The sequence below is a fragment of the Lactuca sativa genome, chromosome 7, assembly GCF_002870075.4.
Source record: "Lactuca sativa cultivar Salinas chromosome 7, Lsat_Salinas_v11, whole genome shotgun sequence".
NCBI classification, from domain to species: Eukaryota; Viridiplantae; Streptophyta; class Magnoliopsida; order Asterales; family Asteraceae; genus Lactuca; species Lactuca sativa.
The window spans coordinates 5,152,317-5,224,405 of NC_056629.2; the positions used below are offsets into that span (position 1 = coordinate 5,152,317).

At 38.4% G+C, this 72,089-nt stretch overlaps 2 protein-coding genes across 2 annotated transcripts in view; both read right to left on the reverse strand.

The window, feature by feature from the left end:
* Window positions 1-8,750, reverse strand: part of LOC111902664 (ATP-dependent helicase BRM) — an 11,586-nt gene extending 2,836 nt beyond the window's left edge. The window contains exons 1-11 of the mRNA XM_023898480.3: window positions 8,074-8,750; window positions 6,835-7,770; window positions 5,008-6,270; window positions 4,550-4,662; window positions 3,761-3,848; window positions 3,574-3,660; window positions 3,395-3,487; window positions 3,237-3,320; window positions 2,713-2,916; window positions 2,387-2,623; window positions 4-1,506 (exon numbers count right to left, since the gene is read on the reverse strand). Coding sequence (XP_023754248.1) covers window positions 4-1,506; window positions 2,387-2,623; window positions 2,713-2,916; window positions 3,237-3,320; window positions 3,395-3,487; window positions 3,574-3,660; window positions 3,761-3,848; window positions 4,550-4,662; window positions 5,008-6,270; window positions 6,835-7,770; window positions 8,074-8,244 — 4,779 coding nt within the window. The 5' untranslated portion in view covers window positions 8,245-8,750. The remainder of the gene's footprint in view (window positions 1-3; window positions 1,507-2,386; window positions 2,624-2,712; window positions 2,917-3,236; window positions 3,321-3,394; window positions 3,488-3,573; window positions 3,661-3,760; window positions 3,849-4,549; window positions 4,663-5,007; window positions 6,271-6,834; window positions 7,771-8,073) is intronic.
* A 21,516-nt stretch (window positions 8,751-30,266) lies between these two features.
* LOC111902665 (bifunctional L-3-cyanoalanine synthase/cysteine synthase 1, mitochondrial) lies at window positions 30,267-36,209 on the reverse strand. The gene is made up of 10 exons (XM_023898482.3): window positions 35,941-36,209; window positions 33,218-33,327; window positions 32,461-32,518; window positions 31,936-32,199; window positions 31,696-31,833; window positions 31,484-31,535; window positions 31,017-31,096; window positions 30,869-30,928; window positions 30,700-30,780; window positions 30,267-30,493 (listed from the first exon to the last, which is right to left on the reverse strand). Exons 1-10 carry the CDS (start codon window positions 36,115-36,117, stop codon window positions 30,395-30,397), a joined length of 1,119 nt encoding a protein of 372 aa, XP_023754250.1. The 5' UTR covers window positions 36,118-36,209; the 3' UTR covers window positions 30,267-30,394.
* Between the last annotated feature and the right edge of the window lie 35,880 nt (window positions 36,210-72,089).

The following is a 72,089-nucleotide window of genomic DNA, read 5'->3' on the forward strand; positions in this document are numbered from 1 at the left end:
TACCATCCTTTTCGAACGAGAACCAGGCCTAGCATCAAGTGCAGAAAGCGAACCAAACTTCTGAGAAGAAATAGAAGGCGTTGCAATCGGCATCACTTTCCGGCTATCAGAGGATGACCCTGAAGACCGAGCTTCTAGAAGCTTTGCAGCATTAGGTACCCGGGGATACTCATACCGGTTTCCGGTCGCCGGAATATCCTCTTCTGATTGACTTTTTACAGCCACCGGAGTTTCATTTTCATTTTCATTTTCATCATCTTCACCTTCTGCTTCTCCTTCCGATGTAGCCTCCGAAAACTCCTCAATATCATCATCTAACTCCGCATAATTCGGGAATTTTTTATCTTTATAACGCCCTCTTCTTTGTGTAACATCCATTACGGGCTCTATATTTTCCGGATAAATCATGTTCTTCGACGGTTTTTTCGACAAACGTGCGATTGTAGCGTTCACTTCGCGGGTCCCGGCGCGTAACCATTTCGGGACTTGATCGTATCGCGTCATTTCATCGGACCAATCGAATTCCTCATCCATTTGGTCAAAAAGCTCGACTTCTTCCTCACTTCTTGCAATCATTCGGTTGACTTCTTGTAAAGAGGGTACATCGTGTACGGTTTCTTGGTATCGTTCTTCATCGCGTAACAATGTTTCTAAAGTCGATCGTCTCTCTTCGTGTGTTGTTCTTTGATCAAATCTTCCCGCATTTATAACTTCATCCGCCATATCGATTTTGTACTGTTGAATGTTGTTTCGTATGAGACTCTCGATCGACCCGATGTAACGGTCTTTTCCGGCGAGGTCGTCGTCGGAATCAACGATTCCGGAGACTCGGAAATTGTCTTCTTTTTCATGACTGGAAACTTTGTCAACCACGGCTTCCATGTAGATGACTTTGACTTCTCGGGTCTGCCCGATTCGGTGAGCTCGGGCAACCGCTTGTTCTTCGTTTTTCGGGTTCGGGTCAGGGTCGTAGATGATGACGGTGTCGGCTGTTTGGAGATTCAACCCCCGCCCGGCTGCCCGGATGCTGAGTAAGAAGATGAAGCAATCGGTATCCGGGCTGTTGAAGTCAACGATAGCGGATTCACGGTCATCTAAACTTGTTGTTCCATCTATTCTTCTGTAAACAAGTCTTCTCCACTGTAAATATTCCTCCAAAATATCTAGAAGTTTTGTCATTGTACTGAATAGAAGAACTCGATGCCCTGTGCTTTGAAGTTTTATTAATATTCTGTCAAGAATAAATAATTTGCCACATGATCGGACGAGGAAATCTTTGGAGAAATCGTTGAAATATGGGTAATTGAGTAGAGGGTGATTGCAGGCTTTTCGAAGCTCCATGCATCTGTTGTTTAATGGTTTATATGTTTTTGGTTGATACATTGGACTCTTTTGAGCCTTGCGTTTCTCATCTTCCGGGTCGACCCGAATTGTACCCGTGGATTTGATCCAATCGTATACAGCGCCCTGAATTGCCGACATTTTGCACCGCAAAATGATGGAAATCTGCAATAGTAAGATATAATATTAATTTCCAACATCAAATTTGTTAGATGGAATAAGTTTTTAGGGCGCATAGAAGCGGGTTTGGGTTGACCCATCAACACTCTTTTTTCTTGTCTTGAATTTCATAGATAACTGATAAAGTAAATTTGATTACATATAATTTAACTAAAATCACGATCCAATTTTTTTGAATAAAACAACCTGGGAGACTGTAGACACCAACTTTTAAATCATTTTGATCTGTTTCCTTTTCACCAAATTTTCTTCAATTTTAACCATTAGATCATTTGTTATCAATAAAATTTAGGGATAAATGCAAGATAGAGCAATGTACTTTCATTTATATGTTTATTATAACATCATACTTTCAAAAACAGCATTGCACTTTCAACTTTTTTTCTTATTAATACATTTTATTTTGAAAAATCTACCCAATTATAGAACTCAAATGGTTTTGTAATTGGAGAGCATTGCTATAACCAAAATGCAAGAAATAGCAACATACTTTCATTTATTTGTTGGCTAGATCTAGATGACTAGATTATCCTACATTATTCCTACTACCTTTTTTTCTATTACATCATACTTTTAAAGGTTTCCTAGAATTGTACTTTAAATATCTACTCGATTATAGCATTGTACTTATGATTTTTTCCTATTAAAGCGATCTACTTTAAAACATCTAAAGGATTATAGCATTGTAGTTACGTTTTTTTCTTATTAATACAATTTATTTTGAAAAAGAGCACGTCCAAATATAGCAATAAAACTGTCTTGTAATTAGCTGCATTGGTATAATTGGGTATATATCTCAAAGTACAATGTTATAATAAGAAAAACTGAAAGTAGGATGCTATAATAAACGAAAGTAAGCGTTTACCTTTGGAGGAAGTGAACCTTCAACATCTTCAACACGGCGTCTAAGCATAAAAGGCTCCAAGATTTGATGAAGTCTGTGTATAATGATGACCTTTTTCTCAGTTTCTAACCAATCATCCTCAGCTGTGACTGCTTCTTTTTGAAAAGGCTTCGAGAACCAATCATGAAAAGCTTTTCGATTGTCAAAAACTTCTGGAAGTAACAGGTTCAATAACGACCAAAGTTCTTTAAGATCATTCTGCACAACAACAAAAAAATGACGCATTTGCCCTTCAGAACCTTTACAGATTATTATTGGTAGATGGGATTTGGAAAGCGATTAAAAACCTGCAGGGGGGTTCCGGTGAGGAGAAGTCGTCTTTGACACCTGTATTTGTCAAGATCACGGGCTAAAACTGATTCTCTGTCCTTCATTCTTTGAGCTTCATCAATTATAATATACTTCCAGTCAACTCTTGAAAGCTTTGACCGATCATACATGATGAACTCATAGGTTGTCACCAGCACATTAAATTTCATGGCACAAACCTCCTGAAAATTTAAAGAAAAAAAGAAAACATGGTCACACCAATAGAACTTGTATAAAGAAAAAAAAATCACAAAATATGAACAGTTTTTGCAATCTATGATTTAAAAAATTAATAATAATAATAATAATAAAGTAGGTTTTTTTTGTGGTGGGGATCATTCGAAAAGGTAAATTCTGCAGCAGAAAGTGATTTTGCAGTGGTCCCATTGCGAAATATGTGGTCATTTGTGTCAAAAAGTCAAAAAAATTGGTCCTTTTGTTAGATACCTTGACCCATTTTGGTCATTTTTGTGATTAAAAAAAAAAAGTTAAAAATATGTACCTGAGAGAAGAGTTTTGAGCGTTGATCCTTGTTACCAACATAGTAAATGCAGGATACATTTGGCAACCAACTATGTAACTCACTCTGTTCAAAACAAAGTTAGAAAAACATAAAAAGAGAAATATAAAATTATAAAAGTTCAATGAAAATTAACAAACCTTCCAATTCACGAGAACGGCATTTGGAACAATAATAAGATGTGGGCCGTAGTTGCTTTTGAACTCCATTAAATAAGCAATTAATGCCATAACCTATACAAAGAATACATCACATCATCAATTCATCATCATACACACGAAACAAACTACTAAAAAAAACTGTTTTTTTTTAAACCTACCTGCACGGTTTTCCCAAGACCCATTTCATCGGCCAATATTCCGTTTAATTTATTGTTGTACAATGAAAGCATCCATTGTAACCCAACCTGAAAGATTAATCAATTTATTATCATATCCAAATACATTCTAAAGCAACAAAATAAGCCAAGATCAAATTCAATTGATGTAGAAGATAAAGTGACATACAAGCTGATAGTCACGTAAAGTTCCACATCGTAACATTGATGGCTGCCTTATCACCTTTTCATTCACAGCATGTGCGAGAGTATAATACCTGTTGCACAACATAAAGAACACATTTTTAAAATGCAAGAAATAGCAACATACTTTCATTTATTTGTTTCTTATAGCATTACTTCCATTTTTTCTATTATAGAATTGTACTTTCAACGTTTTCTTATTAAGGCATGCTAATTTGAAAAGGACTTTTAACTTTTTTCTTATTATAACATTTTTATAATTGGGTAAAGTTTTCAAAGTACAATGTCCAAATAAGAAATACTGAAAGCATAATGCAATAATTGGGTGCATTTTTCAAAGTAACCTGTCTTGATAAGGAAAAAAAAAAAGGAATACAATGCTATAATAAGAAAAAATGAAAGTAAGATGCGATAATAAACAAATTGATAAAGTGCGATGCTACTTTTAGAAAGATAAAATGCAAGAAATAGCATCTACTTCCTTTTAACTGTTCATTATAGCATCTAACTTCCATTTCTTTCTATTACAGCATTGTACTTCCAGTTTTTTTTCCTTTTATTATTAACGCATCAGATTATGAAAAATCTATGGAACCATTGCATTGTACTTCCATTTTTTTCTTGTTAGGGCATTGTATTTGAGAAGTCTACCCAATTATAGCAGTGAGAATTGCTTTATATTTAGACGATGTTGCTATAATTGGGTAGATTTTTCAAAGTACAATGTTAAAATAAATAGAAATGAAAGTATGCTGTTATTTCTTGAACAACTTACTTGCTAACAGATGAGCCATCTTGTGGGGCATTCATTTCAGAGAAACGATTTCTTATCATAACTTCTTCTCCAGCACAAGAGGCTGCAGCTCTCACTTCTTCTTCAGATAAACCCTTCACCAACAAATACCAAATTATCAAACATGGATATATAAATAAAAGTAAATTACATTTTGGTCCCTGAATATAGCTGATTTTTTCAAATTTGGTCCCATCTCTTGCAACTTGGGCCCTTATTTGAGTTTTTTGTAACGTTTATTGTCCCCGTTGTGTAAAAGGATTATATTTTTTTGACAAAAGTTGCAAAAAACAGCCATACTCAGGTACCAAAGATAGTCATTTTACTTGGATCAGGGACTAAAAACGTTACAAGAACCTCATATATGGACCAAAAATGCAAAAGAAAATTTTTTTGAACCAAAATTGTAAAACTCAGCTATACCACATATGTAAATATACCTGAGCTCTAGCAGCAGCAGAAGCAGCATTCGCCACCTCAGCAACCTCCTGTTGATTCTTTGCAGCCGTAATTTTGCTCCCAAGTTTTTGGAGATAATCTTCCGTTTGTGACAAAAACGATGAAAGAACCTCGTACCTCTCAGCCGCCTCACCAGGCATACTGGTTTGTTGTTCTAGAAGAATTTCTCTATACCTTTCCACATCATTATTCTTCAAAGCCTCCATTCTCTTACTTCTATCATCATCTTTTCTCTTTGAAAACTCCCTCAACATCTTCTCATGATATTTAGCAATCCCCCGATTCCTCTGAGTCCTCGCGTCACGTATCGCCCAATGAGATTCTAGAAGCTTCTTCCTCCACTGAAAAATTAATTTCAATTGTTTTTCCCGAATTGCCCTTTGAGCAGCGTTCACTTGCCGATTCATATCGTTTCGTTGTCTTTCACATAACCGGATAAATTTCCGGTAGGGTCGATCCGGCATCGACATTATCTCTTGTTGTTCTTTATCAACTCCTTCCCTTACCCTTTTCTGTAAATCTTGTAATTTCAATTTCTTTTCTTCGATTTGTAGCCTTAAAACAAGATCTGGTCTTATTCTTCTTCTTTCTAGATTAACTGTTAGTAAATCGTTAATCTTTTCAATACTTTCGTTTCTTTTTTTGTTGACCACTTCGACACCCTCTTGAGAAATCAAATCTTTTAAGTCATACGCGAGTGTAAGATTGTTATTGTTGTTGAGCATCATGCTTGACCCGAAAGCATCATGCTTTCGGGTAAAGAATGGAAAGTCAAACAACGGGCCATGGTACTTTTTAGGCCCAGAATCTTTCGGTTGAGGTGGATTTGGGGGACCCGCTTGTAAAGGTCGTTTACCTTGAACATTGTCGGGGACAACAACCGGGTCTGAAATTACCGATTTACCCTTGTCCATTGGGCTGTCACTTGTAGGAGGTAAAGTTTTTTGAATCACGGGTTCGACCTCGTGTTCCTGTTTAGGAGGAAGAACAGGTGGAGTTTCCTTCTGCATTGATGTACCTTGTGCATTAACTGTTGTGACATTCTCCTCATGAGCTTCTCTTTTTACATTGTTTGCTCCAGCTTGAAGATCCTTTTCGTTGGACTCTAAATGTCCTGTCTGGTCATCAGGTTGACTTTTTACATTAACGGTTTGACCAGGGGAAGCTGACTGTTGAGTTTGTGCTTCGAGGGGCGGTGGGGAAATAGCTTGAAGTAATTCATTCGGTAGAGTTTTATCTCCTTTCTGTTTTAAACCATATCAACAAGTCCACAATAAAAAGGCAAAAAGATTATCCACCAAAAAAAAGATTTCATTGATGCACTAAAATAACAATTTTTTGGCAGACCCACAAAGTGATTTTGGACAAAAAGCAAAAAAGCACTTTTTTTTGCATTTACATACCTGCAACGTGTCCAAACTCATTCGTTCTCGAAAATTAGTGTTTTTTGGCATTTTTCTTCTATTAAAGCATTGTACTTTGAAAATTCCACCCAATTATAGCAAATCCAATCAAATACAAAATAACTTTTACAGCTATAATTGGCATATTTTTCAAGTATAATGTCCTAATAAGAAAAAGTTTGGAAGTACAGTGCTAATATTGGGTAGATTTTTCAATCTATGATGCCTTAATAAGAAAAAAAATCATAAGTGCAATGCTGTAATAGAAAGAAAAAAAATGAACGTGGGATGCTATAATACACAAATAAATGTAAGTACGTTGCTATTTCTTGCTTTTATCCCTTTTGTCAAGCGGCAAGTGCTGTTGGTTTATAAAATAGTCGCTCGAATATCAATTTAGTGTACCTTTATACGCCTAAAAGCTAGTATTTGTGCCTTAAGAACATGCAGTTGCTGTTTTGTAAACCCCGAATGTGGTCCCCGCTGTGACACCTGTCCCTTTTGAGCATTTGGAGGTCCAGCACTGTTAGATGAAGCTGTTGGTTGTGGAGAAGATCGATTCATCTGTTGACCAGTCAACATGCTCTGGTTCATGCCCATGGATGATTGTGGAGGTTGCATAGATGACAACACACCACTACCCTGCCTTAAAGGAAGCTGTTGACCTTGACCAGGATTTGCATTGTTGACTAGTAACGGATTCGATGTTGAACCCAGATGACCTGGCGGCATGGTCTGCTGACGTGGCTTGGTGGACCCTGAAACATCACCAGAACTTTTGTTTTGTAGGCCCATGTTGCTTTCATTCGCCTTTTGCATTTTTGCTTGCATAAGAGGGATTAATTGAGCCACAAAATGAGCATTTTGAGGAAGTGAGAGATCAATGTTACGTTCGAGAGCCAATGCCTGCATTGCTTGCATTTGAGCAGCCATTGTCATATTCTGCGTCCCTTGTTGTGGGGCCATCATGGGGCGTATACTATTCCCCTGCATCAATTGACTGCCAGATGTCGGCACAGCAAACTGTTTCTGGTTTTGGGTTTGATCGGAAACCGCCAGGTGTCCTTCATCTGTCGGTTTCTTCGACAGTGATGTTTGTGGCTGATCTTTTGAAGGCCCCACTCCCGCCATTCTCATCTTCTGTTGGTTTTGGAATGCGTACTGAGCGTATGCTTGGTGAACAGGATTCATCATGTGTTGATCAAAACCCGGATTCCGATTTTGCCCCTGTTGCATTTGAATAGAATTGGCTCCTCCCAAGACTCCTTGAAGATTTCCAGATTGATACGCTAACATTGCTTCTCTACCTTCAGGGTTTCGAAGCAATTGCTGTTGCAATGACTGCAAAAAATAATCATTTTGTTTATAGTTCTTTAAATCATAATAATCACTTTGAGACTGCACATCTAAACACCTCCTATCAGTACTCAAATCCTCAATTCATACTTTGGTGGCCAATTGAATGATGGTATTGATGACAAAATTGGTAAAGATTGAACAACTGGAACAAAAATTGATGACAATATGGACAGTAAATACAAAAGTCAGCTAGATGATTTCATAAATGAACTAACTTACTGGTTTTGAACTATACAAGCTATTTATAAACAGAGTGTGCTTTCAGTAACTATAAAAAGCCCTAACCTGTCTCTGCTGCTGCTGCTGTTGTTGTTGCTGCATTGGATCAAACCCCAATTGGGGAGTGGAAACAGCCGATGATGAAGATGACGGAGATGCGGAGGAGGATGGTGGTCCGGGCACCATGTTTCGCCCATGCCCACCCCCTCCGTGCTGGACCCCGCCACCGGATTGCATGCAAAAAAATTATATTTTTTAAAGGAAGTTCCTATATTGAAAACCAATACATATCCCTCCAAAAATCCAACAGCTATCGTTTAAAACCTTACGATCCCCTTCAACAATTTTCTCTCTCTACTCACTTTGTCTGTATAAAAATCAAAACTTCCTTTCCCAAATAAGAAAAAAACGCCGATAATTCAGAAATGGGGTTTAATTGCTTTCTAATCAAATTCGGTGCGCCACTAGTGGTGATGGATCTTGATTCTTGAGACGGCGAGTCCCCGAAGTTATCGTAAAAATCATCTGATCTCCACACTGACCCGATTTCTCTCTCACCTATTAGTGTGTGTGAGGTGCTTGGATTGCAGTTTCACACACCAACTTTTTCGCAAATTCATCCGTCAAACCCTAGAACCGTATCAATTCTTACACCCGATATTTGTAATTTCTTTCTAAAACGAAACGGGTCCGACAAATTTGGGTTAACCCGAATGGATGTAGCTCTCGTTAAGAACTCATTGCCGATAAATAAAAAGGAAACACCCATTAAACGTACCAGTAGGTCCAGTACCAATTATTCAACATTCTTATTTTACTAATCATTTTTATAAATAAAACTATATAAAAAATAAAATAGGATGACAAAATAGACATGGAGTAGATGTTCGCAGTGCGGTTTGATGCGGTTAGAGTCGAAACCGTAAACCACACTACATATGCGGTTTGAAATTTTTCAAAACCGAAAACCGCATCATTATAAATCGCATTATGTGGTGTGGTTTGGTACGAACGTTTTTACAGTTTTTGTGCGGTTTATATAGTTTGATAAGCATCTCTACTTCTAATACGGAACGTATTGTATTTTAAGTTTTATATGAAGACTAAATTTAATTACTTATACTATATGATAAAGTATATAAAATCAATACATAAAAATAATAGTTAACGCAGAATAACATAAGTTGCGTTCATTTTAACCACACACATCATTGTCCAATTCAAAATAAACAAACAAGATAAAGAAACTGACATCAATTATATACAAAACGTGTATGCATCAATTAAATCCACATTCGATAAAAAAGAATACAAATAAGTGTGTTTTTACGTTTTTGTGCTTTGTGTGTGTATATATATATATATATATATATATATATATATATATATATATATATATATATATATATATATATATATATATATATATATATATATATATATATATATATATATATATAGTGTGGTGCGGGCAGTTTATGCTAGGGATGAGTAAAAACCGAACCGAAAAATTAAAAACCAACAAGATCGCAACAAACCGTAACCGAAACCGATGCAAAAACCAAGGATGCGGATTTTATTTTCACAAAAATCAAAGTTATTGGTGCGGTGCGGTTTTTATCTAGAAACCGGTCCACCAAAACCGAACCGCACCGAAGGCGTATAAACAATAAATTTCTAATTTATAGTATATTATATACATATTATTTAAAAGACTAGCTAATATCTACTATACGTTGAATTTGACGGTACTTAGGTTTAGCGATTAAACTTTGATAGATATGCATGTGAGTATGTATAATGCATGTGAGAATCTATCTTTAATTTCTCATAAGTCATAACATTATTTAATTTTGTGCTTTGTGTTTCTCTGACCATATGTGGTGTAACGCCCCGATTCCCGTGTATCAATTCGTGGTTAAGATTTCTCATGATTTCAAGGTCTACTCGATGAGTCGGTTGCCTGACTCGCCGAGTAGCAGCGGGCTGGTCCGCACGTTTAAGTGACTTACTCACCGAGTCCAAGAAGCGACTCGACGAGTATGAGCTGGCAGATGAAACCCTAATTTTGGGGTTTTGCGCCTTATTTAAAGGCCCTTAACTTTCCTCCTCAACCTCCCTTGTCACCTTCACATCCAGAGAAACCCTAATAGCTAGCTAGACTCTATTCTTGAGTGTGTGAGGCCAAAAGAGAGTGTATTGGAGCATTTCTTGAAGAGTTAAGAGCTTGGAACAAGAAAGAGCTTGTAGATCCAATATTTCCAGTGTTGTGGCATCAAGATTGAGGTATAAAGCTATCACCTTTACATTTCATTGCTTAGATCTCCTCTTTATGAAAGAAAATGGTCATTTCTAGGGCAAGATAGAGTCATTATCGGGTTTAAGCTTGTCACAAGGGCAAAGTTTTAGATATTGACTCCCCTAGGCTTTATGGACAGAAAAGCATCAAGCTTTATGAAGCCTTAGCCCTCCTTCATGTCCAAAACCTTCTCCTAATGCTAGTTATGAGTGTTTTAGTTCCATAAAGCCTTGCATACACGTAAAGTTAGCAACTTTATGTGATAACAACACCCTAGGAGCCTAGATCTATAGTTTGGAGCCTTGGTTTCACGAAAAAACCTATGTATGGATGAAGGACTGAAGGGACTCGGCGAGTTGTGATATTTGCATAATTAGTCATATATTTAGCATATATTTTTATTCATTTTTAGCTAATTATGTGTATAATGTGGACAAAAGGTACTTAATAATGCTTAAATTTTGTTTTCAGTTCAAAAGACATGCTTGGAAGTGAAAGGGAACAAGGATAAGCAATTAGAGACCAAAGAATGAAGAATGAGGGACAAAAACATGGCTACTCGGTGAGTCTGCGAGCTTACTCGACGAGTACACTAGAATATTCCAGAAGATAAGGCAAGACTCCTGATATAAGACTGATAAAAAGCATCTACTCGGCGAGTTGGGTCTGCTACTCGCCGAGTACACCCTGTTTCGTGATATTTATAAATACCAAACCATTATCCGAATGGAAGGGGACTTCGGGCGTTTTTGGAGCTTCACCTGCGATTGAAGAACCTTTGGGAGAGCTGAGAAACCCTAACCTTCATTCCTTTGAAGAATCAAGGCAATTTAGGTTAATCATTCCACTTTACCTTAGGAATTGAGCATGTTGAATTTGTTTTTGAATTTGTTTTTGCTATGACTATGAACTAAATTCGTTTTGTTTCTGTTGGGGAAGACCAAGTTACTCCTATGGTTTAATTATACTTTTTGATTGATTGTTATTTGGTGATTTTTATTAAATTAAGTTTGTTAAAGAACCTTATGCATTAATGACAACTATTTTCTGTTAATTGGAAGGCAATTAAGTTGCATGAACATCTCTTAGTTGTTAACCTCATATATTATGTGAACACTTCATCATATGCTTAGGAATAATGAATATGAAACTAGGATTAATTAGAGAATGGGTAAATTAATGTGTGAGCTTGTTTGAGAAACCAACAAACAAGATGTTAATTGAAACACCAACTTGATTAACCAATTACAAATCTTATTTAATCCAAATAATTAAACTAGGGAATTAATTTGTTTAAACAATTGGCCACTGCTTGAATTGATTAATTGTCTAAGGGTTAGGAGTAATGAACATGAACCTAACCACTATGGTTGGTAACCAATAATAATTAATCTATCATTTAAATAACCATAGGAGTGAATTGGTTGAACCTAAACAGAAACCCTTTATTAAATTTGGTGAATTTGTCATTTGCTTAAAGTGTTTAGTTAGATAAGTGTTTAAGTGTTGTGTTTAAGTTTCTAGTCTTGTAAAACTAGAGAAAAACCTTTTATTTTTATTGCTTGCTTAGTTAAAATTAGTTTTTAGATTAATTTCCGTTCTCTGAGTTCGACACCCTACTTATCCAACTGTACCACTAAAAGACAGGTTCACTGCCTTTGTGTGTTTAATTTATTAACTAAAAGTAGGATTAAAACTAGCTCATTTGACACACATCAAGTTGCATGGTCACCTCGGTGAGTCCAAAGAATATTTTCATGGGCTCGGCGAGCAGATGAATGACTCGGCGAGTCGGCTAGGTTTTTCCCAACTTTTGGACATGTATGATCTAGGCGAGTTGCAAGGGAGACTCGACGAGTCGGCCAAGGAGTTTACGACCGCAAACCTTAGGAGCTCGATGAGTCACTCTAGTTATTAACATAAGAATAAGGTTTAGATCTTACCTTGATTGTTATGTAGCAATAACAATCTCAAATCCTCCTTGTAATTGGCTTATGAAAGCTTAGAGTCACAAGTGTCACTCCTCTAATGGCTCACAAACACCAAGAGCAAGAGGATGAAGAAGGAGAAGAGGAGAGGCACCCAAAAACGTATAGAAACCCTAAGGATTCAGTTACCCACGTTTTTGGTGCCTAGGGGTCCTTAAATAGTGAGGCTATTAGGGTTATCTAACAAGGAAGCCCTAATTTGACTGCTTAGGCCCTAAGCAGCCCATGGACTCCCTCCTTAGAGGCCTTGGACGAATTCTAATGGGTTTCCCCATAGAATTCGTCCACTCCATCATCTATGGATTCCATTAGCCCAATATTCAACTATCACACAATTGACAGTTCCAGTCCCCTTTATTTAATTAATATCTTTTAGCCACAAAATTAATTATTAATTAATTATTGACTAATATTAATTAAACAATATGATTTCTCCTTTAATATATTATTCTCATAATATAATTAATAAATCATAATTAATCCTCTCTCTCCATAATTTATCCTATCAAGTTGCTTTGGTGAAGACAACCCAAAAGGACCATGCACCATCAGGTCAAGTACATACCAAAATAGTTATGGACTTAGACACTAATCTAACACTAAGCAGCACTCAAAGCTCTAAAATGGCCCAAGTCTATAAGATGTTCAAGGTCCAAAATCATATAGCCCAAAAGTGATCCAAAATCAAAGGAGGACCACAGCTTGGCGTACGCCTCGCGTACGCACATTGACTTGGAAGCGGGCTACTGACCCAATATGTGCATCGTATTGAGGAATATGCCCGACGTACTGACGAGAGTCCCAAAAGCTAACCAAGAGTCTTAATCCCTTTACACCTTAAAGTCTAAATCTCATATGTACTACTAAATAAGGTCTTAAACCATAAAGTTGACAACTTTACCAACCTGCATGGCCAAAAAGGACCTAATACCAAACCCTAGGTCTAAAACTACATAAAAAGCCCAACACTCAAGCATGGGTGAGCCTCAACCATCAAGATCTAATTTTTTTTTTTTACTTCGTACACTCCTAAAATCCTAAAATGACAACTCAAATGGTTTGGAGTAGTCCATAATCCATAAGACCAAGGTTTTGGGACAAAAAATGCATAAACATGGACATAATAAGATCTAAAACAAAGAACTCCAATGTGTGAACTTATACCTTCTATAGATGCACAAAAAGGTGTAGAATCTGGATCCGTAGAATCTGGATCCAAGGACTTGAATGCACCACACTATCTTCAAGGAACTTCCTTCACCACCAAGAACCACCCAAAAACACCAAAAGATCACTATAAGGCTCAAAAACTCTCAAAAGAGGGTTAGGGTTTCGTGGGATATCTTCTAGGCTATGGAGGTTGATGAGGGGAAAGGTCTTAGGTCTATAATGATGCTTAAATATGGTCCAAACCCTAAAAGTTAGGGTTTAATCCCGGACAGCGTACACCACACGTACTAGAAGTATGCCCAACGTGCACACCCCTCCCAAAGATTTACACTTTCACACCTTGGGACCAAATTTGCAAACTAACTTGATATCGATGGTCAAACTAAAAAATATCGGGAATTCGAATGTTGCAAATACCCCTTAAAAAATGAAGCTAAGAAACATTTTTTAAAAAAACAACTTGACTTTTCCTACCATAAAATCTAATTTAAGCACTTTTAAAAAACTCATTTTCTCACAATAATAAATCAATAGGGCCTTATGTGTGCCTAAAAGTCCTTTTAGGTTCATAATGAAATCTTAGACACCCTCTATGAGTAGTATGTAAGAACTACACTCCATTTGCAACGATTATAAAGCATTGATGATTTGATGCATACATCATGTAGTTCACAAGTCAAATACCGTATCAGTGTTTGATTATTAATTATGTATAATGATTTTTATTTTTAGTAATTTTTAAAGAATAAATGTTGATATTGTGGGTGGGTTATATCTAGCTATTATCCATAGAATATGTAAGTACATTGCTATAATAGGAAAAACATAAGTATATTGTTATAGTGGGTAAAATATTGTAAAAACCTTTTTGCATTAAAGAGGCAACATTTATCTTACACACACAACCTTTTTTTATTGTTCCTCATAAAATGTTATCTTAATAATGATGTATAAAAATATTTGTGAATTCCATAGTTCTCTAGGGTATTTCATCAAACAAATGGAGATTGGAGTGTACTAAAGGGATTGGTGTCTTCACTAATAGAGTTTAGTATTAAAAGAAAGACTACAATGGAAGGGGAGGGAAGAGACAAGGAAATGAACATATACATGAATTTCATGTTTATCCTAGGCATTTCCTCAAACACCTAAAGTGCAATAAAAAGGGATTATTGTATTTGTATATAACTAGTAAACATGTCCGTGCTTCGCAACGGGGCTGATGCTTTTTTTATACCACAAATAAAGTACATTGCCCATATTGAATATTGACATCAAAATGTAAGTATGTTGCTATTATTGGTAAAAATCAATAAACAATATTGCTAGTCGCAATAAAGAAATGTAAATATGTTGTCGTTATGCATAAAAAAAACATTGGCCTGCTTCCATGCTTAGATTGCATGTCCCCTCTTGCTCACCCTCCCAATCAAGGCATGACGTAGAAGAGCTAGAAAGTAACATATAATCAAAGTAGTGTTAGCAAAACAAAAACCAAAAAATATATTTGGTTGGACTAAATCGCAACGCAACAGGACTTAATCTGGTCCTAGCATCCTACCAACTTTTTTGTTTTTGTTTTGTAGTCATCAGCTCTTGAAATCCTTGTCATGTTACACGCACCGAATCCTTCCCTTAAATGAATTGCACCCACACCCACCCCGTAAATGTAAAAAAATACTACATGCATCATGCATATCATTAGGTAGTTACCTAATTGGGTCATAGAAGGCCCAATAACATATAATCATTATCCCCTTGTGCCCAAAGGTCATGTTATTGGACTTCAAGATCCAACAAGCATGATTTGAGGCTTTCAGCCCAATGTCTTTGGAATGTTTACTTGTCTTAGGCATTGTATAATGGTTGGAGGATATGATTGTACGATTTGTTATTTTTGCATCGACTCGAGACCGAGTGATTTGTTTATAACGATATTTGGAGTTATACGTGTATTTGCCTTTCGATGTTTTTGTTGTAAGCCGTAGATTAGTATTTTTGACTCAATATTCTATAAATAAAATAATTGGTGTAAAAATAGTTGTTTAACCTTTTTAGCCCCTTTCTTTGTATAAAATAACAGTTTTAGTCTTTTATATAAAAGAAAAGTCATTTTAAGCCCTTAAAACATTTTCTTGACACTTTTGCATCATAGATTTGTTTAAATGATGTTTTTAGCTCAAATTTTATTCTTTGGCAGATTCAGCCCTTCCAGAAAAGTGTTTTTCGGTTTAAAACCCAAACTTTTGTAACTTTTACAAATTTGGCCCAAAATCTAAAAACTTTGCATTTTTTATCCTTTTTGGAAAAGAAAAGCATTTTTAACCCTTGAAATAGTTTTGTTACACTTGTTATCCCCTGTTTTGAAGAATTTACCATTTCAGCCCCTTTAAATGCCATATTTTTGCAATTTTTGGGCTTATTGGGCCGAAAAGCCCAAAGTTGAGCCCATTAAGCTAATATTTACATTTTAAGTCCTTTGAAGATCATAATGTTCATAAAAACAACTTTTTTAACTGTTTTGACTCTTTTGACCTTTAAGAAAATGTGATTGGCAACTTTTAACCCAACTTTTGTATTTTTAACAATTTAAGCCCAAAAATGGGTTTTATGTTAAAATATGTTTATCATAATCTTATAAGCTAATATTCTAATATAACTTAGATCATGTTTGTTTTCCTTCTTATGACATAGATCTCGAGATTTCTTCCCTTTTTGTTTACATATTAAATACAAAAACACATAAAATCACACATACATGCATAAAATCATACATAGCATACACATACACATAGATCTACACATTTTACTTGTATTCTCCCCCATAAAACTTATGAAAATCGAAAAGAGAGGGGTATGAAGCTCACCTTTGCTTGTTGTTTTTGGTTTAGAAGGAAGAAATGGAGAAAGTTTCGATCCTAGCAAGCCTTCTTGGAAGATCTAGAACTTAGAGGCTTCTAAGATGGTGGTCATGAGTTTGAATAGATTAGGAAGAGGTTTTTGATGAAATGAAGTTGCTAGATCATATATTAAACATCAACTTACCTTAGATGATGAATTTTGTGGAATAATCTCTTTAAAAAAGCTCTTAGATCTCGAAATTTTGATGAAGAATGAAGAGAATTTCTTTGAGAGTGTTTAAGTGAAATGTGTGTGTTTTTTTGTGGTTCTCGGCCGAGGATAGAAAAGAGAGAGGAGAAGAGAAGTGAGTGATATGATGTGTGCATGGAAGTATGTGTTATTTGCATGGAGACCCAAAATGTAATAAGGAGGTGGCAATGGAAAGTCAACTCCTTCCTCTTTTGAGTTGTTGGGCCGAGAAGAGGAGAAAAGAAGAAAGAAAATTGGGCTTTTTGTTCTTAAGTCCATCTTATGGTCCAATTAGGTAATTTTTGGCCCAAAATAAATCAAGGGATGATTTTTATGATCCATTAGGGCTAATTAGATTTGTTATGGCCCAATAAGGCCCATTTAAGATAAACTAGTTCATTTTAGGCTTATAAGGCCCAAAATATTAAGTTTCATGTATATGGGTCCAATTAGAGTCCATTTAAGAGTTCTAAACCCAAAAAATCAATTTGGAAACTTTTTGGTCCAAAAGGCCCAATAGGAAATTCCTAGTCCAAAATGGACTTAGACCGGGATTTTTAGGGTTTCCAAATCTTTTTTGATTAGTTGTAGTGCTAGTATAAAGTGTTTGATGGGAGTTTTGTTGTTATTGAATAAGCATCATACATGCTTTCACATTTTTGGTTCATAATTGTTATCATTGTTGTTGTTACAAGCATCCAAATTTCTAGTTGTGACATCATCCCCCCGTTAGAGGGAATTTCGTCTCGAAATTCTTTCTAAAGGTAGGTTCAGGAATGCGAGAACATGTGAGGTTACTTCTGCTTCATTTGGTCTTCGTGTTCCCATGTGAATTCTGGCCCACGCTTTGCGTTCCATCGTACCTTCACAATCGGAATGCGACTTTGCTTAGTACGCTTCACCTCCCTGTCCATGATTTCGGCTGGTTCCTTGACGAACAAGAGATTCTCATTGATTTCTATTTCTTCGAGGGGAATGACGAGGGTTTCATCGGATAAACACTTTTTCAAGTTTGAAACATGGAAAACAGGGTGTACACCGCTGAGCTCAGCAAGCAGCTGCAGTCTATACGTCACTGGACCGATTTGGGCAAGAATCTCGGAAGGTCCAATGTATCATGGATTTAGCTTTCCCCGTTTTCCAAAACGAATAACCCCTTTCCAGGGAGAGAATTTTAACAACACCCGATCTCCGACTTGAAATTCCAAGGGCTTTCACCGTTTATCAACGTAGCTCTTCTGTCGGTCGCGTGATGCTTGTAGTCGAGCCTTGATTTGAACTATTTTCTCCGTTGTTTCGCGTATGATCTTCGGTCCCGTTAACGAATCACATGGTGTCTGCTCCCTTGCTAGCTGGGTGTCACCTACCTCAGCCCAACACAACGGTGATCTACATTTGCGTCCATACAACGCCTCGAAAGGAGCAACTTTGATGCTCGTGTGGTAACTGTTGTTGTACAAGAATTCGATTAACGGCAAGTGGGTATCCCATGATTTTTGAAATTCTATCACACACGCGCGAAGCATATCTTATAGCATTTGAATGGTTTGTTCGCTTTGACCATCCGTTTGTGGATGATAAGTTGTGCTCATGTCGAGATGTGTTCCTAGTGCTTTCTGAAGTGATTGCCAAACACGTGAAGTGAATCTACTATCTCTATCTGAGATGATAGACACTGGCACTCCGTGAAGTCTCGCAATTTCCTTGATGTATATCCTCGTCAACCTCTCCATCTTGTAGGATTCTTTTATTGGTAGGAAATGAGCGGATTTTGTCAACCTATCGACTATTACCCATATGGTGTCCAATCCATCTGTTGACTTGGGTAATTTGGTCACAAAGTCCATAGTAATCCTTTCCCATTTCCACTCGGGAATTATTGGTTGCTGTAATAATCCCGAGGGCTTCTGATATTCCACCTTTACTTTAGCGCAAGTAAGGCATTTGCTAACATAGGTGGCAATCTCTGCCTTCATGTTGGGCCACCAATAGTGTTGCTTAACATCCAAGTACATCTTGTCTGAACCTGGATGGATGGAGTATCGTGTCTTGTGGGCTTCGTTCATGACTACTTCTCTGAATCCCCCAAGTTTAGGGACCCAAATGCGGGTCATGAAGTAATATGCCCCGTCCTCTTTCACTTCGAGATTCTTTTCCATTCCACGTAACGCTTCGCTCGTTCTGTTTTCCGCCTTCATGGCATCTGACTGGGTTGTTCTAATTTGCGAGGTCAGGTGGGATTGGATTATCGATAGTGTTTTCACATGACGGTTCGAGTATCCTTTCCGACTCAAGGCATCAGCTACCACGTTAGCCTTGCCTGGGTGGTACTTGATTTCACATTCATAATCGTTTAGTAACTCAACCCATCTTCGTTGCCTCATGTTCAACTCTTTTTGGTTTAGGATATGTTGGAGGCTCTTGTGGTCCGTGAAAATGGTGCACTTTGTACCATAAAGGTAGTGCCTCCAGATTTTTAAGGCGAAGACCGCAGCTCCCAATTCCAGGTCGTGGGTTGTATAATTCACTTCATGTGTCTTTAGTTGTCGGGATGTATAAGCTATCACCTTTCCACGCTGCATAAGTACGCAACCTAGAACCTGATTCAACGCGTCGCAGTAAACTACGAAGTCTTCCGTTCCCTCTGGTAGCGATAATACCAGTGCACTGCAGAGTGCTTGCTTCAGAGTTCGGAATGTTGCTTCTTGCTTATCTGTCCATTCGAAGAGTGCGCCTTTTTGGGTAAGAATTGTGAGTGTCTTGGATGTCTTAGAGAAGTTCTGGATGAACCTCCTGTAATAGCCTGCGAGAACTAGAAATTGGCAAATTTATGTGGGTGTTGTTGGGACTTCCCATCCTTCGATGACTTTAACCTTAGAAGGATCCACGTGTATCCCTTCATGACTAACAACATGACCCAAAAAGTTCACACTACGGAGCCAGAACTCACACTTAGAGAGTTTTGCGTATAGCTTCTCGGTTCGTAGGGTTTATAGGATTTGTCGGAGATGTTGGTCATGCTCTTCTTCGCTTCGAGAGTAAACTAGAATGTCGTCAATGAAAACGACGACAAAGTGGTCGAGGAATGGTCGGCAGATTTGATTCATTAGGTCCATGAATGCGGCAAGGGCATTCGTTAGACCGAAGGGCATTACGACAAATTCATAATGTCCATAACGAGTTCGGAAAGCGGTTTTAGGGATATCCTCTTCACGAACCTTGAGTTGATGGTACCCAGATCGCAGATCTATCTTAGATGTGACAACCTGATATTTCAACTCTATGTAATGACCTAAAAAGTCAAGTATTGTAACTACTTTTGATATAATGAAATTAACTTCGAAAATAAAATGTCCAAAAAGTCTCTAAATAATTACCTACTATGTTTGAAGTCATTAAACCGTGATCGTACGTAAAAAGAACGCCCAAATCCGACTTCGTATAGTGAAGTTATGATTTTTCCAAGTTCGGCTTAGCGACAGACAACTAAAAACTTGAAACAGAAATCGAGCGACTTTTGGCCGGAATGACCTAAACAAGAATCGAAGGTCTCGTCAATGGTATTTCAACGGTAAAAAGTCTGGTAAAAACAGACGTCAGATAAAGAAGTTATGAATTTCTAACGAAATTTTCTTACCGCGACATTTTAAAAATAAATAATAAAAATAATTTCAAAATTTGCCGACGGAATCTAAACGAAAGTTGTAGAGCGTAGTCTCACCTACGCGTGGATATAAAGAACGTCAAAAACGGAGTTCGTATGAAGAAGATATGAATTTTTGAAGTTTATTAAATATTAAAAATATATATTTTAATAAAAATTTCGGTATTATCCGAAGGCTGAGTCGCACACGAGTATGACCAGCGTACTCAAGGCCTAGGCCTCGGATCGTCCACGTCGCGCCCTATGCGAGCCTATGTCTAGTCCCATCCGGAGTCCGAAGCAGTTGAGGATGCGCTCATGCGTGACGCACGAGTACGCCCAGCGTACTCGAGTACGCCCCGCGTACGGAGGCGGTTCCCAACCCCTATAAAAGGGATGCGAGGGTTCCGAAGAAAGGGCTCAGTTCTCTCTCAACTTTCTTGTGTTTTGCCTCGTTTTCCATGCAAGTGATATCCCGAAGTCCCGGTTACCTTGCTCGAGTCCCGAAGGTCGTTTGTGCTCCCGAGATTCCCGATAATCTCGAGAAAATCCGCTTTCTCGAGTCGAAATTCTGCTCGGTTTTCATCTCGCCTTTTTCGATCTTTCAAGTGAGTTCATACCCTTATAATCCACACTTTTTAATGTTTTATAAATGCTTTTATATGCTTTTAAGGGGGGAAATACAAGTAAAACACACGATTATTATCGTGTGTTATATAAAGTTTCATTATACACTTTTTATCAACGGAATCATATGTGATCTATAACTATTATAGGGAAACATTCGCATGCAAAATATATCATGATAACATCATATCTTTTGAAATGAAAAATGTTGTTATATATGTATAAATCAAACACTCTACTTATACTGTATGTATATGTGTCCATCTTAGACACTATAAAAATTATACTTTTCATAACAAGTGAGCATTTTACCAGGGATTACTATACAAACGAGACACATTTTTAGAAAATTATAATAGGTATTGTTTTACGAGAACATTACGAACTTTTACATACTAGAAACACTATTTCAAGCAGTTTACTTTCATATACAAGAACAAACGAACATTTTCACACGTAAATCTGTTTTATACTAAGTTTTGTGAGACATTAACTTCACATACGTTCGAGTACACATTTCAAGTCCTGTATTATATACCAAAATCCATTGGAGGGGGAGCATGGTGTTTGTGTATAGATCTATACGGGCTTGACAACCCGCGCCCTGAGTGTTAGCTACAGTCCACCATTTGGGATGACAAACGTCAGAACATTCCAACGCCTGAAGAACGTTGTGTATAGGCATTTCTAGTCAATTGCATGGTTATAAAACTCACATGGAGTATTAAAAACACATTGATTTACGGGGTTTTTTAGACGTATTGGAAATTTTATACGTACATACATTTTCTAGAAACAAACATTGGTTTTAATAGAAGGCTACATTTACGCTAGTAGAAAATATAGGATTTTCTAGGAACAAACAAACAAAACAAACAAAACATTTCATTTCATACAAGCATTGTCATTTAATACTTATGAAACTCACCAGCTTAAATGTTGATCTACTCTTTCAAAACTACTTGTATGTCCCAAGGATTCAGTAATTACAGGTAATAAACAGCTTTTGAAGAAGGGACGCAGCGGCGTCGATTTAAATTCATATTTTGGCATCATATTGTAATTGGTTTTGAACATGTACCTTTTAACAATGTAAACTTTCAATTATATATATGATGGTTGTATTGCTTTCTTTACTATGTATTCATTTGTTACGTTACCACATGAAGTCATCCGCCCCCGAACGTTTCCGCCGTTCCGGTTTGGGGGTGTGACATTAGAGAAGTGGCTTGCGCCTTGAAGTTGGTCATATAGATCGTCGATTCGCGGGAGTGGATAGCGATTTTTTACAGTGAGCTTATTTAATTCCCTGTAGTCAATGCACATCCTAAAAAATCCATCTTTCTTCTTAACAAAGAGAACTGGATCTCCCCATGGTGAGAAACTGGGTCGGATGAATCCTTTGTCCAAAAGTTCGTTGAGTTGACTGGACAATTCTTGCATCTCCGCAGGAGCCAATCTGTAAGGCGATTTGGCGATGGGTGTAGCTCCTCGCACAAGATCAATTCGAAACCCGACTTGTCTTTCTGGGGGTATCCCCGGAAGATCTTCAGGAAAGACATATGGGAACTCACAAACTACTGAAATGTCTTGAATGTTGACCTCTTCTTTGGATTTATCCACTATATGAGCCAAAAACATCAAGTCCTTCTTTCGCAGGTATTTCTGTGCCTTAACGCATGAGAGAAATCGAAGGTTCGTGCTGGGTTTGTCCCCGTAAATAACTAGGGTTTCGTAATTTGGAAGGTAAAGGCGAACGACCTTCTCGTGACACATAATCTCAGCATGGTGGGGGCTTAACCAATCCATGCCGATAATCGCATCAAAACTCATAATGGAAACAGGCATTAAGTTTATTCGAAAGACGTGTTAGTTTAAGGCTAGGGTACATCCGATATAGATTTCCCCAGTGGATTCTGTTTTCCCATTGGCCATTTCCACCGTAAAGGTTTCATTGAGCTTCTGGGGTTGTTGTTTTAACAAGTGCTTAAATTTATTGCTCACAAAACTTCGTTCTACTCTGGTATCAAATAGGATGCATGCATAAGTGTGGTTTAGGAGAAACGTACCGGTGACAATAGCGGGATCCTAAACTGCTTCTCCCTGACCTATGGTCAGCACTCTTCTTGTTCCTCCATTCCCGGGGTTGTTGTTGTTAGGGCAGTTTCAACGGAAATGCCCAGTCCTTCCACATCTATAGCAGGTGTGGCTCGGTCCTGCATTGTTGTCGCTATTGTTGTTGTGGTTGTTGCTGTTGTTGTTTCCTTGCTGCTGATTCTGGGGAGGATAAGTCCTGCAATATTTTGCTGTGTGACCCTTTCGATTGTAGCTGGTGCAATGCATCTCTCTGCATTCTCCATTATGATGGAGACTGCACTTGTTGCACTTTGGAAGAGTTCCAGAATACTGCCTAGGAGCACTTGGAGCAGCTGAGACTGGAGCATGTGGTGTGGACGAAAATTGGGTGGTTGCAGCATTGACTATCACTGTTTGTTGCTTCTTGGATGATTCCGAGCCTTGACGTCCCTTCCTCTTGTTGTTCTTTCCTTTCTTGTTGTCACTTTCCTTCTTACCTTCAGCCTCCACCGGCTTATCACCCTTCTTGTTGTTGTGGTCATACAGTTTCTTGGCCAATCTCTTGGCACTGTCGAAGGTTTCGGGATTTGCAACTACCACATTTCCTTAGATTGGGGAGGTTAGTCCCCAGATGAATCGTTCGATTTTATTTCCCTCCGAAGTGATCATGCCAGGGCACAACAGAGACAGTTCGCGAAACCTTGATATGTATGCGTTAATGTCGGAATTTTGGATGGTGAGATTCCACAGCTCTTGTTCCATCTTCTGGATTTCACCTCGCGGGCAGTATTCGGCCATCAACATTTCTTTTATCTCTGCCCATGGCATAGAGTTGGCTACGGGAAGATTCATGGCTTCTACGTGTCTATTCCACCAAGTGAGAGCCTGGTCAACGAAAGTGCATGCGACAAACTTCACCTTCATCTCCTCAGGGCATTCGCATATATCGAACACCGATTCCACCTTCTTGATCCATCTTTTCAGGGTCAACATTCCCCCAGTGCCGTTAAAGGTTCGTGGCTTGGCATTGGTGAAATCTTTGTAGGAGCACGTCTTGGTAGGTCCTTGATTTATCCCGTTGTTTGAACTTCCAACCCCTTGTCCATTGACTCCTCCATTGTTCCCTTGGTGAATTTGTGCCATTGTTGCGGTGATCGCAGCAGATACAACCGCTTGGAATGCAACTGAGTTGATTTCGGGTGGGGTTGGCCCAGGGTTTCCGCGAGTTGGTCGTTGAGGCATCTTTCTGTCATGGAACGGAAAGATGTTGAGTGCCTATGGTTTTTGTGAGATTGTGATCCTATAAACTAGGTGTGTGGCACGAACTTACGCAATTACACAAATTAGCATACAATCATGGATATACAACACATAGCAGATTACAACATCACAGTAGAACACATAAAATTTTCCATTAATATTATCCGCACTTTGATACATGAAAATTTGCTCGAAAGAGCATACATAAACGGTGCAAGTTCGGCAGCGTAATGACTCTATGAGTAGTGTAATCACTTAAACATAGGGTCGATGGTACATAGCATATATCATAGTACTAGTAAGGTAAGTCTACTCCTAACACTCTATGGAGCGCCCTATGACTGCAGCGAGGTCATATACCGAAGTGTTGTGCCAACAACTGGGCCATCTCAGTCATTTCTCCAATGAATTCATCCCTCTCCTGCTCAGCTCGCACTGCTCGTGCTTCCATGACGAATAGCTGTTGCCGCAGAGCAGCAATCTCAGCTTCTGGAGAGCGATTCTCCCTTGCGGGATTCCCTGGTGGGGTGGGGTGGTCCTGCTGCGCCTCGCTGACAAGTGATGTGGCAGAGTCCTCGCCGGAGTCTTGTTCTTCCTCCATGTCGTCTTCGGTCTCGTTGAACTCATAGTCAGTGTCCGTGTACTCGTCAGGCCCTACGTCGTGTGCTCCCCCTTGATCTCCCTCAGGCTCATCTTCGATCATCCCATGAGCCACTAAGACCTGATGAAACTGAATGCCCTGGTTCTCCCCTTCCATGGTGACTGAGAGGAGGTATACGTATAAACTATCATTACTCCTAAGACGCTTTAATTATTGTATAGATTGCGTTGATGTTGTCTTCTTGGTGATAAAGGGGTATGTTTTTAGGTTTACCTACCATCGCGATTTCCTCGGGACATGTGATAGTTGTACCTCAGAGGAAATGTAGTTGATCAGGCTACATTCACTCCTTAATACGACTATGAACAGTCCCGACTTAACCGAGATGCTAGCATTATCTTGTTTGGTTTGGTATTATGTTATTTTTCATGTGTCTTACGAGTAGGAGTGTTTTTATCGTTCTGTTCTATTTGCTTTGTTTTGTTTAGAGTTGTTTTGTCCCTCTTTGGTTTATAGTTGCATATCAATGTGTGGTTAGATATGCTAGTTCACTATAAACAGAGCTCTGATACCAACCTGTCACACCCCCAAACTAGACGACGGAAACGTCCGAGGGCTCGCGTGACTTAAATTGAATATCATCACAATGAATATACATGAATCATAACATAAACATCACCATGCATCAATATATTACAACTGAAATTGTTCACATCAAGTACATTGTTTTAACGTTACAAATCCATACATAAACTGTTTGATAGTTTTCAATAACAAAACACACTAACATACTTGGTACTTATTCTTCGGCTTACCTGTTACATGAGAATACAAGTTATTTTGAAAAGAACGGTCAACATATGGAATGTTGGTGAGTTCATAAGCAATGTTGTGATAAAAATGATTTGTGTAGTTTGTAAAACCCAAAAAATCCGATATTTTCTGAAAAGACCATTGTTTATAAAAAGGTGTGAAGATCCGTAAATATATGCATGATGATTTCAACACATGTATAATTGAAAAAGTTTGTATTAACCGTAAGTGCAAAATGTTGAACTTCCCCGGAAAACCCGATGTTTTCCAAAAACATAAAATACAGTTATTTCTCAAATGGTGATACCGCCACAATGAATGATTTTTGATTGCTCTTCCTTGATTACTCGGGTGGTGTTGGATTAATTAAGGTTTGTGAGTTGTTATAATCATGCATTAGTAATGACTAGTTATAACTACAGTTTACGAATGATCCTTAGAGGCGTCGCCCGTTATCACTCACTTAATCCAAACAACCTTGTTTACCATTGATTACCTTGTTTACCATTGATTAAAAACCTGAATTTGTTTACTTTGATTACTCATAAGCCTAACAAATGAGGAGAAGAGGAGTACGAAGTCCTGCTACTTCTGTGAGTTATTTTAGGCTGTCGGGGATGCGAAAGACACGTTGACCCATCTCGCATTTGATTATTTTGACCTTACGACAATACTAATGGATCACTAGGGTCCGATAGCACTTAAAAAGTAATTGAAGGTCCCTTTTATATGGAATTGGGTCATAGAAGGCCCAATAACATATAATCATTATCCCCTTTGGCCCAAAGGTCATGTTATTGGACTTCAAGATCCAACAAGCATGATTTGAGGCTTTCAGCCCAAGGTCTTTGGAATGTTTACTTGTCTTAGGCATTGTATAATGGTTGGAGGATATGATTGTACGATTTGTTATTTTTGCATCGACTCGAGACCGAATGATTTGTTTATAACGATATTTGGAGTTATACGTGTATTTGCCTTTCGATGTTTTTGTTGTAAGCCATAGATTAGTATTTTTGACTCAATATTCTATAAATAAAATAATTGGTGTAAAAATAGTTGTTTAACCTTTTTAGCCCCTTTCTTTTTATAAAATAACAACTTTAGTCTTTTATATAAAAGAAAAGTCATTTTAAGCCCTTAAAACATTTTCTTGACACTTTTGCATCATAGATTTGTTTAAATGATGTTTTTAGCTCAAAGTTTATTCTTTGGCAGATTCAGCCCTTCCAAAAAAGTGTTTTTCGGTTTAAAACCCAAAATTTTGCAACTTTTATAGATTTGGCCCAAAATCTAAAAACTTTGCATTTTTGATCCTTTTTGGAAAAGAAAAGCATTTTTAACCCTTGAAATAGTTTTGTTACACTTGTTATCCCCTGTTTTGAATAATTTACCATTTCAGCCCTTTTAAATGTCATATTTTCGCAATTTTTGGGCTTATTGGGCCGAAAAGCCCAAAGTTGAGCCCATTAAGCTAGTATTTACATTTTAAGTCCTTTGAAGATCATAATGTTCATAAAAACAACTTTTTTAACTGTTTTGACTCTTTTGACCTTTAAGAAAACGTGATTGGCAACTTTTAACCCAACTTTTGTATTTTTAACAATTTAAGCCCAAAAATGGGTTTTATGTTAAAATATGTTTATCATAATCTTATAAGCTAATATTCTTAACTTGTTCATGTTTGGTTTCCTTCTTATGACATAGATCTCGAGATTTCTTCCCTTTTTGTTTACATATTCAATACAAAAACACATAAAATCACACATACATGCATAAAATCATACATAGCATACACATACACATAGATCTACACATTTTACTTGTATTCTCCCCCATAAAACTTATGAAAACCGAAAAGAGAGGGGTATGAAGCTCACCTTTTCTTGTTGTTTTTTGTTTAGAAGGAAGAAATGGAGAAAGTTTCGATCCTAGTAAGCCTTCTTGGAAGATCTCGAACTTAGAGGCTTCTAAGATGGTGATCATGAGTTTGAATAGATTAGGAAGAGGTTTTTGATGAAATGAAGTTGCTAGATCATAGATTAAACATCAACTTACCTTAGATGATGAATTTTGTGGAATAATCTCCTTAAAAAAGCCCTTAGATCTCGAAAATTTGATGAAGAATGAAGAGAGTTTCTTTGAAAGTGTTTAAGTGAAATGTGTGTGTGTTTCTCGGCCGAGGATAGAAAAGAGAGAGGAGAAGAGAAGTGAGTGATATGATATGTGCATGGAAGTATGTGTTATTTGCATGGAGACCCAAAATGTAATAAGGAGGTGGCAATGGAAAGTCAACTCCTTCCTCTTTTGAGTTGTTGGGTCGAGAAGAGGAGAAAGGAAGAAAGAAAATTGGGCTTTTTGTTCTTATGTCCATCTTATGGTCCAATTAGGTAATTTTTGGCCCAAAATAAATCAAGGGATGATTTTTATGATCCATTAGGGCTAATTAGATTTGGTATGGCCCAATAAGGCCCATTTAAGATAAACTAGTTCATTTTAGGCTTATAAGGCCCAAAATATTAAGTTTCATGTATATGGGTCCAATTAGAGCCCATTTAAGAGTTCTAAACCCAAAAAATTAATTTGGAAACTTTTTGGTCCAAAAAGCCCAATAGGAAATTCCTAGTCCAAAATGGACTTAGACCGGGATTTTTAGGGTTTCCAAATCTTTGTTGATTAGTTGTAGTGCTAGTATAAAGTGTTTGATGGGAGGTTTGTTGTTATTGAATAAGCATCATACATGCTTTCACATTTTTGGTTCACAATTGTTATCATTGTTGTTGTTACAAGCATCCAAATTTCTAGTTGTGACAGGTTTTGCTTGACCTTCTTTAGTAGATGGAAGAGTTCCCACTGATCTTTGCAATTTGTATCATTGATAATTGCAATCGAAAAGGAAAAGCAAACCAAAGCAATTAAAATTAAAAAATAAATAGAAAGGAATCGTAGAAACTGAGGTTTCATGGTGCTTATCAACAACTTAGATGCAATCGATTTCACCCAAAGGTAGTAACCGTAGCAAATCTTACGATTAGCTGCATATCAGGAAGTACCTCAAAAATCAAACTGTCGATTCACCAGATGACATCGTGGCTTCTTACAAATCCATCCACCCAGCGAAATAGAAGAGGTTACGTTTTTTTTTTTGGTATCGGCAGTTTTGAAGGACACAGAGGTGGTGTAGAACCATTGGATGCAAAGCAGCTACCTAGAAGAAGGAGAGAGAATCAATCGTTTATCGGGGTTTATGGACTGTATGCAGATCCGATCGAATGGAGTAGACAACCAAAACGATTTTATGGATTATATGTAAAAGAGGCATAGCAACGACATTTGATGATCATAAGGCATTGGGGTCAAACACAGATAGCATGTCCAAGTACCGACTTCAAATTTAAGCCATGAGCCGCCGCTACTGTTCATAAGCGGCACTGCTTTAATGGAGTTTAGTTTTGAAATAAGAGGGAATATAGGAGAAAATGAGCAACCATAAACCTCAACAGTTTAGGGCTGCAAACGAGCCGAGCCGAGCTCGAGCTTGACTAGGCTCGGACTCGACTTGTTTAAATATTTATAGGCTCAAACTCGAACTTGGCTCGTTTCGAGCCTTGTGGTACAAAGCTCGAGATCGACTCGTTAAGAATTGTACGGGCTCGGGCTTGGTTTGGGCTCGGCTCGTATATGGTATACTCTAATTTACTAAAATAGTAATTATTAAACTATTATTTATTTTAATATATAAAAATAAAAATAATTTTTTTATTTTATATATATATATATATATATATATATATATATACTAGGTGTGAGACCCGTGTATTACACGGGTTTATTTAAAAAAATTAAATATTAAATTAAAATGTAAACATAAAATATTTTTTAATGTACAACTTTTAAAATAAGAAAGGAATAAAACATATTTATTGCAATTTAATATCATATATATGATATTTAATACTTTACATATATAAGTATATTACTTTAATTTTAAAAATTAAAGCAAATCAAAAATTGACAAGTGGATAATATTTTTTTCAAAAATACCACAAAATGACAAGTGTCAAAACTCATGAGATATTGACATGTGGCACAATAAACCTTCATTTAATAAGGAGGATATATATATATATATATATATATATATATATATATATATATATATATATATATATATATATATATATATATATATATATATATATATATATATATATATATATATATATAAGCTCACGAGCCTAATCAAGCCAAATAACAAAGGCTCGAGCTCGAGCTTGGTTAATAAACAAGCCTAATATTAAGCTCGAGTTTGACTCAAACTCATTTAAAATCGATCTCGAGTCGAGCTTTTAACGATTCGATCTCGAGTAGCTCACGAGTAGTTTGACTCGTTTGCACCCCTACTCAACACCTTCCCTATAAATTCTTAATTGTTTCTTATTAGAACAATATATTTTGAAAAATCTGCCTAATTATAACAGTGAAATTAGAATGTATACTATTTGGATGAAATTGTTGAGTTTGTAGAGGAAAGTAGGATACTACAATACAACCAGGTAATGCATATTGAGATACCATATTTCGAATACAAAATTTAAAAATTACCATTATTATTGTGACTACCCTATATGATTGGTCCATTCATTTTTTTTTTGTATTTTTTGATTTTCTCACCCACATCGACATCATTCATTGGCAATTTTGGCATGGTTTCTATATATGAAGTAATGAAACTCGATAACTCATGATATATGGTATTGAGTTTATCAGTTTGGGAAACATAAATATTACATTGTTTATCATCTTTTAACAATATTAAATTAATCAACCGAAACTGGTTGCATTTCTTCTGCTTCTTTCCTCAACTTCTCAAACAAAATTGATGATAAATACCTCTCTCCAAAACTTGCATGAATAGTCTGGAAAAATAAATGAATAAAAATCAGTATTATTATTATTTTTTTTCATAAAAACCACAATGTTTAATATCTTAACAGAAATATATAACAATTGATTGGATTTCATTTCCAAACAAAGAGAAAGTTGAAAATTTTGTATTAAACATGATTTAAATTAAATTTTGTAGTTTTTAGGAATATTTTTAAGAAGAAAAAGAATTACTTACCACAATAAGTTTGCCTTTGTTTTCTGGCCTTTGAGCAAGTCTTAATGCTGCAACAGTATTTGCTCCGGATGATATGCCAACCTACAAACAAGAAACAACAAAATTTAACTAATTTTCTTTTATTGATATATTTTCTTCTAATTATATCTTCTCAAATGATAATTCTTACCATAAGTCCTTCTTTTAAGGCCAATTCTCTGGCCATGTTAATTGCGTCTTCACTAGACACCTGTAACGAATCATTATAGAGATTAAACTCTTTTTGAAATAATAATAACAATCAGAAATAAATTATGGATTTTTTTTGCTAAATTTACCATAAGAACCTCCTCCATTACGTCCATGTCCAATATATCCGGCTTGAATCCAACCCCATTTCCTGTTATTTGATGAGGTCCTATTCGAAAGTATAACCAGGTACAGTAAGTTAATTTGATAAAAGTTCAAAAAGGGAAAGCATATAATGTAATGAATTTCGGGAAAAAAAAAAAAGCTACATAAATCTTATTAGAGTAGATTACATTTTTGGTCCCTTGGTATAATTTTCCAACTTTGGTTCTCTTACAAATTTTCTCCTTATTTTGAGGTTTTGTAGCTTTTCTATCTATGTTTTATGTAATATGACTAAATTTTTGGAACCAGAACTGTAAACACTAGCAAATACTAAGATTCTTAAAGTAGCCAGTTTTCTTGGAATAAGGACCAAAAACCTCATATGAGGACCAAAATTGCAAAAATGGATTAATACTCAAGGACCAAAAATGCAATTGAATCCAAATCTTACCTGGTTTGCCACCATTTAGCACATTGCTTTCCTCAGGCTCAAGTCCATAAATCTACAAAAGATACAAAATTTCGATGAAGTATAAAAAATCCAACAATTGTCCAAAACAAAGGTAGTATATACATAAAAAAACAACGTCCTTAATTATTAAGCCAATAAGCCCCACTAATATCAAACTATAAGCACAAATTATAATATCATAATAGTTTTACCTTTACGTCAGGATTTTTTGATTTAAGATATTGTCCAACACCGGATACAGTTCCTCCACTACCAATCCCCATCACAAAAATGTCGACTTTACCATTGGTGTCATCCCAAATTTCCGGACCAGTTGTTTCAAAATGCACCTATTTATAAATAATGATTTAGTTTTCAGTAGATATATATATATATATTTTTTCCAATAATAATTAATTTTGAAATGAGAAAAAAAAAAAGACGAAAATAACCTTGGTGTTTGCGGGGTTAGAGAACTGTTGAAGCATGAATGCATCGGGTGTCTTTTCCAAAAGATCGTAAGCTTTTTTAACGGTGCCTCCCATTCCTTTAGTTGGGTCGGTTAAGACCAAATCGGCTCCATATGCTAGCATTGTTACTCTCCTTTCTAAGCTTGTGTAAGAAGGCATTGTTAAAACCATCTTGTACCCTTTTAAAGCTGCCATGAATGCCATACTGATTCCCATATTCCCCGATGTCGGCTCAATCAACACTGTCTGGTATAATTAAGTAACCATATCAACAAAATTCAAATATTAATCTTACACCGTTTATTATTATTATTATTATTATTTTTTTTTTTTGAGTCTCACAATCTCATCACTAGGCCACTAGAAATATGGTTTTTTACCATATATCTAACATGGTATCAGAGTTTAGCAATTGTGAGGACTTCACACACACGGTCTCGTCTCATATACAAAAACTTGGAGAAAAATTATCAGAAAGTTTGTGTTGTAATTTTAAAACTAGATTACCTTTCCGGGTGTAATTAGGCCTTTTTCTTCTGCGTCGAGCATCATGGAAAGTGCTGGCCTAATGAAAAATTATCAAAAAGTTTGTGTGGTAATTTTAAACGATTACACATGGTTTAAAACGAATTATGAGAGATATAAATGGGATATTCATAGAAATGACCTCTTTAAAAATTACCACCAATTTAACAAATCACAAAAATGACCATCAATATAACAGACTAACCACCTTTTCACCGATCACAAAATGACCACCAATTTTACAAAGTTTCTAGATTTAAAAAAATGTGAAATTGCTCCCTACCACAAAAACCCATACATAAATAAAAAAAAAAATTATAATCTCTATATAGGGATTTTTTTAGTGTAGTTTTTTTGTTTGTCGTGTTTGCAACTTTTCGAAATTGATGATCACACTTATAAGAGTGTAAAATTTGGGTTTTATGTTTTACATAAATTTGCAACTTCAGTCAAAATTTTAAAATTATCTCAATATTGTCCTTAAATTTGTATTTCATTATGGACATATGCTTTACTCCAATTTCGAAGTCATTTTATATGGATTAGGGGACAAAACTTGTAAACTGATCATGGGACAAAATTTGTAACTTGCTCTATTTACAATTGACCAAAAAAGTTGATAATTTGTTAATCCCAAATCAGATAATCGTTATTTTTCTGGATTTACGAAATCTTTGATTGATCTAGAAAAATGAAAACGTTGACGATTTTACAAGTGAAATTCAGAGTGAGAAAAGACCTGTCTTTAATGCTAGCACTTGGTTGGAAATGTTCTTGTTTGACTGCTATATATGCACCACAACCTTCCGTGACTTTGTTGAGATATACGAGGGGTGTTTTACCTATAATCTGATATTTAAAGGGTTACATATAAAAAAATGAAAAATAAATACCCACATAAAAGTTCCTAAAGATATAAATAAAGAAAATCATCGATCATCAAGTGTCTTAGCTTTGTTTGGAATAATAACATTCAAAGGTTTATTTCACATATAAAAAAATCATAAAATTGTATAGTCTATTTATAAAAATATATATATATATATATACACAGGACCATAGCACAAAATACAAAATTATAAACATTTTTTTGGTTATGTAGACGCCTTTTATTTTTAATATTGTAATATATTCTAAAAACTACAGCACTTTTTAAAGTGAAGTGTCAAAATAAAAGTAAGAAGGTGTTTTCCCTTTTTGTTATGTTGCAAAAGTAAAAAAATAGCATTAGTGTGAAGTTCCAAATACCAAAATGACCCTTGTCTACTTCCACTAATCGTAGATTCGTAGCATTAGTGGATGGCTTATATGCTCTATTTTAATAAATATCTAATTTTAGCATATAAAACAAATATATTACGTCATGGCACGATGTTTAATAAATTTACAAGTAAATCATTTTTTAACAATACATCAAGAATTTTTATAAGATGATCCGTATGTTTCATTATAAGTTGTTTTAAAAATAAAAGGCTAATATATATATATATATATATATATATATATATATATATATATATATATATATATATATATATAAAAGCCATAAAGGCACAAATAACAAGCATTAATTATAAAAAATATTCTTTATAATTATTAAATTTCATATTTATTTACTGTAATATTTTTCCATAACTAATGTTTCTTATATGTGCTAGCACATATTAGAAAATGATATATATATATATATATATATATATATATATATATATATATATATATATATATATATATATATACATTAGGTGTGGGACGGATGTATTACATGGGTTTATTTAAAAAAAAATTAAATATGAAAATTTAACAATTTAAGAAATTTGAATTTATAAGAAAAATGAGAAAAAATTTAAATTATTTAAAATTAATGAGACTTTAATACATTGAATACATTACATATATAAAGTATAAGCCCTTTCTATATATTATCTTACATATTAAATGTGAAATTTTAATTTAATAAAATAAAAAATAGAATAAAATGACAAGTGAAAAATAGAAATTTCTAAAATTTTAGAAAATGTTATGTGTCCAAATGAAGGAAAAGAGGTCATGTGGCAAAAAAATTTTAATTTATTAGGGAGGATTTTGATTTTGATTGTCATTTCAAGACTATTAAATGTTTATGGAAGAAAAAAATATCAATCGAAATACACCATTTTTATTTCTCAATAACTTTTTATATTGCTTTTGATCTACGATACTTTTGTCTAATTACTCGCTTATACTTATTGATATTAAAAAGGGTAAAAAAGCATATTAGACATATAACGGATCCTGTAATTAAACAAAATCAAAATTGCCCCAAAAGATGTATTTATTTTGAAAAAGTTTATCTCTGTCTTCCTCATAAAATATTAAAATTACAAACCAAATCGAGTGAAAATCTTTTGATAGTGACAAATGAAACAATTGCAAACTCAAATTATTTGGATTAGATTTTGAAGACGACAATAGACAAACAACAAGCTACACTAAACAGATAACGTGTAAGTGATTTTCAGAAAGTCGATTGCTAAATTTGCCAACCAATTTCAAATTATCGAGAATCTAATGAACACATAAAACAAAATGGGCAAGATTTTTTTTTTTTTTTGATTTTTTTCGTTCAAAACAAAATCTAATATATATGGAGTAGAATTTGTATGTTTCATTTTAATAGATCCATCACTAGCGAGTTTTTATTTCACAATGATATAGACTATAATTATCTAACAAAATTAACAAAAAAACAGATATATTTTTACGAAAAACTAATTGTATTGATAAAAACAAATATCAGTTTATTTATTTTGATTTCTAAAGTAAATAACATGTATATATGTTTGTGTTTTCATTTTATGTTAATAAATTACATACACATGTTTTTGTGTTTCCAATTTTTTGATCAACGTCTATTATCTTTTTTATGTATTATAAATAAAATAATACTGTTGTCAGAAAGAAATAAAGAAGTAGAAAGAGCACCATACATATAGTTACACCGGAGAGGGAGAGCGGCAGCTGGCGGTGTCAGAGGTGCAGTCCGGCGAATGCGAGGCGACGACTGGCAGAGAAAATAGAGAGAGCGAGAGAGAGAGAGAGAGAGAGAGAGAGTACAGAACCGGCGAACAGTTCGGCGACTGGCCGAGAATAACGATGAGTGGTGAAGGAGGTGGGCATTTGGGCGGCGGAGTTATTTTTTCCGGTGACCGGATCTTAACCTCAAAGATTGAGTTAGAAGTAGTAAATTTCATTAGTTTTTTTTGGTTTTTACAGAGTTTTAAGAGATATGATTTCCTAGTTTATTTGGTCTCCTGATAAAATTAGATCTGTTTTGATTTTTTAACCGATTTTCTGGATTTCAGCTACTTATTCTCTTTTAAGAACTGTTTTCCATATTGTCATTGAGATCAAAACAGGGGGCCAAAAGAGCATCCGCCAATAGAAACACAACATGCAAATAACGATAGATATAGATTGTACCTGAGAAGCGTCTTTTTTGATGTTAGTACCAGGGAGATCTTTCGGCAGATCTCTGATTCTCTGAGCAAAGGAAGATTCCGGCAAGGGATGAGATGTGTAGAATTTAGCTCCGATCAAAATTTCTCTGGAAATGAAGAAGTTTCTCCTCTTGAGTACGAGCTTCGCTAGTGCCGCCATTAATGGAGTATTTTGGAAGAAAGTGCACAATATGCCAGTCACTAGTCAGTGATAGAGAAATCGAAAGGCCGGGAGTGCAGATGGAAGAAGAAATATAAGGTTTTTATAGGGAGTGCAACTTTCATTTAAGCCACCTGAAGTTTGCTCTTATTACACAAAGAGAACATGTGTACATGTGATGTGGTTATCAACGCTGGGAAGGGTGGACTCAAAGTTGACCATTCCTGAGGTTAAAAGCAGACACAAGATTGGAAGTGAATGGTTGGCAAATGGTTAAATTCATATAAAGAAATAAAATGATTTCACGTACCTACTCAAGCAATAAGCATTTACAATTTTTTATTTTTTATTTTTAATTTTATTTTGTAGTTTTTCATAAAAAAGTAAACATTAATGACCTTTATATATCATAAATAAAAATGCAAGCTTTGAAAATTCTTTATCTTTAAATTATTTGTAATATTTTATTATTAAAAAATTAATATCGATATGACGATCTTATATATCATAAAAGGTCCAGTCATATAAATAAATCAGTTGGCAAGTGGTTAAATTTACACAAAATAAAGCGATTTCACATAGTTATTTCTTAACTAAAATTTTGTAAAATTACTTAATCAAATCAAAAGGGTTTTGTAAACCCTAACTACTAAAATCTTCAATACTATATACAATAAAGCTTCCGTTATCTATCCACAAAATAAATCACCTCAAATAATGGAGCTAATATAACGTTGGCATTGGCCGAAAGAGACGGAGACGATGGTGGTTTCCTGATAGTGGAAATTGCACAGTTGAAAGAGTTGGAAATGGGAGATTTTACAGTGATTTAATGGAGATGGGTATTTAGGTCTTTTAGTTTTAAATCCCCTGTTCACGTGTTTCATATTTTAATTTATAGTTACAAAACTAGTCCTTAAGGTATTTAGTAATCTATATATTTGTTATAATGACTTTGGTTTTTTCCATCCAAAAAAATAGTGTCGTTAATATATATATATATATATATATATATATATATATATATATATATATATATATATATATATATATATATATATACTAGGTTACAATCCGTGGAAACCACGGGTTAAAAATTTAGAAAAAAAATTATATTATTAAGAAGAGTTAACTTTGTTTAACATTTGTTGTATTGATTATTTAAAAGAGTCCATGTTAGTAGTTGCTAACAAAATATATAACTTTATACAAAAACATTATATATTGAAATTTATTGTCAAATTTAAGAATAAATAAAATTTTCAAATTTGTAATAGTATGCAATAAACACAAAGAATTTACCATTATGTCCCTGGAGCACTAATAATGAGAAGAACAAAGATAAACTGAAATATAAATTTATATAGTTGCACTCATGAATGGCTAAAATAACAGGAAATTGATTAATTGTCAATATGGTTGAGTGAAAATTGCCATTATGTCCCTGGAGTACTAATAATAAGAACAAAAATTATAAAATCCTTAAAATAGTACTAATAAAAACAAAGAATGAGAAGAACAAATAACAAACATACAATATTTTGAACAACAAAATCATAAAAGTACACACAAAAAATATAAAGACAAAGAATTTACCATTATGTCCCTGGAGCACTAATAATGAGAAGAACAAAGATAAACTTAAATATAAATTTATATAGTTGCACTCATGAATGACTAAAATAACAGGAAATGGATTAATTGTCAATATGGTTGAGTGCAAATTACAATTATGTCCCTGGAGTACTAATAATAAGAACAAAAATTATAAAATCCTTAAAATAGTTCTACAGATGGTATAATGGTAATTAAAACAATCAGTTTTTCCACATGCCTCTTAAAAAATAATTTACAACCATAAATAAGCTTACCAATATACCCGTAACACATTCATTTTGTATATGTAATACCTATGATATGAGATATATGTGGCGAGGGCATTTTCGTCCTTTGAACATACTTATAACAATTAACAAACCTCATGATACATTATAATAGTGGATAATGGATCGAAATACATGCATAGATATTGGGTAAAATTAAAAACTGAGCCACACCCTTTAAACAAACCATCATTGAGTTATCAAAATCAGTAACATGAATGTATTCACTATAAATTATATGCAGATAGGTATATATGAGAAAACAGTAAAATGAAAAATGATAACTACTTCCACGTTATTGTTTATAAAAAATAAGGCAAACACCTTAACTACATGCATAGATACTCTACTCCCAATACTAAAGAAATTAGTCTACAAATGGGTTTAGTTAATATGTTTTCGGTTTAAACCGGTTCAGATCAATGACAAAAAATGTAATTATAGTAAAACATGACAGAAATGCCCCTTGATTCAAAATGGGACCAATCAATCAAGTAATACAAAATACAATCACGTATTACCAAAGCAAAGAATATATAACAAAAAACAGAAAAAAAAATAAATTATTTCTATAAAACGTGACAGAAATACCCCCAAACTAAAAAATAAAAATAATCAAAATTACATTTCTATTCGTATGAGTTTGACGGTACTTTTCGGTTTCTTTGTGTAATCAGTCAATGAATTTGGCTTATAAATAGCAATATATAAAGCATATCAGGTCCAGAAAAAACAAAAAACAATTGGATAGAAAGATGAAAATACATTCTCCATGTTTACAGATTTACAAATTATGGTATATCAAGCATATAAGGTTCATAAAAAAACAAAAAACATAGAATTTGTTCAACTAAGGGATTGTTGGGAAGTATGAAGTAAAATAAAACAAAAACTGAATGAAACATGATAGAATCGGTAATTATAAGTGAAACAAAGTATATACCCCTGATGTGAAAATTACCAATATGTCCTTGGAGTAGTAGCGGGATAAAAAGATGAAAAACAAACAGGGACAGCCTCAGTGATTCAAGCATCAGGTCCAGAAAAAACAAAAAACACAGAATGTGATATATCATAATCTGTAAATCTGTCAAAGAGGTTCATAAATAAAATGGAACAAACCTTTTTTATAAGACAAAGTTAAATTAGCTATTAGCAACAACACCAAATACAAAAAGGATGAAATGAAAGTTTGGATTTTTAATGTAAAAAAATCTCAATCAACGAATATGTGCAAAAACAATTAAGAGATATTAATTGCCTATGTGGTTTTACCCTGTTATGAGAAAAAGTAAAAAAAAAAACACCTATAAACCGATTTAATATAAAAAAAAATTGTTCTAATTACCATTCTACCATTTGTAACTGGATAATGATTAATTAACATAATTTTCTCTACATGCTGCTCCTCACGTTCAAAATGAGTAATTGTATTGGTAAACATCAACCAAATTGGACAAAGATTTCAATTTTGGACCAAACACAGAAAAAATAAGAACAAAAACAATAAACATTGATATAATTCTGCGATGGTATTATCTCCGAAATAACCGATTCGTTTAAATTAAAGTAGCAATATATAAAGAATTTCATAAGAGATGAATAGATACAAATGTGGTTCAATATTAGTACATGTTTCCTGCGAATCAAATTCGTCAAAAACCTTCGTATAAAAAGATGAAAAACAAACAGGGATTGTTAGAAAGTATGAAGTAGAATAAAACAAAAACTGAAAGAAACATGGTATAATCGGTAGTTATAAGTGAAACAATAACATACAACGTTAATGTGGCCTAAGTCCTAATTCATATAAATCTGATTATTTACCAATCGCAGGCGTACCTTCAATAGTTCAATGGGATAAACTTGAAGAAGCAATGTAAGCAGTAAAGCAGATTGCGATGAGAGAGTGAGAGAGGGCCTGCCGCCTGCGAAGTTCAATGTTGTAAAGAATGATGCATATTCGTATGTTTCAAGTATATATTGAACATAATAAGATCGAATTGACCTAATAATCAAATTAAAATGTAATTGATATGATTGATATTGATACCATAAAAAGATGCTCTTAATCAGGTATATAACGAAATTGATTCCATATTCCATTCGATTTCCATCCATATTCCAAATTCCACATTCAAATTGCCATATTTTCAGATTGCCATTGCCATATATTTCCATATTTCCATATATCTAATCTATCTTCCGTTGTAATGATACGTGAAACCAAGCTGGGGTAAAAATGGGATTTAACATTGGCAGGAAAGGCGTTATTGGCATGACACGTGTGAAAGAGGTTTTGTTTATTAGATAGGGATATATATATATATATATATATATATATATATATATATATATATATATATATATATATGTCATATTAGTTAAATCAAAAAGATGTGTGTAATATTAAAATATATATTTGTTTATTAAAGTAATTAAATTAAATTAAAAAAAGAAAATAAAAAAATGGAGTGCTAAGAATATTATCACTCTCTACTAAATGTTAAGATTAGGTGCTAAATGGAGAAAAATGATGTGACATTCAAAAAACTGACGTGACAAGATGCTAAGAGTGTTACCACTCTCGTTAGCCTTATAGCTTATAATATACTTACGGACTATTTTGAAAATGTACGCTTTGAAAGTTCTTTATCTTTAAATTATTTGTAACTTTTTATTAGTTTAGATTAAATTAATATCATAAAAATACTTTATTTATCGAAGACTTTTTGAATTAACCATTTTTTTTTCTAAAAATGACATTGTATTTTTTTTTTCATTTTTTATTTGGTCATTTATCAGGTTTATAGTAATCTTTTGGTTTAGACTAAAAAAATAAAAAACACATTCTTCCATAATTGTCTGACCCGCAAAGTGAGCTCTTTCTACTTCGGTCTTGTATGGGTATTGATAAACTTTTCTTTGGGCTGAAGACGTGCCAACTTGTTCACATAGAGGAGGCGATGTTATTTGACAATGGGTTGTGTGGGGCGATTGGGGACATTGTGGTTTGTGGTGACTCTTTCTTTGGCAACATACAGTGGTGAATTACTTCTCTATCCATTAAGTTTGATGGTTTGGGTTTATACTCGGCAATAGACGTTATCTCATATGCTTTTGTTGGCTCAAGGGCCTAATCTTGGGTATTGCATGACCACATCTTACGAGATAGAGACATATATAGTATGGATTCTGATTATGTGTATGTATTAGCTTCTCTTCATAACAAGCTTCCGGACATTGACCTTAGCAGTTTTACTACTAAGGACATCGCCTCCCACCCCCCTAAATCTCAGAGTACACCGGCGAGTGTCATTTTTAGTAAAATTGTCCAAGATATGGAAGTGCATTTCATCATGACGGCTTGGCAGAAAGCAGTTTTCCATTGTTTACGTGCATCAGATGCTCAAGATTTTATTGTAGCTATCCCTATAGATGGGCTTGACCAATATATGTCTCTTGTGGAGTATCGTACCATCCTCAAATATCGACCAATGATTCTAATATTCTCAGCCGACGAAATATGTCTGGTATGCCGCAAGGCATGTTTGGAATCTTTTGGAGAGCATGCAATTCATTGCAAAAAACTCCCGGGTTTCAAATACAGACATGATATGGTTAGGGATATTTTGGTCGACATATTTAAGCGTGTCGGGGTTTTGCCAAGAAAGAGGCTCTTGTGAATTTCTTGACTGACCCGACAAAAGGAAGGTCAACCCTTAGACTGGTGACGTTTTTATTTTTGGATGGTTTGGAGGGAAACACGCATGTGTAGATCTTACAGGGGTATCCCCTCTCATAGGCTTGAGTGTCGGGGGTTTCACAGCGGGAAAAGCTGCTACATGCAAGGTCACCAAACATGAGAAATCGTGCATGGAAAATCAACACGTGTCTATACCATTTGCATTTGATACGTTTGGTTTCCTTGCGCCGGATACGGTGGAGCTTCTTAATAGAGTACAACAAATCATGAATAACAATGGTATATCCCTTAGCTCTATGGATGACTTTACTATACAGAAAGGTTTAGCGGCACAACTTGTTACACGTTTGCCTTCTCATCCGTTGTACGTTGATAACTAAGTTGTATTAATAAAAAAGAAAGAAAACAAGAATATATATATATATATATATATATATATATATATATATATATATATATATATATATATAGGGAAATGATCAAATGAGATCACCTAAAATGTTGAGAACGCGAGAACAGGTATATTCATTTGTGATTTCATGTATTCATTTGTGGAGAAACGATAAACTTTTACGCACAATCAACATGAATATGATTTTTCTCTTCAATTGAAATTAAAGGCGTAAAAATTTATCATTTCTCCACAAATGAATACATGGAATAGCAAATAAATATACTTTGTTCTCGCGTTCTCAACCTTTTTGGTGTTCTCATTTTATCATACTCCTATATATATATATATATATATATATATATATATATATATATATATATATATATATATATATATATATATATATATATAACACCTCATGTTTTACAAGCTGTTTCTTTTAAGCCATTCGTTTTGACTTGTAATTCTCATGTTTTCCTTGTTGTTATTTTTTTTGTTTGAGATTTTTCAATATTAAAATCTGAAGGAGCATTTATTTTTTCAAAACAAAAAGAAATATGTCATGTGCAATTTTTATTGGCAAAATGTAACATCCCAAAATCCAATACCAAAATTTTCATTTTCAATTTCTAGTGAGTCCCCGCATCATACCATATACCATACAATCATACATACTGACGGGCAATTCTGGGGTGTCCGGCCTACCCATGTCAAGCCATTATGGGGTGTCGACCTACCCATGTCAAGCCATTATGGGGTGCTGACTGATGCGACATCGACCTCCGACGAGTCTTTGGGTCTTCTGCTGCGGCGAAGATCTGGACATCACAATCAGAGAGATGCGTTAGAGCCGCCCCAGGGACTGTGCCCCGGGAGCGGACTCTGACGATCAAGTTAGATCAGCTGATAGATCTGAGATGGTCCTCCATAGTTGGAGAGAACCATCTTGGTGCTGATGGTGGTGTATGGTGGTTGACGGTGGCGGGTGGCGGCTGAGCCACCCGGCCGGAGTGTAGTGTGGCGGCTGAGCCATGGGGAAGATCCCCCTACATGGAGGAGGTACTGTTCATTATATAGGGGACAATTAGGTCAAAGGGAATTAGGTCAGGCCTTGGGCCAGCCCAATTCAGTCCCAACTAGCAAGGAGTTGGCCAAGGCCGTCCGGAGGCGCCCGACGGGGCTGGAGGGCGTGCACCAGGAAAGGCTGGCAGGGGAGCGCAAGGCTAGGGAGCGCCAGGCCGAGATGGCAGGAAAGTCCCCAGCAAGGTTGGCAAAGGAACGCCAGGCAGGGCTGGCAGGAGCACGCCAGGCCCGACTGGTACGCTGGATTAGTCTAGGCTACGTGAGAACCAAGTTCGATGTAACATCTGACTACAATGAGTTTGTTATGTGAGAACCAAGTTCGATGTAACATCTGACATAAGTCAGAAGATTGGAATCATTTTACAAGCCCTATTTCGTTGATGATTCTGGGACACAATCATCCTAAGGGGGTGATAACTGTAACACCCGTAGATTAGGGCTAGTCAATTTAGAGACGATAAGCATCAAAAATGACTTTTTGATGGAAGATTATTTATAAGGATTAATATTAACTAAGTTGTAGTATATGTTACAAGGATTCCGTACATATAAATAACGCCGAAATCCGAGTTATAACGAAGAAGTTATGACCTGTCGAAGTTTCGCAACAAAACCGACACGACACAGCGCGACGTAAACAGTGAATTTACGTTAGAGTGATATTTAGCCTTAGTGATCTAAACGAAAATCATAGAATACGTTAAACCGAGAGTGTGCATAAAAAGAAATCCCAAATTTGACTTCGTATGAGGAAGTTATGATTTTCCGAAGTTTCGACTTAGCAGTATGCAGGCCGAATACTCGATTTGAGATCGAGCGGTTTTTAGCCGAAACAATCTAAACGAGAATCGAAGGTCTCGTCATTAGTAGTACAACGATAAAAAGACAGACGAAAACGGACGTCGGATGAAGAAATTATGAATTTATAATGGAGTTTTCCTGTCCCGGCCTACTAAAAATAAATAATTAAAATAAAGTCAAAATTAGTTGATGGAGTCTAAACGAAAGTTGTAGAGCGTAGTCTCACCTATGCGTGGATATAAAGAACGTCGAAAACGGAGTTCGTGTGAGGAAGATATAAATTTTTGAAGTTTATTAAATAATTAAAATATTAAATTTAATTATAAATTTCGATATTATCCAAAGGTGGGGGGGGGGGGGGGGAGTCAACGATCTTATCCAGGTTACGCCCAGCGTAACTAAAGATTATGTCCAGCGTAATCCTTCTTCCAGTACCCTATAAATAGATGTCGAGGGCTGCCGAGTTTTGGTGCTCCATTCTTCCCTTTCTCTCGTGTTTCTACCTCGTTTTGCGTGTAAGAAATACCCTGAAGCCCCGGTATCATTCCCGAGCCCCGAAGCAAGTCCCGAAGCCTCGAAGATCCCGAGAAGTGGAATTCCCGAGTTGAAGCTCTGCCCACGAGAAGCCCAGTTTTTGTGAAGATCTCCCGGTTTCACCAAAGAATACTACTTCTACAAGTCGTAGTGTTGTCCGATCATCTTCTGATCAAGTGAGTGTGTGGTCACTTTCTTCTAACACATAAATATTAAGTATTTGCTATGAAATACATGCTATGTGTATAATATAAAGTTGTTTATATGTGTGAGTGTATAGTCCCTTTCATATACACGATTTTAATACAAGTATTGATGAATGTATTAGATATATGATATGAGTGAGTGTGTAGTTATCTTATTTTAACACATAAATATTAAGTATTTGCTACGAAATACGTGTTATGTGTTTATATATTGTTGTTTATTTGAGATAAGCGTGGAATGGATGTTTCATATAGGTTTTAAATGAGTTAAACTATATATGTATGTTATATCTACAAATATGTTGGGTAGACGAATTAGTTGGTGTGTGATGACGGATGAGTTTGAGGATGAGACGAAAGACGAACCTTTGTAGCTATGGATTTAGTACCGTATAGACGAACGATGGTAGCTATGGATTTAGTACCGTATAGACGAACGATGGTAGCTATGGATTTAGTATTGTTAGATAAACGTTGGTAGCTATGGACTTAGTACCTACATTGGTAGCTATGGATTTAGTACCCGATAAATAAACCATAGCAGCTATGGAATTAGTGCTTTACGAAAGAACCTTGGCAGCTATTGTCTTAGTGCCTAATAAAGAATCTTGGCAGCTATTGTATTAGTGCCTAATACGGAGTGAACGAATAGATGACTCTTAGGGTAGACCCTTAAAAGCAAGGAAGATAATGGGGATGGGTAATTGGAATGATCGTTTGTTGATTGAATATATATATATATATATATATATATATATATATATATATATATATATAATAAATGTATTATTGTGGGTTGAAAACCCTATATGCTCACCAGGCCCCCAAGCTTGACCCACTCAGTTTCTTTGTATTACAGGTTGTGGCACGAGAGTATAAGTCGGATGACTTGACGAGAGATTGTGGATTAAACCAGTAGTTATAAATAACTGTTGTAAGGTCTGTATTGTACTGTTTATGCTTTTGGTCTGTATCGGAACATGACATCCCGAGATTCTATTATTTAATGAAAATACATTCTCTTTGAGAAATGTTTTGATAAATTTTATCATATTTTGTTTTGGGAACAAATTCCGCAACTCTTTAAATCAAAGGATTACTCTGATTTTATAAAACAAAGCATAAACAAATCGATCTTTTCTGGCTGTGAAATTGGGGATGTCACATATCGCATATAACATATCATACTGGCACATAAGACACGTCAGGTAGTAGCAAACCTAAACAATTATCACAAAGACAATCATCTAAAGACAACTCCTACTGGTGGGCCGGCATTGTGGCCGTAGACCCACCTCTACTGGAAGGTAACTCACCTCGATGTCGTGTAGTGTCTGAACTGTCCTCGGTGTGAAAATCAACTCTTCTCGACTCCTCAATCCCTACACAACATCCTTTCTACATTACCATTTCATACTCATAACCCTCACAAGGGTCACTAAATTCCAAGTCAAGGTCAAGGTCAAAACCCTAGTCAAAGTCAAATTTGGTCAAAGTCAACATCTGGTTGACTAGACTCGCCGAGTTGGTTCACCAACTCATCGAGTCCCATCGTCCATGAAAAGCTACAACTTCGTCCCTACTCGTCGAGTCTAGCATGAGCTCGACGAGTTTGCCTTCAACAACACATCAGACCTTCTTCAACCGACTCGTCGAGTTCATCCTTGAATTCGTCGAGTTCATCTTCATCCGTATGAAGGAGTTCAGTCTATGACTCACCGAGTTCCTCTTGAACTCGTTGAGTCCGTCTTCATGTGGTTGGGACATTGCCTTGAACTCGCCGAGTCTGCTCATACACTCGCCGAGTTCCATGATTTCCAGGTCCCTAGTGAGCCTTGAAAACTGAGTGTTCTTCTATCTTAGCATCTGGTCTATCAACAGAAGGATTTGATGGGAAATACTAGGGGTGTCAATTTATGACACGACACGACAAAAATACACGAAACGAAACGAAATCGGGACGAAATCAAAACTCGAATTCGTGTTCGTGTCATTTTCGAGTCAAAATTAAAAAGCACGATGTCGTGTCATGTCGTTTTCGTGTTCATAAATCGACACGAAATTGACACGATTAAGCATGTGGTTGTCGTGTTTTTCATGTTTGTCGTTTTTGTCGTGTTATATATCTTTAAGTATGAACGAAATACACTAATATTTATGTAATATTATCTTTGTCGTGTTGTGTCGTGTTTTAATTGGTTCGTTTTCGTGTTAATGAAAAAAAAACTCGACATCGTGTTGTGTCGTGTTCGTGTTATACAAAACCTTGTTGTGTCGTGTCGTGTCGGACAAAAACACGAGACGACTACCCGATTTGACAGCCCTAGGAAATACAACCCGACTCATCGAGTCCCTCTTTGTCGAAAACTATACAGTCGATTTTAGTGGGTCTCAAAGCATTTAAACCATAGATCTAACCTCCTAGGGACCATAATACACGTAAATTTACAAACTTTACGTTCATGCATGGCCCATTTAACTCAAAAGGCCCTAAAATGGAGTCTTCAATAAGCATGGGGCTCTCATGGTAGTAAAGTTGGCACCTTTATGCCATGAGAACCTCATGGGTTCTAGATATGAAGTTATTTCTCTACATAATGACCCAAACCATAAGGTAACTTAGAAATTCCCCAAAAATGCCAAGATTTAAGCCCTAAAAAGGATCTAACAAATGGAAAGTCAAGGTTGAAGCTTTTTACCTCGAATGAGCTGGAAATGGGACACAACCTCTGGATCTACAAGCTTCAACTTGAACTCCCAACCTCCTTCTTCCTTCTCAAGCTTCACAACCACCTAAAATGCACAAAATGTCTCAATAATCACTCAAACAAGGTTAGGGTTTCTTTGATTTGGGAGGGACGATGGGGACTGGGTTGAGGCAGAATAAGTCGTTTAAATAGGGTGCAAACCCTAAATATTAGGGTTTCATCCAGACAACTCCTACTTGTCGAGTCGGTCCCCCGACTCGTCGAGTAGGTCACATACTTCCTGGTTAAAATCGAGTATACTCGACGAGTTGGGCCTCCAAATCGCCGAGTCCTAGAGCAAAACATGAAATTACTTGAATTTAAATACGTACCAGAAACTGGGTGTTACAAATCTCCCCCACTTATTTTAGACTTTGTCCTCGAAGTCTGCTGTTGAATCCGAAAAAAGTTCGGGGTAGTGCTCCCTCATATCGTCCTCCGGCTCCCAAGTCCATTCCGAGCCCTTGTGGTTCTGCCATTGTACTTTCACCAGCTCCACCCTATTGTTCCTCAGATCCATCGACTTCCTATCGAGGATAACTATTGGCCGCTCGATGTAGTTCAGGCTGTCATCCACGTGAATATCCTTCAAAGACACCATTGCTGAATCTTCTACCAGGCACTTCCGCAGCTGGGAAACGTGAAAGGTAATGTGAATCTGACTGATTTCGGCTCGCAAGTCCAACCTATATGCTACCTTTCCCACCCGGGCTACAACCATGAAGGGTCCAATGTACCCGAGGCTCAACTTGCCCTGCTTCTTGAACCGGATGACACCTTTTCCAAGGCGACACCTTCAAAAGCAGCATATCCCCGACTTGGAACACCAGGTCCGAACGACGTCTGTCGGTATAACTCTTCTACCGACTTTGAGCAGTTTGAAGCATGCTCTGAACCTGCTGGTGTAAGATAAGGTGTCTAAGTCCATAACTATATTTTGCATGTACTTGACCCGACCCAGCATGGTCCATTTGGGTTGCATGGCATCATGCATTTGGATAGACTAAATGAGAGAAACAATACTTGTGGTTTGTTAATATATTATATGTTCTAATATATTAATAGTATTATTTAATTAGTATCGATCAAGAATTAATTTGGAATTACTTAAGTGATCAAAAGATGACTAATTAAATATATGGGTTGATTATGTAAATCATTCATAACTTGTATAGTGGGCTAAAGGCTCCATGGATTATCAAGTTGGGTTAAACCCATAGGATGATCCATGGGAGTTACAAACCCATGGGACATGGAAATGAAGACTCATGTCACATTAGGGTTTACATGGTGTAACCCTAGATGTGACACAATATATAAAGAACATGATGCACACCAAAATCGGCTACACTATAAGCATAAGAGAGGGCAAGTCGATTTTTGCAAGTATTATACATTCTCTCAAAGTTATTCCAAATCATTTAGTGTTGTGTGAAACATTTGAGGCATCACACTTGGGGTGCTAGACTCTCAAGGTTTTCAAGGAATCAAATCAACTACAAGGTATGTAATTCTAGCCATCTTTTATGTTAAAAGTTCCCCATGTATGCTAGATAGGATTATGAACCTTGGAAATCATATTTTGCATGTATTTTAGACAAACATAGATCCAAGGTTTTCTATGGTTACATGTACACTTAGGGGTGTTAGAATGCTCATAACCCATCAGTAGTATCAGAGCCTAGGCTTGTTTGTTAATACTTGATGCAAAATACTATAAAAATTGAATTTTTGAGCTCTCTGCACAGGGGACTCGACGAGTCCATGGGGGGACTCGACGAGTCCAAGAGAAAATGCATCCAACTCAGCGAGTCAGTTCGTGCACTCGACGAGTTGGCCATGCAGAGTGCAAAATTTTGATTTTTGCTGCTGGAAATGGACTAGAAACATTACCCTAAACTGTTTTGATGTTGTAAAACTTGTTTTAGATGGTATAATGGTTGTTCTAATCCATTTACAATGGCTAATATCAAAATTACATGATTATATGTGTTCATATGTTCTTGAAATTTTGATATGAATATTCATGTTCTTATGAGTTCTTGATAGATCATAGGAATTATTTGTTTAATGTTTAATTCATGATCTTTATGTGTTTTAATGGAGTCCATAACTTGTCCTCAAGTTATGGATAACCAAAAGTCTCTTTGTGTTAAACCCATTTTAAGAACACATAAGTTACAAAAAACGAAGAGTCTTCATTTTAATAACTCATAAATTATGAATTGAAGAGTTTTGTTAAGTTACAAAACTTGCCCTCAAGTTTTCGAACATGTAAAGTCATCTAATAAACTTTAGTTCCAACCCCTAGATTTTTAAAAGTTAAAAATCAACTCTTATACTTTATAATATTATAAGTTAATATATATATATATATATATATATATATATATATATATATATATATATATATATATATATATATATATAAGAGCAAGTCATCTTACCGTTAGTAGGCCTCATTCACGAAGTCGGTCTATAAGGGGGGTATAAGGTTGTTGCTTATAAAATGACATCTTAATGGGTGTCCACTCTCACCCACCGTTTCCTTGATCGGTGGAGGGTCGTTAGCCGAACGGGTAGGACAAGGACTTATAAATTCTCATTAAAAGTATGATGAATATTATAAAGTAACTAAATGTTTTATTAAATTCCCAATCTTATTTACTTGAGGAAAATGTGAATAAGGTGCTAATCCATGAAATTACACTTTACACTATGATTAAGTCGTTAGTGGAGCGTGTGTGGTTAACCGGCACACTAACTTGGACTTAACAAGGGAGGTAGAGGGTGACTTAAGGTTTATTATAGGTCGGTGGAGCGCGTGTGGTTAACCGGAACATCGATTAAGTGATAAAAATTAAGGGTACCAGGTGATTTGCATGGTTACTTCACACCTCGTTTTTGTGATTGTAACAACTCAAATTTTCAAATAAATTTTTCGTTAAAAACAAACATCATTATTCGACAAAAGGGTTTATTCCAAGTTTATTTCAAAATATAAATAATAAATCTCCAGGATCTTCAACAGTGGCAGTGTGTACGTGTCACGCCGGCGCCTTTCCACGGTCATCACTAGTACCTGAAAAACATAAACACAACTAGTAAGCATAAATGCTTAGTGAGTTCCCCAGTATACGACTTACCCACATACGCCTTCCGGCCCGGACCTTTCGGTCCACATAACATTGCCTTCCGGCCCGTAACATAATCGCCTTCCGGCCCATAACATATCGCCTTCCGGCCCGTATTAAATTGCCTTCCGGCCCATAGTATTTTGCCTTCCGGCCCATAATAGTATAAAACATAACACATGTAACATAACGCACATAACACACAAATCATACATCATACCGTTCTTTCTATCACATAAAGTCTCGCCTTCCGGCCCGTATAAGCATACATCACATAAAAGCATTTACCCCTCTAGACATAGCATGAATATAACACATACGACCTTCCGGTCTCACAGTCAAACCCTTCCGGGTAAAGTATAGTGAGAAGACTCACCTCGTAAAATGCAAGCTATAAACCCTTTGAGCTACTCGCACTCGATCCGCTAATCCGCAGGTTCCCTATAATACCACATACCTTTATTAATGATCTTATCAAACAAGACAATTGACCCTACTTAGTTACATACAGGTCAACGGTCAATCTTGACCGGACTCGTCGAGTAAAAAGGGCAACTCGGCGAGTATAGACATCCTGACACCACTCGCCGAGTCTGAAGAACGACTCGACGAGTTCCAGTAGATCTTCAAGCTACTCGCCGAGTCTGAAGAACAACTCGGCGAGTTCTAGTGAATCTTCAAGCTACTCGCCGAGTCTGATCATTGGACTCGGCGAGTCCTCGCCATGCAGTCAATCCGCTGCCTCCTGTATTTCGCATGATTTCGAAGTATATAGATATAGGGCTTCCTGGACTTCCACATATGCTATTACAGGGTTTTTTTTAACACTTATAACAACAATATAATCTAACTAACCCTTAATTGGGTTTCCTAAACCCTAAACTCGCATACAACGTAAAAGTTACAGATTTCGATCCGAAGATTACCTGGAAACGTGTTCCCTGTGTCTCCAAACCTCCAGTACTCGATTCCTTTGATCACCACCTTGCTCCTCCTTGTCTAACAATCTCTTCAAGCCTTATCAAGTCCTCTCTCTTGCTTCAGATGCTCACACACTCCCAGGGGATCTTCAATCGGCCAAAAGACACGACATGACGGCCATAAGATCATTATATACGGTTCAGAATCGAAACGGCTAGGGTTCAGCTGAACAGCGTCGACTCGCCGAGTCCCTTATTGGACTCGTCGAGTCCAGTCGCGCGTCTGCGACCAAGACCATGGCCCTACTCGGCGAGTCGTGCACCAACTCGCCGAGTCCCCTCCTAAATGTGCCCCAAAAATAATTTAAAGAAATACCTGAAATTCCGGGCTGTTACAACTCTCCCCCACTAGAACTAGACTTCGCCCTCGAAGTCTCTCATTCTGCGAATAACTCCGGATGTTGCTCCCGCATTTCTCTTTCCGGCTCCCAAGTCATCTCCGATCCTTTCCGATGTTGCCACTGAACTAACACCAGAGGTATTTCCTTGTTCCGTAGAACCTTGATCTTCCGATCTCTGATAGCTACTGGTCTCTCGGCGTAATTCAGACTCGCATCTACCTGGATATCTTCTAACGGAACCACTGCTGCCTCATCGGCTATACACTTCCTCAGCTGCGATACGTGGAAGGTATTGTGAATCTGATTCAGCTCCACCGGCAACTCCAACCGATAAGCTACCCGACCTACCCTTGCAATTACCCGAAATGGACCTATGAACCGGGGCCCCAATTTGCCCCTCTTCCTGAACCGAATTACCCCTTTCCAAGGAGAAACCTTTAGGAGAACGAAATCGCCGACCTGGAATTCGAGCTCGGATCGGCGTCTGTCCGCATAACTCTTCTGTCGGCTCTGGGCGGTCAGTAACCTCTGCCTCACTCGCTGAATCTGCTCGGTCGTCTGAAGTACAATCTCTGTACTGCCCATCACTCTCTGTCCCACTTATCCCCAGCAAATGGGTGTCCGACACCTCCTACCATACAACAACTCAAAAGGTGGCATACCAATGCTCGAATGATGGCTGTTGTTGTAGGAAAACTCAGCCAACGGCAGATGCGCGTCCCAGCTACCCCCGAAGTCTAACACACACGCTCTAAGCATATCTTCCAATGTCTGGATCGTCCGCTCGCTTTGACCGTCGGTCTGGGGATGGTATGCGGTACTAAAATGCAGTTTAGTACCCAACTCCTCATGGAATTTCTTCCAGAACCTGGAAGTGAAACGTACATCGCGGTCTGAAACAATCGAGGTCGGCACTCCATGCCGAGATACTATCTCTCTCACGTATAACTCTGCCAACTTCTCTGCTGATGAACTTTCGCTAATGGCAAGGAAGTGTGCACTCTTTGTTAGCCTATCCACAATCACCCAAATTGCATCGACTCCCCTGGCAGTTTTTGGCAATTTGGTGATGAAATCCATCGTGATCTGATCCCACTTCCACTCAGGAACCTCCAAGGGTTGCAACTTACCGTGCGGTCTCTGGTGCTCGGCCTTAACCCTACGGCAGGTCAAACACCTCTCAACGAACCAGGCAACGTCTCTCTTCATGCAAGGCCACCAGTACTCCTTTTTCAAGTCCAAATACATTTTCGTAGCACCGGGATGGATCGAGAATTTCGATCTGTGTGCCTCCTCCATCAAAGTAACACGCGTACCGCCCACGAATAGTACCCAGATCCGACCCTGAAATGTCAGAAGTTCCCGCCCATCCATAACGAACTCTGAAATCAACCCGACGACCCGCTCCTGTTTCTGCATCCCAGACTTCACGACCTCGGCCTGTGCCACACGAATAGCATCTACTACCGGAGTCATCACCGTCAATCTCAAACACACGTCCCGCAATGGAGTACTCTCCGTCCTACGACTCAATGCATCAGCTACCACATTAGCCTTGCCTGGGTGGTATAGGATCTCACAGTCATAATCCTTAACCACGTCTAACCATCTCCTCTGACGCATGTTTAGGTTGGGTTGATCCATCAAATACTTCAAACTCTTATGGTCCGTGTATATGGTACAACGAACCCCGTACAGGTAGTGACGCCAAATTTTGAGGGCGAACACTACTGCCCCCAACTCTAGGTCATGCGTGGGATATCTCGCTTCGTGAGGCTTCAGCTGCCTCGATGCATAGGCTATCACATGGCCCCTCTGCATCAACACTGCACCCAGTCCTGAAATCGATGCGTCGCAATATACGACAAAGTCCTCCATCCCCTCCGGGAGAGCTAATACTGGTGCTTCGCACAGTCTCTGACGAAGTGTCTCGAAGGAAGTCTGCTGCTCGGGTCCCCATGAGAATGTAACACCCTTTCGGGTCAATTTGGTAAGTGGCACTGCGATCTTGGAGAAGTCCCTAATGAACCTTCGATAGTACCCTGCCAACCCAAGGAAACTCCTGATCTCCGAAGGTGACTTTGGTGCCTCCCATCTCATCACCGCTTCCACCTTGGCCGGATCGACCAATATCCCTGCCTGATTTACAACGTGCCCCAGAAATTGAACCTCCCGTAACCAGAAGTCACATTTGGAGAATTTTGCATATAGCTTCTCCGACCTCAGTACCTCAAGGACCTCCCTCAAATGTCCCTCATGCTGCTCCCTAGACCGCGAATACACCAGAATGTCGTCGATGAATACAATCACAGACCGATCCAGCATCGGCCTGCATACCCTGTTCATGAGATCCATAAACACTGCTGGGGCATTGGTGAGCCCAAAAGGCATCACCACGAACTCGTAATGCCCATACCGCGTCCTAAAGGCTGTCTTCTGGACGTCCTCATCCCGCACTCTTACCTGATGGTACCCTGATCTCAAATCAATCTTGGAAAACCAAGATGCCCCTTGCAACTGATCGAATAGATCATCGATCCTCGGTAACGGATAGCGGTTCTTGACCGTCACCTTGTTCAGCTCCCGGTAATCGATACACATCCGGTGTGAACCATCCTTCTTCTTGACGAACAGAATCGGTGCTCCCCACGGCGAGCTACTCGGCCGAATAAACCCCTTCCCCAACAACTCTTGAAGTTGCGAGGACAATTCTTGCATCTCTGGAGGTGCAAGACGATAAGGCACCTTCGCAATAGGCGCAGCCCCTGGAACTAGATCGATACCGAACTCCACTTGTCTCGCAGGAGGTATTCCCGGCAAATCCTCGGGAAAAACATCTGGAAACTCGCGCACCACTGGAACCTCCTTCAATGTCTTCGGTCTCTCGGAACTCTCCCGCGTATCCATCACATACGCCACAAAACCGTTACCTCCCCGCTGTAGGCATTGCCTCGCCCTAGCGGCCGAACAAAAAGCTGATCCCGAACGGGTACCCTCGCCGTATACCGTAAGAACTCCCCCACTAGGGTCTCGTATAGTCACCAACTGACGCTCGCAGTCGATGACAGCGCTGAATCGGCTCAACCAGTCCATGCCTACAATGACACAGACATCACCCATCGCAATAGGAATTAGGTCAATCGGAAATGCGACCCCGAAGATCTCTAGCACACATCCCCGAAAAACCTCCGTAGCACAAATCACCCTCTCAGCCGCAATGGAAACGCTCAAAGGCCGACTTAACGGCTCACGACTAATGCCGATGTGCTGACTAAAAGCTAACGATACAAACGATCTACTCGCACCCGAATCAAATAATACTAGAGCAGGCATAGAGTTCACAAGGAAAGTACCTACACATATATTAACATAAGCATAACATTTCGACCTTTAATTAAATACATGAATGATAACATACCTGCCACAACATCGGGCGCAGCGCGGACCTCCTCCGCAGTCAGCTGAAAGGCTCTCCCGCGAGCCCTCGGGGCCTCGACCTTCACCGGTCGGGTCTCAGTAGTCCGGGTAGTAGGTGTAGCTCCCTGACGAAGTTGCGGGCACTCGGCCTTCCGATGGCCTGTCTGGTTGCAGTGAAAGCAAACCATAAACCCCCTTAGGGCAATCCCTGACAATATGTCCCTCCTTGCCACACTTGTAGCAACCACCAGCTCGACACGCCCCCTCGTGACTCTTGCCGCACTTCGCGCAAGTGCGACCCTTCGAACCTCCCATCCTCGAATCAGCGAACTTAGTCCGCTTGGCTGCCGGCTGAGACTGGGCCGGCCGTCGATCCACCTGCCGAGACTCAGCCTCCTCCCTCGCTTGAGTCTCCAACTCAATCTCGCGCTTCCTGGCGTTCGCCTGAAGCTCAGTGAAAGTACGATAGGTGGAGTTTGACACAAACTCCCGAATCTCCCTCTTCAAAACACCCAAATAGCGGCTCATTCGCGACTGCTCCGTAGATACCAGCTCGGGGCAGAACATTGCCCTCTCATGAAACTTCCGTGTGATCACTGCCACGGAATCAGTACCCTGCTTAAGGGTCAAGAACTCCTGAATCAACCGCTCCCTCTCTACCGGGGGAACGTACTCATCCCTGAACATCTCCGTAAACCTCTCCCATGTCACCGCCGTAATCTCTGCCTGAGTGAAGTTCGCTGTCACGAACTTCCACCAATCCTTCGCTCCCAGACGGAGCTGGTTCAAGGCGAACCGTACCCTCAAGTGCTCCGGGCATGAGCAAGTATAGAAGCACCCCTCGATGTCGGCGATCCACCTCATGGCTGCAATCGGATCCTGCGTCCCATCAAATTCAGGGGGTTTCGTGTTGCTGAATTCCCTGAATAGTAATGAATCACCCCCTTGCGGCCTGGCAGCAGCCACCGCTGCGGTAGCGGCAGCAACTGCAGCTTCAGAAAGTGCGGCGCACCGCTCCTCAAACTCCTCCATCAACGTGGTCTTAATAGACCCAAACATCTCCGGGATCTCAGCCCGGACCGCCGCAGCTACCTCTTCCTGAATAATCTGACGAATCTCCTCGTCACTCGCACCGCTCGAACTCGCCCCATTGCGTGTGATAACCATGATGTCTCTGAAATACAACATAAAATCATCAGAGACTCCACCAAGTACAATTGTACTCGATACGCGCCCTACCCAGTCTCCGATTTCCAGGGATTCTTATTTGAGTCTTCCACTGATCCGGTGCCTTCGATAGTACGGGCCCAATACTACCGACCACACCGTATCAGTATTCGTCCCAAATCTTCCTCCCCAAATCCCGAATAACGAGTACTCTACTTCTAGTATGCACTATTTACTTGCACGCTACCAAATATCTCATATAAGCAATCTCCCTAGACTAAGGCATCACAAAACAGGCAATTCTATTCCTATCATGTGTACCTAGTCTTCTAGCATGCATAACAATTCATAATTCAGTGCATAACATAACATCGTAAGGTATTCTGGGGATCTTTACCGTTCGGACGCTGGCTGCTCGTACACACTGTTCCACCCTTGTCTTTACCGCCTTGACCTTTATAAAATGTTGTGTCCTTATTATTTTTAAGAAAAAGTTTTTCCTCAAATCCCCGGTCTGAGTTCAGTTGCACCCAAAAGTACACCCGAATCCCTCAAACCAAGGCTCTGATACCAATTGTAACAACTCAAATTTTCAAATAAATTTTTCGTTAAAAACAAACATCATTATTCGACAAAAGGGTTTATTCCAAGTTTATTTCAAAATATAAATAATAAATCTCCAGGATCTTCAACAGTGGCAGTGTGTACGTGTCACGCCGGCGCCTTTCCACGGTCATCACTAGTACCTGAAAAACATAAACACAACTAGTAAGCATAAATGCTTAGTGAGTTCCCCAGTATACGACTTACCCACATACGCCTTCCGGCCCGGACCTTTCGGTCCACATAACATTGCCTTCCGGCCCGTAACATAATCGCCTTCCGGCCCATAACATATCGCCTTCCGGCCCGTATTAAATTGCCTTCCGGCCCATAGTATTTTGCCTTCCGGCCCATAATAGTATAAAACATAACACATGTAACATAACGCACATAACACACAAATCATACATCATACCGTTCTTTCTATCACATAAAGTCTCGCCTTCCGGCCCGTATAAGCATACATCACATAAAAGCATTTACCCCTCTAGACATAGCATGAATATAACACATACGACCTTCCGGTCTCACAGTCAAACCCTTCCGGGTAAAGTATAGTGAGAAGACTCACCTCGTAAAATGCAAGCTATAAACCCTTTGAGCTACTCGCACTCGATCCGCTAATCCGCAGGTTCCCTATAATACCACATACCTTTATTAATGATCTTATCAAACAAGACAATTGACCCTACTTAGTTACATACAGGTCAACGGTCAATCTTGACCGGACTCGTCGAGTAAAAAGGGCAACTCGGCGAGTATAGACATCCTGACACCACTCGCCGAGTCTGAAGAACGACTCGACGAGTTCCAGTAGATCTTCAAGCTACTCGCCGAGTCTGAAGAACAACTCGGCGAGTTCTAGTGAATCTTCAAGCTACTCGTCGAGTCTGATCATTGGACTCGGCGAGTCCTCGCCATGCAGTCAATCCGCTGCCTCCTGTATTTCGCATGATTTCGAAGTATATAGATATAGGGCTTCCTGGACTTCCACATATGCTATTACAGGGTTTTTTTTAACACTTATAACAACAATATAATCTAACTAACCCTTAATTGGGTTTCCTAAACCCTAAACTCGCATACAACGTAAAAGTTACAGATTTCGATCCGAAGATTACCTGGAAACGTGTTCCCTGTGTCTCCAAACCTCCAGTACTCGATTCCTTTGATCACCACCTTGCTCCTCCTTGTCTAACAATCTCTTCAAGCCTTATCAAGTCCTCTCTCTTGCTTCAGATGCTCACACACTCCCAGGGGATCTTCAATCGGCCAAAAGACACGACATGACGGCCATAAGATCATTATATACGGTTCAGAATCGAAACGGCTAGGGTTCAGCTGAACAGCGTCGACTCGCCGAGTCCCTTATTGGACTCGTCGAGTCCAGTCGCGCGTCTGCGACCAAGACCATGGCCCTACTCGGCGAGTCGTGCACCAACTCGCCGAGTCCCCTCCTAAATGTGCCCCAAAAATAATTTAAAGAAATACCTGAAATTCCGGGCTGTTACAGTGATCCTCGGTATCCCAATCACAAAACTTGGAGGGCACACTCGAGATTGAAACATGCCTTTGAAAAGTTCATTGAATCTCAAAAGAATCTAGGAATTTCTAAGAACCAATTAAAACTTCATAATTTATATTTCAGTTTTTGGTGGAAATTGGTGAATCGTCATTCACCTACCTTTCAAATATGTTATAGCTTAGATTACCGCATACCTCTTTTAAGTTATGATATATTGTGATTGGATCCTAGCCTTAATATTGCATTTGGGTGTTTTATTAAGGACTATCTTTATATCTAAACTAAACTTGTTCTCTTCTTTTTCAGATGTCTTCCAACAACACTACTTCTGGCTTAAACCCTATTGGCTCCTTTTCCTTCATGAACCTATGTGGGAGGGTCATCTTCGATGGTTCTAACTTTATGGATTGGATCCGGAACACCAGGATGGTTACTCACTACGAGGAAAAGGAATATGTCCTCGATAAGGAACTAAAGGAGATCGATGAGTCCACTGTTACTCCCCAGGAGATCGCTGACTTCCGGTCTAATGAAAGAGATGCCACCAAAGTGGCATGCATCATGATGGCCACCATGACAGCTCAACTCCAGAAGTCCTATGAGGAATACTACCCTTTTTATATGCACCAAGATATGATGGAAGGATACCATCAGAGTGCTGTTGGAATAGTGTCTAAGGCTGTAACTATATTTGGCAAGTATTTGACCCGGTTGTGCATGGTCCTTTTGGGTTGCCTTCACCATAGCTACTTGACAGGATGATTTATAATGAGAGAAGAAATATTATTAATATATTATGAGAATAATATAAGTAATAATAATATTTTTATTTGATTAATATAAGTCATAAATTAATTAGGAATTAATTTGGTGACTTAAAGAGATTAATTAAATAAAGGGGCATAAATTGTCAATTGTATGATAGTTGTATTTTGGGCTGTGATTCCTTATGAATAAGAGGGTGGACGATTTTAGGGTTTGGAAGAGCCTAGAAATCGTCCAAGGCTTATCAATAAGGATATTGGATTGCTTAGGGCCTAAGTTATCCAATTATGGTTTTAAGGGTGAAACCCTAGGAAGCTCACTAGTATATATAGACCCTTTGGGTGGAGGAAATCGGCACTCTTGTATCTCAAGAAACCCTGGCCGATTTCTCACCCTTCTCTCTCTCTCTCTTATCATCCTCTTGCTAGTTGGTGTTTGTAAGCCATTAGAGGAGTGACAATTGTGACTATAAGCTCCAAGGACAAGAAGATTAAAGCAAGCAACTCAAGGTATTCCTTTAGATCTGATTTCATATGTTATGATTTGAATGTTTACACTAGATCTATCAATCAAAGTCTTGGATACATTGCATGTTCAATTAGGGAAACCTAGATCCAAGCATTAGGGTTTGTATGTGCGCATAGGAATGTTCTTATGGCTCAAACCCATCAGTGGTATCAGAGACTTGATTGGTTTCTATTGAATTGATGCATTGGTTGCTTGATTGTTGATTGCAAAAATCGTTTTTTGTCCTTCTGCCTGATGAACTCAGCGAGTACCACAGTGAACTCGGCGAGTAGGCCTCAACTCGGCTAGTCCATTGTGGTACTCGGCGAGTTCGAGCGTCAGAAGGAGCTAGTTTCGGGATTTCTTGCTGTTTTTCTTATGGAAACTTTCCTTAATCTTCATGGGTCAATAAAATCCGATTTTAAACATATATGTGAGTATATCCTTGACCTAACAAAAGATATTTACCAATTAATTGAATAATAATTTCGTTATATGATATTAATTGATTATTTTAATTAAATTGGTGAATTGTTTTGCAAGAAACATTTAAATAAATCAAATATGGATAATTATGAGATTAAATGGTTAATTTAAATTATTTGTTATTTGATCCCTTATGTTTTGAAAAGTTTAAAACTTGTCCTCAAGTTTTGAAATTTATGGTTTGTGATTTAAAGTTTAATTTAGACAATTTAAATTTCAAACCCTAGAATTTTACAAGTTTAAAATTCAACCCTATACTAATACAATATTACAGGACTAATATATATATAATATATATATATATATATATATATATATATATATATATATATGTATAATTAAAATGCTACTCTTACCATTAGTAGGCCTCATTCACGAAGCTGGTCTATAAGGTGGGTATAAGGTTGCTGCCTATAAAATGACGCTTAATGGGTGTACACTCACACCCACCGCTTGCTTGATCGGTGGAGGGTCGTTAGCCGAACGGGTAGGATAGGGCAACCTTATCTCCTCATTAAAAGTATAATGTTAAATACAAAGTAACTACATGTTTTTCAAATTGCCAATCCTAGTTACTTTAGCAGAAGTGAATTGATGCAATCCCATGAAATTACACTTTGCACCCTTGCTAAGAAGTTAGTGGAGCGTGTGTGGTTTACCGGCACACTAATTGGTTCTAAGCAAAGGTGGCAAAGGGTGATTCATTGTTTGTCATAGTTCGGTGGAGCGTGTGTGGTTTACCGGCACATCGAATAGGTGATTGTAACAATGAAGACACCGTGTAGATTTTCATGGTTATTCACACCCACTTTGTGATCCTCGGCATCCCAGTCACAAACGAGAGGGGCATATCGAGATTTAAACATGCCATTGAAAAGTTTAATGAATCTAATCGAAACCTAGGAATTCTCAATACATTTAGAACTTAAGGTTATGTTTTCATGGTGGAGAATTAGTGAATCGTCATTCACTTACCTTCAAATTGTTTGCATGTTGGATTACAACATCCCTTTTCTAATGTGTAAATAATGTTGTTGGATCCTAGCCCTAATTTTTCATATTGGGTGATAATTAGGGATTCAATTCTAATCAAACTTTGTCCTTTCTATTTGTAGATGTCGAACGCGAACAACGCTGCTGCTAGCTCATTCACGCTAATGAGCCTTTTCCAAAAAGTGACTTTCAATGGAACGAACTTTAGCGAATGGATAAGATACATTCGCATGATTGCTCGCTACGAGGACAAGGAGTATGTCCTTGACGAGAAGCTCGAGAAGATCAATCCAGAAATCGCTACTCTGGCTGAAATGACTGCTTTTGAAACTCATGAACATGATGCAACGAAGGTTCATTGCATCATGATAGCCACAATGAACGCCGAATTCCAAAAGTCCTATGAGGACATGTATCCTTACGAGATACACCAAGACTTATTGGAGAGATACCATCAAAACGCGAGACAGGAATGTTACGAGATCTTCACTAACATGATCACCACTAAAATGGGACATGGAGATTCTCTAACTGTACACTTGCAAAAGATGAAAAGGTATGTCGATCGTCTTCGCAAGTTGAATGTCGACTTTGGGGAAGATTTGGCTATCGACATGGTACTTCATTCCTTGCCTCCGTGTTACAACCAATTTAGGATGACCTACCACATGAACAAGGAAGAGGTCACCCTAAGTAAACTCCAAGGTCTCCTAAGGGTTGCTGAGAGCAACCTCAAAGACAAGTCTGTTGCATCAACTCCCAATCCACCCGCCGCTCCTGTTTTGGTTATTAGGCAAGGAAGGGGCAAGAAGAGGAAGGCTCCGTCTAAGAGCCACCGCAAGGGAAAGTCCCGAGATGGTTTCTCTTCTAGTGGGACCAAAGTTGATCCTGCTAAGCCCAACCCTAACCCGAAGGAGGCAGAGTGCCACTATTGCCACAAAATAGGGCATTGGAAGAGAAACTGCCCGGAATATTTGCAAGCCATCAAGGATGGAAAGATCAAGCCGTCTTTCGCAGGTATTTACACAATTAAATCTAATGATTCATCTCATGATATTTCTTGGGTTCTTGATACCGGGTGTGGTTACCACATTTGTTCTGAATTGCAAGGACTAAGAAGAAATAAAGATGTGGAGCATGGAAGAATAAATCTAATCATGGGGAACAGAAGATCGTCGTCTGTGACCAAGATTGGAGTGTATTCTTTAGTGCTTATTAATGGATTAAGTTTAGATTTGAATAATTGTTGCTACTCGCCAGATATGGCAAGAAACATCATTTCATTTCATGGTTTGTTTAGACAAGGATTTAGATTTTCGTTTAATAATGAGAATGGTTCAATTTATGCTTATCTAAATGGTGTCTTATATTTTGAAGTAATACCGTGTAATGGAATTTATGAAACTATTATGATTGTAGATAACCTAGGAAATGATGTTTTATGCATGGATTCTTCCAATAGTATGGATAAAGCATGTTTGTGGCATTGTCGTCTTGGACATGTCAACAAGAAGCGCATAGCCCAACTCCAAAAGGATGGAGTGTTGGAGTCATTCGACCTTAGGGAAGATGACACGTGTGAGTCTTGTTTGCTTGGAAAGATGACCAGGTCACCCTTCACTGGTACTTGTGAGAGGGGTGAGGGTTTATTGGATCTCATACATACCGATGTATGTGGACCCTTTAGATCCACCACAAAGGATGTGAACCGCTTTTATGTGACTTTCACCGATGATTATAGTAGATATGGGTATATTTACTTAATCAAGCACAAGTCTGAAACGTTTGAAAAGTTCAAAGAAGTCAAACATGAAGTGGAGAATCAATTGGGTAGGAAAATCAAGATGCTTAGATCCGATCAAGGAGGAGAGTACCTAAGTCTTGAATTCCATGACTATCTCAAAGAATGCGGAATAGTTTCGCAATTGACGCCACCTAGGACACTGCAGTTGAATGGTGTGGCAGAAAGGCGTAATCGAACCTTGTTGGACATGGTTCGTTCTATGATGAGTCGTGCTTCACTACCTATCTCATTCTGGGGGTATGCCTTAGAGACTGCCGCCCATATCCTTAACCGAGTCCCTACAAAGAAGGTTGCCAAAACACCTCACGAGATGTGGACAAGGAAAGCTCCCTCGTTGGCACATATCAAGGTTCGGGGTTGCGAGGCTTTCGTAAGACGAGATACTCACGAAAAGCTCGAACCTCGTAGTGAGCGATGTATTTTCATCGGCTACCCGCAGAAATCCTTTGGATATCTCTTCTATAGACCGAATGACAATGTAGTCTTCGTTGCGATAAGAGGGGTTTTCCGAGAGCGAGAACTCATAAGCCAAGGAGACAGTGGGAGGCAGATCGAGCTTGAGGAGATTCAAGAATCGAGTGATGAAGGAACCTCCACCGCTGGCGCTCAACCCGAGGAGGAAATTCTGGTTGAACCAATTGATGAGTCCTTACCTCTTAGACGTTCCGAAAGAGTTAGAGTTCAACCCCAGTTTTATGGTTTTCATATTACTACCGAAGGGGACACGTATACTAGTGATGGTACACTAATAAATTTAGATGAACCTAATAGCTATAAGGAAGCCATGGCAGGCCCAGAGTCTGCAAAATGGAAAGAGGCAATGGACAGCGAGATTCAATCCGTGTATGAAAACCAAGTTTGGAATTTGGTTGATAATGTTCCCGAACGTAAGACCGTTGGGTGCAAATGGATCTTCAAGAAGAAGTCCGACGTGGATGGGAATGTACACACATATAAGGCGCGATTGGTTGCGAAGGGCTTTACTCAAACTCCCGGAGTTGACTATGATGAGACCTTCTCACCAGTTGCGAAAATAAAGTCTATTAGGGTGATGCTAGCCATTGCTGCATTTCATGATTATGAGATATGGCAGATGGATGTCAAGACCGCTTTCCTTAATGGGAAGTTGGCTGAGGATGTTTACATGGCTCAGCCAGAGGGTTTTGTCGATACGAAGCATCCTAATAGAGTGTGCAAGATTAAGAAGTCCATTTATGGGCTTAAGCAAGCGTCTCGCATATGGAATCTCTGCTTCGATGAGAAAGTCAAAGAGTTTGGATTTGTACGAAGCGAAGATGAATCATGTGTATATGTCAAAGCCAGTGGGAGTATAGTTAGCTTCCTCATTTTGTATGTCGATGACATACTACTCATAGGAAACGACGTCCCGACATTGCAGGAGGTTAAGTCCTGACTCGGGAAGTGTTTCTCTATGAAGGACCTCGAAGAGGCTTCCTATATTTTGGGAATAAGGATAGTGATAGAACGAAGTAGGAGACTAATAGGACTTAGTCAGAACACTTACTTAGATAGAGTACTAAAACGTTTTAGTATGGAAAATTCGAAGAAGGGAGAATTATCGATACAAAGTAATGCCAAGTTGAGTAAGACTCAAAGTCCGAGTACCGAAGCCGAGATAGCAGAAATGAGTCGAGTACCATACGCTTCCGCAGTTGGCTCAATCATGTGTGCTATGACTTGTACTCGTCCTGATGTAGCTTTTGCTTTGAGCATGGTCAGTAGATATCAAGGGAACCCTGGTAGAGCCCATTTGATTGCGGTCAAGAATATACTTAAGTACCTTCGGAGGACGAAGGAATGGTTTTTAGTCCTCAGGGGGAGTGATGACTTAAAGGTGCGAGGGTATAGTGACGTCAGCTTCCATCCCGACAGGGACAACTACCGTTCGCAGTCGGGTTGGGTCTTTACTCTTAATGGAGGAGCAGTAGCTTGGAAAAGTTCCAAGCAGGAAACCGTAGCTGATTCAACGTGCGAATCGGAATACATTGCAGAGAGCAAAGCGTCGAAGGAGGAAATATGGTTGAAGAACTTCATCGGTTGCCTTGACTAAGCGCATCGGCCACGACATTGGCCTTCCCCGGGCGGTAGAGGATCTCACAATCGTAATCCTTCACCACATCTAGCCACCGATTCTGTCTCATATTCAGATTTGGCTGATCCATGAGGTACCTCAAACTATGATGGTCCGTATAGATGGTACAAGGAACCCCATAGAGGTAATGATGCCAAATATTGAGGGCGAAAACAATTGCCCCCAACTCCAGGTCATGTGTCGGATAGTTCGCTTCATGAGGCTTCAGCTGCCTCGAAGCATAGGCGATGACATGCCCCCTCTGCATCAATACTGCGCCCAAACCCGAGATGGACACATCGCAATACACCATAAAATCCTCCATGCCCTCTGGTAGGGCTAAGATTGGTACATCGCACAATCTCTGTCTCAGCGTCTCAAATGTGGCCTGCTGCTCAGGTCCCCAGCGAAACACCATGACTTTCCTTGTCAACCGGGTCAAGGGCATGACTATCTTGGAGAAGTGCTGAATGAATCTCCGATAATAACCTTCCAGTTCCAGGAAGCTCCGAATCTTAGATGGAGACCTCGGAACCTCCCATCTCATCACGACCTCCACTTTGGCCGGGTCGACCGAAATCCCGTTCTGGTTGACAAGGTGCCCAAGAAATCGCACCTCGCGCAACTAGAGCTCACACTTGGAGAACTTGGCATACAAGCTCTCCATCCTCAGAGTATCCAACACCTCTCACAAGTGCTCGTGATGCTACTCCTGCATCTTGGAATAAACCAAGATGTCATCGATGAAAACTTTCACAAACTGATCCAACATCGGTCTGCACACTCGGTTCATGAGATCCATGAACACGACAGGAGCATTGGTGAGCCCGGAAGTCATCACCACGAACTCATAATGACCATATCACGTCTAAAAAGCAGTCTTCTGTACATCCTCCTCTTTGACAATCATTTAATGATAACCTGAACATAGATTAATCTTAGAGAACCAAGATGCTCCCTGAAGCTGATCAAAGAGATCATCAATCCTCGGGAGTGGGTAACGGTTCTTCACTGTTACCTTATTCAGCTCCCGGTAGTCTATGCACATCCGATGCGACCCGTCATTCTTCTTCATAAACAGAATTGGGGCTCCCCAGGGTGAACTACTCAGCCTGATGAATCCGTTGTCTAACAGCTCATGCAGTTGTGTAGACAACTCCTGCATCTCAGGAGGAGCCAACCGATATGGTGCCTTGGCTATCGGAGCTGCACCAGGGACTACGTCGATCCTGAACTCTACCTACCTATCCGGAGGTATCCCAGGTAGCTCCTCTGGAAATACATCCGCATACTCTCGTACCACCGGCACGTCACTCACCGTCGCCTCACCCGTCTCCTGGGTATCCAAGATATACATGACATACCCTTGCGCACCCCTGCTGGAGATAGCGCCTAGCTCTCGTTGTTGAACATAATGTTGGCCCACGTTGTGGCCTCACGCCCTGAATCACCCACTCTCCCCCACTTGGGGTCCTGACCCGGACCAACTGATGCGCGCAGTCGATCTCTGCCCCATTGGGGCTCAACCAATCCATGCCTATAATAACCTTTTCCCCCTCAATGGTATGGGAACCAAGTCTACCAAATAGCGCTCCTCGAACAACCTCAAAATACAATCCCTAAAAACCTATGATGCTCGTACTGATCGGTCGTCCGCAATCTTGACCTCTAGAGGGCAATCTAACATGCCCGAAGACTCAGAGAACCTCTTGTTAAGAGCAAAAGAGTCAAATGATCGGGTAGCACCCGAATCAAACAACACCTGAACTGGGATGTCGTTCACATGGAACGATCCTAAACAAAACATATAACATAACACATCAATATCACAAGCGACATATAGCAAAAGTTAGAGAGAATAAACCATACCCGTCACCACATCAGGTGCGACACGTGCCTCCTCGGTTGTCAACTGAAAAGCTCAGTTCCTCACCATTGGACCCTCTGACTTGAACTTCCGGCCATCCGTAACCCGTGTAGTCGTTGGAGTTGGCGCCACCACTGGCGCTGCTGCTACTGCTGTCAACCTGCGACAGTCGGCCCTTTTATGGCCCCTCTGATTGCAATGGAAGCAAATCAGGTCTGATGTCTGAACATTAAGGGCAGGGGTAGTACAATCCCTGCCAAAGTGCCCCGTCTTTCTGCACTTGTAGCATCCCGATAATCTCACTCTACAAGCTCCCTCATGCGGCCTGCCGTATTTCCTGCAGCGGCTCTGGCCCGGCTGGCCCTTTGACCTAGTGTCAGATCACATGGGTTTCTTCCCCGAAACCCTAGTAACCTGCTCCACCTCTACCTTTCTCTTCCTTAGGTGCTCCAAATCAATCTCTATCTCCCTCACCCTGGCAATCATGGACTCCAGGGTCGGGCAGGCTGAGTAGCTAACATGCTCTTGAATGTCAGCCCTCAACATGTCATGATAGCGGGTCTTCCGTATCTCCTCATCCCCTACATACTGAGGTACCAACAAATCCCTCTCATGAAACTTGGCGGTGATATCCATCACTGTCTCCGTAGTTTGTCTTATATCAAGAAACTCCCTGGCCAGCTGCTGAAGCTCTACAGCTGGCGCAAACTCAACCCTGAACCTGGTCACAAAGTCTGACCAAGTCATGGCCTCAATGGTTGGGGCTCCCAGTGAGTCACCAAACGACTCCCACCAATCCCTAACTCTATCTCTCAAACAACCTAAAGCAAAGTGGGCCATCGACCCTTCCAGGCAGAAGCTCGTCATGTAACATCCTAAGATTCAGGTACAACTATTCAATCCTCCTTCTTTTCTCTTGTTGTCAAGTTTAGCCATTTTGAGGAATTATGTGGCAAATGAGTACGCTGGGCGTACTCATGCGCTTATTTTGGACGCGGAGTCGCCAAGGTACGCTGGGCGTACCCAGAGTTACGTCGGGAGTACCCGGCCCAGGTGCAAAAACCCTAATCTGTCTTGTGCACTATTTAAAGGGTGCTAAGGCTCATTTCTCAGACTCCATATCAGTGAGTGAAACCCTAAGAGAGAGCCTCCCATCGTCCTTAGTGTGTGTGAGTGTTGTTGGAGCTAATTGTGCATTGGTGACTTAGCGAAGAAGAAGGAAAGGAGCTCTTGGAAGCTAAAGCTTGAAGAGCCAATTTGGATCTGAGATCTACAGAGAAAGGGGCTACACTTAGAGGTATAAAGTTCAAAACTTTCCTCTTCTTTTGGCTTTTGTTGCATGTGCCATTTCTAGGGTTAAAAACCCCAAAGGTGGAGACTTTATGAGTGTAAGGTGCTCCATGGTCCGAGATTTGTCCCTTTTCAGTGGTATTAGTGGTTTAGATCCATAAAGTTTCCATCTTGGTTGTTAGTTTGAGGTCATGCTTGAGTAATAAGCCTTCTAGAGTTAGAGAATGGAATATTTTGGGAGTTGGTGACTTGTTCAGCCATGCAAAGGCTTAAAGTCATCAACTTTATGGATTAAGAGGCTTATATGTGGTCAGATCTAGAAGTTGGATGTGGGTCTTAACTGTTTTAGACCTCAAGAGCTAAGGGGCTGAAGCAGGGGAGTACGCCGGGCGTAATCCCAGTACGCGCCGCGTACTGGGTGGCGTTCCCCGATTCTGAGAGGCAGCCGGGTACGCTTAGCGTACACATCTGGTACGCGCAGCGTAACCCGGAAAGTTGACTTTTGGTTGACTTTTAGGGTGTGGTCTATTGTGGGGCCTTTTGAGTTATGAGAGGGGTAAAATGGTCTTTTACCCTTCTGAGAGTGTCATAATAGGACATAGTCTAGCCTTTGAGAGTTATATTAAATAGGATATTTATTTCATATGATTAGGCGGAGGCTAGGCCAGCGTTTACCGATTCAGAGATTTACCGAGATACCAGAGGTGAGTCTTTTCACTATACTTTACCTAGAGTGGTAACAGGGTCATGTGACAGTGTATTTTAGAGCTATGTGCCAGTGTATTTGCATGCTATTTATGTGTTATAACTGTTGTGATATGTGATATGCATGATTCAGAGTTTACAGAGCTAGGACCAGTGGGTCCATAGAGTTAGGACCTTTGGGTCCACAGAGTTAGAGCCAGAGTGCCCACAGAGAGTTGGGACTAGAGGGACCCACTGAGACACATTGACCAGAGGGTCAAACAGAGTTATAGCCTCGAGTGGCTAAAATGTGTTAGAGTGGTATTTTGGGGAACTCACTAAGCTTTATGCTTACAGTGTTACGTGTTATGTGTTTCAGGTACCAGTGATGACGGCGGGAAGGCGCCGACATGATTCGTACACACACATGGGATTTTATGTATTTCGATATTGGGGAATGTTTTGTGAAACAAGGATATGATACAATGACATTTTATTAATAAATGTGTTTGGGAAATGTGTTTTGAAAATGCGAAAAATTGTTTTAATTTTTACGGTGTTACACGTCAACTGCGCAGACTCGATGTCTACGATCCATCTCCTGGTAGCAATGAGGTCCTTCACCTCGTGAAAGTCTAGCGCACCACTCCTCCTGAAGTTCTTGAAGGAAAGTGTGCGCGTACCCGACTGGCTGGACGCCAAGTCGCTCCTGAATGTCCAGAGGTGATCCTCCATCAGCTCAATAATCCCATCCTTGATCGACCCGAAAATGACCGGGGTCGCCTAAAGGATACCTCTCGTGATCTCAAACGCGATAAACTCGCGTAGCCCGTCATCAACCTGCTCGGTTGCTGTACCCGAGCCTGATATTAGGGTTTTATCCAGACAGGTCCTACTTGTCGAGTCGGTCCCCCGACTCGTCGAGTAGGTCAATAAACTTCCTGGTTAAAATCGAGTCTACTTGACAAGTTGGGTCTCCAACTCGCCGATTCCCAGAGCAAAACATGAAATTATTTGAATTTAAATACGTACCAGGAACCGGGTGTTACACATTGGTGCCTTCGACCCACTTCTACTGGAAGGTAACTCACCTCGATAACTGGGAATAACTGTAAAAACTCCTGCTCTGAAATTAACCCCTCTCAGACTCCTACACATAAACATTTCCTTTAATTATCCTTCCGTCCTCATGACCCTTTATGGGTCAACTTTGGTCAAAGTCAAAGTCAACGTCAACATACTAGTTGACTCAAATCGCTGAGTTGGTCCATCAACTCGTCGAGTTCCATGAACCATAAATTCTAAAATCGCGATCCAACTCATCGAGTTCCTCCCTATAATAGAGTCGGGACATTTCAACCCAACTCGTCGAGTTACTCATTGAACTCGCCGAGTTCTTCAGTCTTCAAAACCCAAAAACCATGGCCAACTCGCTGAGTCATCTCCTAGACTCGTCGAGTTTGCTCAGTAACAGAAAAGGTCGGGGGACCATGATCCAACTCGCCAAGTTGGATGAACAACTCGTCAAGTTCTCTTAGTCTAAATCCATTCAGTCACTTCCAATTGCGTTCAATGCTTCCAAACCATAGATCTGGTCCCCTAGGGCTGATATATCACGTAAAGTTCATATCTTTACTTGCATGCATGGACTACTTTGCTCAAAAGGCCAAAAGAATGGTCCATAAGTTGCATGGGACCTTCATGGCCATAAAATTGGCCCCATTATGCCATGAAGCCCCCTAAAGACTAGCATTCTTGGACCAAAGCATGGATATATCACTCTAAAACTAGACCTAAACATTGAATGGACAAGATATGAGCTTTATATCTCCAATAAACTAGAAATGGAGCTCAACTTATGGATCTACTCTTCTCCTTCACGTCCTTGCTCCTTCTTCAAAAATTGTATTCTTCAATTGCACAAAGAATGCACAAAATGGATCAAAACACTCAAAAATGAATTAGGGTTTCGTGGCTAGGGTTTGGGATGATGGAGGATGCAAATGAGGCCATTCTTTGGAGGTTAAGGTGTTTAAATAGGGTGCTAAACCTTGAAAATTAGGGTTTCACTCTGGCAACCCTACTCGTCAAGTTAAGGCTCTCAACTCTTTGAGTAGACTTTAAGTTCCGTATCCAAATTCCATTCCTACTCGGCGAGTTTGGGACTTCCAACTTGTTGAGTTCATTTACAAAAATGAATAATTCTAATTTAAATTACATACTAGGAACCGGGCGTTACACAAAATACATATCAAAATTTATTTGTATGATGCTCAAAGATTGTAACATATGTAGAATAATTGTATAGTCTAGCTTGACAAAGTTTCTAACTAGAATACTTGAAAGCTTATATATTAGATTCTAAACACAAATTATTGTTTGGTGGCTATCTTTTTGTTTGATTTTTTAGGACAATCTAAAATGTTAAGTCTACCTTAGATTGTTCTTTATTTGCTACAGTCTACGAGCACCATGTAAATAAATTATATTATGCATTTTGCCAACAAAAATTTGGATAAAATACACTTCTCTTTGTTTCGAACAATATTTCTTTTATATTTTAATATTGAAAATTATTAAGAACACTATAAACAACAACAAAAATAACATGGAAATTATCAGTCAAAACAAAATATGGTTCAACTGGAAACAAAGATTGAGTTTCAATGGAATATAATGACAATGTTATTAATCAAATCCCTTCTAATATCGAAAATATTTAATTTTAACAAAAAAACATGAAAGTTGAATTTAAATTTTTAAAAAAATGTCAAATATGAGAGTTTTTTTTCATAAAAAAATAGTTGTGTTATATATATATATATATATATATATATATATATATATATATATATATATATATATATATATATATATATATATATATATATATATATATATATATAAAGTAAGCGTTTTTTTAGAAAAAAAATGTCTAAAATCGGAAGATTACCAAGCGAATT

What these genes read in the sequence shown, in the direction of transcription:
- LOC111902665 (XM_023898482.3), bottom strand. Translation starts at nt 36,117, where the DNA reads ATGGCGGCACTAGCGAAGCTCGTACTCAAGAGGAGAAACTTCTTCATT. An exon ending in TCAAAAAAGACGCTTCTCAG is followed by an intron (nt 33,328 to 35,940) that starts GTACAATCTATA and finishes TTTAAATATCAG; the next exon opens with ATTATAGGTAAAACACCCCT. An exon ending in CCTTAAAAGAAGGACTTATG is followed by an intron (nt 30,781 to 30,868) that starts GTAAGAATTATC and finishes TCTTGTTTGTAG; the next exon opens with GTTGGCATATCATCCGGAGC.